The sequence below is a fragment of the Enoplosus armatus genome, chromosome 12, assembly GCF_043641665.1.
Source record: "Enoplosus armatus isolate fEnoArm2 chromosome 12, fEnoArm2.hap1, whole genome shotgun sequence".
In the NCBI taxonomy this organism is placed as follows: Eukaryota; Metazoa; Chordata; class Actinopteri; order Centrarchiformes; family Enoplosidae; genus Enoplosus; species Enoplosus armatus.
Window position 1 is genome coordinate 9,488,877 of NC_092191.1, and position 60,948 is coordinate 9,549,824.

Below are 60,948 nucleotides of genomic sequence, written 5' to 3' on the forward strand. Positions count from 1 at the left end.
AAATGCAGAAAAATAGAACTTGTTGATCTGATCGTGATATTTGAAACTAAAATGCTGCTGTCTTGTTGTTTAATTATAAGCATCATCAGAATAAAGATCTCAAGCTTTTAATCATGTTGCTGTTTTCACGAGGTGACCCAAAATATAACATTTCTAAACACTGGAGTATTCCCTAAATCAAAAGAGCAACTTGACAGTGTTGAGTTATGTGACGAAACACAGAAAGTGAGGAACATCTGCCCCAAACTCTCAGAGAAGCGGAGCATTAGCCTGAATGTTTCTAGCTGCTGGTGGCTCATCTGCAGTTGGTGGTGTGCCGGGATTGGTGCGATGGCTATGGGGAAATCAGCCACTGTTCTCTCTCTCTGGGTCCCAAGCATGGCCATTAACTGACTGCCAGCAGCTCTGGGAAGAGGAACAACAGATGCCAGCAACTGAAAAGCCTCCAGCTCTTCAGCTAAACCAATCCCAACTGAGTCGGGACGGGCCTCTGTAGATTTTTGGACATACAGCGAACAAATGTGGACATGAAAGGGGGAAGAGGAGGGCTGTTCTGGAGGTAAAGATTTGTTAACCCTCTTGAACTTGACAAGAGACGGGACCGAGGCACAGATTAGCCCTCTCAAAGCTGGCTTTTGCAAAAGGTTGCCGTGTGAATATGTGAATGCTGGTGTGAAGTGGTGTGTGGTGAGTGTGCACATATGTTTGTGTGTTTGTACGCGCTTCTGCATTTGTGTTTAAACAAGTTTGCCTGTTTGCACATTCTATATGCAGACACGTACAGTCGTAATGACAGCAGCACATTAAACGGTACGTAATTACAGTGATGAAACCATTTAATTATGTTGTAATTACATTTTACTTCTCTGCCATTACCATATCTGTTCTACAGCAAAAGATTTCTTTTCATCTGACGTCAGTAGATATCATTGTAACCATTTGGCAGAGTGTCGCAAAGCTACACTGCAGATTAACTTTCATTACTTCCCAAAGATGAAGGAAAAGGCATCAACCCTAAAAAAGCCCCCATATGTTTAAATGATTCAAATACTTGTCTTCTGACTCGAAACACATAATGAGCCTAAACTATTAAGGTGCTAATGCTACCTTCGGGTGCAGAGGTCAGGTGCTTGAACATTACATTATACTTAAGCAAAGACACATGAGAGAAGTCAAATGATTTTGACCACATCAAGCTGCGGAGCAACAAGGAAACGGGGGAAATGACGGGACGGTGAAGTAGGAAGTGGAGAGCAGGGTGGGGGAGCAAGAAAGCACAAAGCCTGGGTAAACACAGCTAGGTCTGCATCTGGAACCAACTAAAAAGATGCTTAATAATGCAGAGCCGTGCAGGCGGGCCCTGTGCAGCTGTTGTGTGCGCAGGACCATGAAAGACTCTCCATCTGACAGCTGGCTCCATCTAACTGGCTCCATCACCCTCTCCCTCTCTTTCTCCCACTCTCTCTTGCTTCCCTCTCTCCTCTGTGGTCCAGAGTGGCAAGGAGACAGCAGATTAGGGATTAGCCAATCCCTGCCATCCTCATCTGTCCCATCTGCCTGCCAGCCAGCCAGGCTTCTGATTCCAGGGAGAGATGGGACATTACTGGGGAAAAGGGGGAGAAGGGGACGTGAGACAACAGAGGAGACAAAGCAGGGCTGACTGGGGGAGAAGCGGGGAGACCTGGGACGAGGCAAACTACAGAGGATGAACCAAGAGTGGGAGTTGGGCCGAGGGGAAGAATGGGTGGGTGTCAGAAACATGAAGGCAAATACAGGACAGCAGGACTTGACTGGGGTAGACAGAGACACACTACTGTACAGTTTGGGGAATTAAAGATTAGAGACCTCAACCTTTCGATGAACTTCAGGCTACTTTAACAATTTCAGTCAATGCCATGATACATGCCACGATTCTGTAATCTCATGAAACATTCAAAGAACCTGCCACTCTGAATATTCAACAGCTTTTCAATGTACCACTGTATCTTAATCCGTGACTTTCTCGCTACAGGCAGCGCATGAACGTACATTATTTTCTGTGCAGAAATTTCACCTGAACAAAGCTGGCACCCCTTTATAGTTGCTAAAAATACACCCTTGTATTTTGTCTCGCTATCAAAGAGACCACTTGTCTTTTTAATAATCTGCCAGCTCACATTTGGCAGAGACCAGAAAGCACACTCAGAGAAATAATTGCTGTTATCTGTTAGAGTCAATAAAACCTCTACAATTGCACTATTTGAGATAAGAGTGTGCTCCTTGCCATGTGTTCCCCTAAATGAAGTCCCACTAAATGATTTAGATATACACTCACTAAGTATCTGCTTATACATTATGAGTGTAATAAGCTCCAGGCAATTGCAGGCTATTGGAAGCATCAGTCATTGAACTAAATAACAAGGAAACAAACTCTACACACATGCAAATCTGGTTTTGAGCCAAAATACCTCAGAAATCAAGACTGGTCCCTTTTTCTTTTCTTGCTTTTCCACTTTGCAGTCTTTCACATATCTACCTTTTACGACAGGATCATGCACTGTAAATGTATTCACTGTATATTTTCAAGTGTTATGTGAACAGTATCAGGTAGAAGCAACATTATAGTTTTTGTTTCATATTATAATAACGATTCAAACTTAAGGGACCAAGTTCTGCTCAGCAACAGGGGAATTAAAAAAAAAGTTAGCTCCTTTTTCTCTAGAAAGGCACCCGGTAGCTTAACAGGCCCTCAGCTCCAGTACCTGGTTCCCTCTGTGCACACCTTTAAATCACACCCAGGATAGTTGCCTTGTCAAAGCTCTCTCAGTGAGCCAGGCATCTGAGAAACATTAAAACACTTCCTCATGCAAGCCAGTGCCTCCCACAGGGCAGCGAACGGGAGCAGAGCCTTTCTCTCAGGCCCAGTATCCGGGGAGGATACTGCTCAGTACCGCTTGGAAAGTCCCAGCTCGGACAGCGGTGGTTAATATTTTAATAGCCTACGGCTGAGGCAGTTATCATCCAAGAGTATTCTTGTTGGTGGATTTAAAAAACCCACTCTCTCACTCCCTCTCTCTCTCTCTCTCTTTCTCACAGTTAAAAACCCGATTTGAGTTTTTAATTATTCTTTTTTGAATTCCCCAACCAGCTCTCCTCTGTTCTTTTTCATTTGTGCTGTGCAGTTTTTCCAAGACTCATACCCAGGGAATCCCTGACAGTGTCCTACTTAACTTTTCACTTTCTTTCCTGTGATTTGTTCTTTTTTTTCCGGGTTGAGGGACCATTACTGATCAATCCACGGCTTCTCTCCAAACACCTGCGTTTATATTGATCAGTCATCCGCTTTCCCTCCTTTTGAACTGAAGGGAAAACTTGTCAGCATTACAGGTAGAAGTGATCAAATCCCCTTATGAAGCCACTGCTCTGTGCTGTGAAATTACTTGGTAACAATGTTTGCCCGCAAGTGCTACACTGTTGAGTTAAATGGGCACCTAAACAATTCCAACCATTGAACTTTGCAATGGTGGAAATTTTGCAACAACTTTTGCTGTTTCTACTAATCCACATTTAAAGCTCCTACAGTGTGCCACACTGCACTTCTTTAATTTCAAACAGCTTAGAAACAGAGGAGGGGAATCAAGTAAAATGAGAGTAGATGGGAATAAAATACGCAGACATGTGCAGAGACGTGTTCGTGTGTTAGTGCTTACACTGGCATGTGTACATGTGTGTATTTGCATATGTATGCATGTGAACATTTGTGTCCATGCAAATGCGGGTCTACAGGTCTTTTTCTATGTGTGTGTGTGTGTGTGTGTGTGTGTGTGTGTGAGTGTGTGTATGTGTGTGTGTGTGTGTGTGTGTGTGTGTGCCTGCTCTGAGCCAGCCGTCAGCACAGCCTGCAGGGAAGGGGCCGGGGTTACGGCATCAGCTGCAAGCAGGAATGAGAATGGCTGAGAGTCAGACAGACACTGCCGTGGGTTATTATGTTTGAGTCAGACCAAACACTCCTGGGAGCACCGAAAATATTGCTGTTACAGTTGTAACATTATCACAACAGAATAAATAAGAGCGGACCCGGGACACCCAAGGAAGGATTTAAAAAGAAAATATGCATGGGCCAAAACAGAACTGGAATAATTAATTAAATAAATCTCATCACAGCACTCCTCTGCACACTTAATTGAAGTGCGCTAAACGTGGCGAGTGCTTTCAAAATTGAGAGGATGGGTCAATCCGAACCTCTGCACCTCCATAATGAAAGAGAAAAAGGAAGATAATAGCACACATAACCTCAAGCAATTAAAGGGCTCTAGAATGTGGTGAACAAGCTTTGCCCTCTTGGACACTGTTGACCCACAGTGCCCAACAAGGCCCCCTGGGAAATAAGCACTTATTAAAAATGGAGGAACAGCCACAATCCCACCGAGGCTGTAATATGCTATAGAGTAATTTAATTCTACTTACATGTATCACTTCAGCTTCCGCGCAGAGTATGAAGCAATTCAGCATTTCATTTGACAAAATATGACCTGTCAAGAGACTGAATAATAACACGGCTAGATCAGATGTGTGGACATGCAATACAGTCTTGCGCATGGCTCCAGAAAAAGGTCCTGCCATTCATGACGATAGTATCTCAACATAATTGTCATTTCCTTTGCTATCTTGAAACACGCTGCATCTTACAATAAAAAGCAATACATAAAAAAGCCTCATCTACTTAAGGGATTATTTTGAAAGTCTCTCTTTACCCTCCAACAGACTGATGAAACACACTTCCATGCTTGATTTGATCATCCTTCATAAAGGAGAGGAAAAAAGTATACAGCAGAATCACAAGTCCTGGCATGGGTTTGGGAATATTGGTTGTACCCTTCTCAAGAGTCAGGAAAATCCCTTGGTATGGCTGCTCTTTCTTTGTGCTGTGTAGCTTCATCGCAAATAAACATACTGTCTGTTATTGTTTTCCCACAAGAACCTCAGAGTTAAAAAAGTATATTTTTTTCCTTTGCTCTTCAAAATGAAATACAGGTCAGTGTCCTACATAAGTTTGCTGCAGTTTCGAAAACATTTCCGCAGCATATTTAAGTGTGAGTTTGTGTTTTAGCTAAATTTTTGAAATTCACCATAAAGCGATTCCAGTGTTTTCTATATACAAAAGCGGGATTAAAAAAAACTTCTCCCTGGCTTGATGTAAATAATGATCATTGTTATAGATATACGTTTAAGTATGAAGGTGTGTGTGTGTGGGGGGTGGGGGGGGGCTCAAATGCGACCATGAATAAAACAACCGCTGTAGGGGAACAATTTGGGACGTCTGATTTTCTCTGTGGGTGTTGAGATGAATAAAAAAGGCCCTTCTTGAGCATGCATGTGTGGTTGTCTTTGGGAGAGCGGCCATGCCTTGTGGACAGATAAAGGAGTGATAGGACACCGGGGGATAGGGCAAGGACACGTGGCGGCCCGCCCCTGGTCATTGGTGACAAGAGCAGGGGGACGTTAAACACACACACTGGGCTGACTCCACACTTTGATTTAGCGCTTTTGCCTAATGTTACAAAGGGGGGTTACAGAGGCCCACTGGAGATGGGATCAGCAGATCTCACCGACTGTCGTCATAAAGAAGCCTGCGGAGGGCTCAAACCTCGACTCACATCTGATGCACAAGCCAAGCTAGCATGTGTGTGTGTGAGTGAGAGAAAGAGCGAGAGGGAAAGAGGGGTGGTCCATAGACCATAGAGAACAATACACAAAGGGCATTTAATGATTCCATATTGATGCTCTGTAAATGGCTTAATTTGTCTGAAGACACACAGCAAAGGCAGTGCTGTGGTGAAAACTGTATTGACTCAAAACACATGATTTAATACATATTAATATTAGATGAATAACTCATTAATGGATGCATCAGACAAATCATAATACTGTGTCATAAATAGATTGAGGGCTTTTAAGAATTTATGGAATATTGGATTATTTTCCTGAACAGTACTGTGATACGGATCCAACTTCCCTCCATACAAATCTCATACGATAGATGCAGGTAAATAATCTCTCCTCTTTTTCTTTTTTTTTTTTCCAGCTAGTTACTCTCACTGTGGGCTGGGAGCTGATCTCTGCTCCAGACACTTTCAAGTCTACTTAATGTAGCCTACACGGGCTTCACAGGCTGTTTCATGCTCTTATGGAAAACAGGCCTTTGAAATCCCTCAGCAGCCCAATCTTAATCTCATTTGTGAATATGAGCCGAGCCACGACAGGACCAGGAACATCCTCGTCTTCCTAAAGCACCATTTCATTTGTCAGGAGATTTGGGGCGGTTGACACTAGAGGAGTGATTTAATTGATTTTAATCACACACCTGAGATAGGGAGAGCGAGGGGGCTGCCCTTAACGATTATTCAGAGGGCCCATCCCATGCAGTATCTCTGCTCTCAGCCCTCTGTTTGTTTTGATACATCAGCATTTTGATGGATAGGACTTAGATTATGAACTTACAAAGCAGGCGGGAATTTTAAACGTGACCTTGGCCCTAATATGCAAACAAGACTAATAAAACCATTGTTCGTCAGAGAAAAGTGCATCAGAGTCCTGCTTACGTTGGTGAAAAAAAGCTTTTCTCAAGAAGCTGCATGCAATATGGATTTTCTATTTCCAAATGTTGCTGTCATCTTCCTGACAACGTTGACTTATTATCTGCAGTTGACTGTCTACTCAATGTTTAACGGACACACACTGTGAAAATGTTCCACAGGCAATGTTCAACTTTGTACCGCTAAAAGATGAATTTTTCCCTTTTGCCTCCTCAGGAAGTTGGAGCCTTCTCCCTTCCCTTGGCGTACCACAGTAATTTATTATGAAAATCTAGACCAAAAGCAGGGGGGAAAAGCAGGACCACGTTGTTGCAAGCTATTAGTTTGGGAAACTGTTTGGTGAACATTATAATGCAAACCAACCCAAGGAGAAAAAAAAGAGTGGAAGACAGCCTGGGGAGAGAGATTTAAATATGTAATAAACTAATATTTCATTTATTTCCCTCACATGGGAACCTGACCATTTAGCTGCAGCATACTCAGATCAGAACCCCTCTCCTTTAATGAGTGAAGCCAGCAATTATACACATCCTGGAAAATATTTGAAAATAGATCAGAAGTAGCCATGCAAAATATTTCAGTATACTGTTAGTGTTTTATTTTGTTTATTCTTATTATTTTGTGCATGTCAATTATCCTGACTTCTTTATAGCTTTCTTTTTGTCAGATTCCTAATTGTGGTTTAACTTCAAAATTGCAGTAAAAATAAAAAGTGAAATAAAAGTTATAAAGCTGTATTTTGCTCTGTATTTTGTGATTTCTTCTGCCCTCATTCCTTCATTCACAGCATTTCTCTGAGCCTTCTCTGAGTTTTCCCTGTTACAGATGCACTGTGGATGCCTCTGTTTTATTATCTGATTTTTTTTCCCTGTCTTTTTCAGCTCCGTGTAGAATACAATGGCATTCATTCTTGATGAGGTTGCTGTCACTTTTAATTTCTGTTAGTTCGGGTAAAATGAATGACAGTCGGCCTTGTAATAAATATAACATGCGCCGCATTAATTTTTCAGAGAACAAGAATGGGAGGCTCCTGTTACTATATCCTTTTCAAATGTTTAGATTTATGGCTTTCTCAATGAGTGCAGCTTTTTCAAACTTTGTGGCAGAAATATATTTCCATCTCATTAATGAGCAATTAAGGAAAAGGGGAGTATACAGTCAAAATCTCCATACTAAAGGACACGTCTTTGATGAGTCTTCATGGCTGTGTGTGTGTGTGTGTGTACACATGCACATGTAGGTGCATGTGCATGTATCGACTCATTTTTGTGCATATGTGATATATTTGCTGTTTTTTTTTATGTAAACACATATTTTGCTTCTTGAGCAGACTGTGCATATGAGTAATGTTTGTATACGAGTCCATCATGATATGCAGAGTGTGTGTGTGTGTGTGTGTGTGTGTGTGTGTGTGTGTTCCCACCCCCTCAGATAGATTCTAATTACTGAAGACTCTTATCCCTGAGTTTGCACTGTTCCTGCTGTCTGGATATTATCATTGACAGGTCTGCTCAACTAACCCTCAGACAGTAGGGGAAAGCCTCAGCATCACCTCAGCTTGTAGCCACATCAGCGAAAAATCCAGGACATAATGGTGCTTCTCAGTCAACGTTTTCAACCCAAAGTGAGAGTAATGATGGGTCTCTAATAAGCCCTTTATCAGCCATCTTTGTACTTTGTTAGGCAGGAAATTCACTCTAGCAGCTTTATCACCCTGAATTAGTTTGTGTTGAGTCCCTACTTTATGGCAAAAATAGATTTAAAAAAATGAGAGAGAGATGAAAACGTTTGGATATGCTCAAAAGAAGTCCTCTCTCAAAGGCAGTACATCCTCAAAGAAGTTGGGGGAATCTGATATTCTTTTTAATGTCTGGAAAGCTGTTGAAGACATGAGCTACTGTATGTCCTTGTAGTGGCTCCACAGTGATGATACATTACACGGGTCCAGGTTAGCCACCGAGTATCCCCAAATATCAAATAAAAGTGCCACATTTGACAAAATAAATGCTCATTGTCATTGTTTAAGGCAATAGATAAAATATGGAATTAACAGCTTGCTAGCAACTAAACTGTAGCATCATATGGTTTTGTCACAGATATTTCATATTTTTAACGACAATGTAGCCTTGACTCCTACTGTGCTGTACACTCAGGTCATATAAACTGGCTACACCTACACTATGCATGCAGGCCATATTACACATATACTACTATAAATGCTGATATATGTCTGTTTTGAGAGAGGAGTCTGGTTGCCATTCAGTGACATTAATTTTGGTTATAATAGCTATAAAAAATACATTAAGCATAATTTAGAGACGGGGGAACTAATAAGACAGACTAAATCAGTGGCAATCCCATTTCCATCCAGCCTCTTCTTGGAGCAAATGTCATTCATATTTTAACCCTTATTAGGAATGTCTGCTATCCGAGTCTCTGAATTACATTTTCAGGATTTCCACTCATCTTGAAAGACAAAATCATTTGAATTCTAAAGATGGCAGACATTGACGGAGGAGAGACAGAATGAAAATATATATAAACCCAGAGATACTTTGTCTTCTGGGTTTTTTTTAATGAGCTAAAATCCCCACTTCTTGCCATTTTCCCACCTTAATTGATGATTATGTTGTTACACAGTAGAAGCGCTTCCCTCTCTCCTCCCAGTCATTATGATATGGACAGGCAGCTCTTAAAGCTTCAAAGGCAGGATGGAGTGATTTAGGCTCAATTCAGCCATCCCCTGGCCCACAGGTAAAAACCCTTGTAAACAGTGAATGCTAATTGCTAATTAGCCCTGTGGCTGAATCACACAATTTCTGTTTGAGCTGACCGCTGTTACGGTCCTGCTTAAGGGCATGTTGTATCTCTTTTGACGGCCCAATTAGAAATTCAGCTGCAGAACCATAAGGCAACCTCGTCATGAATATTTAAAAAGACTGCCACAGATGAGCATGAAGGGGGCACTGAACCGCATGTCATGGAGGGAATATTCGGCAAGTAACCACAATCAATAGTCTCTTGATGTTCTCCGTATTAACGTGATGATTGCTGTTTTTCTTGGGCCTGTAACAGAGGAAGACTACAGGTCATGTGATGAGTGGGCCAAAGTAATAAGGGTCGGGCTCACACCACTGAATGTCCAAATTAAATCTCCGGTGGACATGATCCTATCTGACTCAAAACATAGCAGGCGCTCAAGAATCAAACTCCAGCCTCTGTGGTTCAGCTCAATCTAAAGGGACTGGCAGGTCTGTGCCACTGCCAGGGAATAATTAGGCTACTGTCCTTCACAATATGTCAGGCTAACTGACTGAGGAAATGCTGCGTGCTCTCGCTGCACTTTCACTCCGTCGCTGTATGGCGAGGTCTGAATATAGAGGCAGCTAGTGTGCTGACTCAGTATTGTATCAGGATATTGTAGAACATATACCGTGTCAAATGCAGACACGTCGCAAAGGGCAATAAAGCTATACCATTATCATTGCTGCACAGGTTGAGAGCGCTGCACTCCATATTGGCAGGCGTGATGCCAATCTGCTGCTTTTGTGAGTTTTGTCAAATCCCGTTCTTTTCACTGAATTTTTAGTGATAATTTGTATTTGCATACATCAGACATTTCCTTCTCAAGACAGAAGAAGTGTATTAGGGAATAATGGGCTCCTTCTACCTTTTTCCACAATCATTATGATGCAAGTGTCAGGTAGAGGTTGGGTGTTATGTGTTTAATTGGTATTTTAATGCACTATGTGCGACACCTAAAATTGATTCTTCATTTTCAATAACACTGTAAAACAGCGTGCTACCTTGCATAATTATTTCTGTGAATATGAAAAGTGCCTGTTCAAAACCTTACTCACCTCACCTCTTCTCCTGCACACAGAGCTGTGAAATAGCTTCCAGAACAAAACAGAGGAATTCTGGCAATGCATCAACAGGATTGTGTTGCCTGTCACTGAATTACAGAGGGTTCAAACACCTTTCTCAAGTAACCAAGGTAAACATGTTTTTTGAGCCTAGGGGCAATTGAATGAATTACCATTCCTCATCATTTCATTATACGGGTATACTGTATGGTAAACAGCTGTGCATGTTGAAAAGTTATGTAGAATATAGGTTCCTTTCTCTCACAGATCTCTCGCTCTGGAGGCTGATAGTTCCAGGTTACCTCAGTAAATGTATCCGTTCCACATTGTCACAGATACAAGTTTGGTCTGCTTTGATTTTAACACGAGGGCATCATTTGGATGAGTAAAAAACAACAAGTGTAAACCTCTCGCCCTCCACTCACTTACCCTGTATCACTCCAGGCAAATTGTTTTTACTCTGGACCCCACGACAGCAACTAAAGACCCACCTGCTCATCCAATAACAGCAAATCAAATCACATAGGCTTCCTTTTCTTGGTTTCAAAGGGACATTCTCTAAGTTGATTCTTTTCATTTAATTCCTGCAAAGGGATAGAGCCCCCCCTCACCCCCACACTCGCCCTTTATCTGCTCGTGAGAGTGGGGGAAGAAACAGAGGATTATCGATTTGCACTCAAACAGTGGGCCAACCTAAAAAGCCCCAATGAATTGTCACTCATTATTGAAATTATCAGGCACTAATTAAACTGGCAACCCTAAGCCCCCTGGGCTGTGCTCATCTCCAACTGAATTTCAGCTCCTCAGACAGTAATAGGGAGGCAGCATTAGCCGCTACTGGATGCTAATGAGACCTGGAAGCTGTCTCTCCCTCTTAGGGTTTCACAGAAGCAACTGCTGAATGTGAACCACAACTACAGTGCAGCACTGTTTGTGAGCACTTGATTGGCAGAATGAGAAAGAGAGAGAGAGAGAGAGAGAGAGAGAGAGAGATTTAAGCTGGCGACTGTATGAAACTGGATGGTCCTCCGAGTACAGCCTCAACAGTTGCATTCAGCAATAATTTTAGTACATGGATTTGAAAGATTTGAGGCTTTTTGCACATAATACCTCCCCCTCAGTCGTTGCTCTGCATATTTCCACCTCGCTCTGTATCTCTCATAGCTGTACTGAAGTTGTTGACTTACTCCTCATGCGCTCTTCTCTTCTCCTCTATGCGAATCAACAGACATGGTACCAGTGAGAGTCTGACTGACTTTATCACATGGTACACAGCTTGTTAATAACTTCCTCTGACAATTCCTCCTCATCTTTGCTGATGACCAGAGGGACAGCCGTGATTGTCATGTTTGTAGGGGAAGAAAGACTCTAAACAATGATGTCACGTCAGCCTCTCTATTAAAAGACTTCATATTTTGAGCGGCATAATTAATACTCTTGGGCACGTCGCTTCCAAGTTGGCACTCCAGGCAAAGGGCTGCCACTCACCTGATAATTATTTTTGGAAATGGAGCCCAAATTACAGTGATTGACAAATGCAACAAAGCAGAGACAGCCTCAAGCATTCATGAAGAAAGAAATGAGAAAATAGCTAAGTGGTTAATGCACTTTCACAGTGGATTTAAAGTTTAAATCGCTTGTCCTTTCATGTCTCAAATGTAACTTTGGCTTGGGTCAAACTGTTTAGCCCCTGCATCCTCTTGAAGGAACACACTAAAAAGCCTCTGCAGGAGTAATTAACACTTTTATCATTTCTGTGGTTAAAATATAAAAGGTTTTATTTCTGTTTTAAGAGTAGCCGTATGCTCGGATATATTCAGGGCAAACATACTGCAGTTAGCCAACTGTTATGGTGTCAGAGAGCCCTTCACAAATCACAGTCAGCAATTCATATGAATCCAAGTGTGTCCTCACTTCACAGTTGTCTGAAAAAAAGGCAAACAGTTGTTAGCCCGTCGGGTTGCGTCCATTAGATGGTGGATAGAGAAAAGCGGCATGCCTCCATGCTTTTTACACCTCTCGCCATGCGTAAATCAGCCACTCTGTCATTCTACTCGGAAGAGAGGGGGAGGAATTATGTCAAGTTATTTGTTTTGTACCAAAATGAAATATTTATCGGGAGTGAACACCTACCAGGAACAGACGATAGGCCAGGGTGCTTCATCTTCTCAGACTCATATTTGGCTTCCACCTCCGCAAAGGCCAAACCATGTCCTGAGGGTTTTCAGTGATTCAGGGAAGTCCGCTAGCTTTGAATCCACATTTCAAAGCCTGTGTTGAACTGGAGGACTGTGCTGGAACTGGAGGGAGACATGTGTACACACACTCTAACCAATTATATGGTGATCTCCTCGATTTCTCTCTGTGTTTGATGGGCACAAGATACATAACTTCATGCTTCCTTATTTTTCCATGTTTCCATATAGGCTCTGAAATATGATTTAACATCTCTATAATGAAACATACAGGAGAGTGTGGCTGATTTATGCCTTGGCGGTTGGGAAGTTTTCCACTTAAACATTCGGCCATGAGGGAGATGTTTAGTTACAGCACGGTCATCAGGGGTTATTTTGTTTTCCTTCACAACACCCCGAACACACATCATTTGCCATAATTTAAACTTGAAATACTAGTTTTAGGGAGGAAAACAGAAAGATTGATGGAAAGCAGTGAAGAAAAAGTCATGAAGGTGGAAACCTTAAATCCTCTATGTAAAATCAAATTTTAAGTCTATTTAACAGAAACAAACTCTGACAGGAAAACCATGACACAGTAGTGCGGTTTTCAGAGCGAGCACTCAAAACAAATTCCTTCACATCGAACCTCATTGGAGAAAATACTTTTCACAGTGAGCGGCAGCAGGGTGGTAGAAAGGGAAGTATTATTTGCCTATACTCCAAGTGGACCACTTAAACAGTTGTATTATTGATAGTGGCAATAATGTGGACCTCTGCTCTACGTCCTTCGGTACGTCATTAAACGTGTTTCAACAACAGATTCCACTCTCCCTCTTCGCTGGGAAATCCATTACAGACGCAGAATGCTAAATGCATTAACAGAAAAAGGTCGGAAAGCAAAAAGAGAGAATCATTGTACCTTTGTCCAAACCCATTACAACACTGACCCCTCTGACTTCAAAGTAACAATGATTGAGTTGGTGTCATCACAGGCCCAGACTTCCCTGCCAGTAGGCCTACCTGGAAAACTCCTTTTCTGAGAGGGCTCTCGTTTGATCATGCATGCGGGCGACGCATGTCAAGCCGGGTTATTCCCACAGTTAATATTCTTTCATAACCTGCCATGCGAGCTGAACTTGATTATTTTGGCACCTGGGCAAACAGCTACAGCTTTCAGGTGGTGCATACAGTATCAGAGACCCCGGTCACAAGGGTGATCTATTCGCTGAAAAGGCAGGGTTCTGGCAAAAGACTCAGCACCTTGGAGTAATGAAGCCAGCCCTACTCTGTGAGCATGGGCAGAACAGGTTACATTAGAAATGCATGAAGGCCAATAGGTGGTTACCTTAGGTCTGCTCCAACCCATTTATATTCCATCAACTGATATCAAAGCAGGAAAATGTTTTTGGAGAGGAGGAAAAGCGGCGAGCGGAGAGGTATATTGAAATGTCTGTGGATCAACAAAACATGCAAAGATGGCTGTCAAATAGCACTGGGCATGTGAAAACGTGCACTGGTGTCCAAGTTGATGGTTACCACAGAAGGCAAGAGGCGTTTCTTTGGAAGCCTCAACTATGGCTTGGATAAAGCCTGCCTTGGATAATGAATCTTTCCTTTAACAACACTTAAAAAAAAGCACCATGATTTTTACTTTGCTGTCTCATTACCAGTGTCCACTTGGCAGAAGCAGGAGACTGTGCTGCCCAGAATTAAGGCCTGAACCTGGGCAACTTTCCTGCTGTCCACCCACCCTCTCTGCTTTTGCTTTCTCTCTCAGAGACTTGGTGCTTACTTAATCATGATTAATCGCTGCCTGGATAATCAGATACAACATCAAAAGGTTGGAGATGACAGTCCAAGGACGCTTGGGAGGAAACAAGGTATACCAGGCATTCATTAGCTTTGGCATGGCAGTCATACATTAGCCCATAACCCTTTATTGTCCTAATTAGGCTGGAGAGGGGCTGCAAGCATTAACACCACCAATATTATACATATATATACATAGCAATCTAGTTTACCTCTAACTTTGGGCCACACAGTGTAAGGCTCACATGAAAGACCCTTTATGTCCTGCACTTTATTATTATTTTATTTTCTATCCCTTTTCTGCCCGGGTAGCAGTTTGTCCATACAGTGTATTATGTTAGCTCACATCCAGCCCCTAAGCTGGGCAGTGTTTTTGATTTACAATCACTTGCTCGGGACAAACATAAGACAGGCTTCCCCTTCCTCCATTATTTTACTCATCTCACTTCACACTGTGAGGTGCAACCCATACTGTATATTTCATTTCTTTTCTTCCCCTCCCTCTCCTGTTTTAAGTCTCCCTGGATGGAGCCTGGCTTGCGGTGCACCATTTTCCCAGCTACAGTAGCAGTGGTGCTGGGCCCTGTTCAACCCCATTATTTCTGGGAGCCAAATTCCCATGGTCCCAGGAACAGGCGTGCCAGCTCTGCCTTCTTGGCTCTCTTCCCTGGTATTGTTTCCTTTGTTACATCCAGAGCTGCATTTCAGCCCGTTAATGTTTGCGCTGGGAGGTCCAAATTCCCAGTGTTCAGCTTTAGAAAAGGTAACTTGAAGTTCAGAATGCAACCACTTTTTTTTTCTTCTGCAAATTATGTTTTTTTCTCTTTTATTTCTTCCATTTTTGTTCTTTGTTGTGATATAGTATATACAGTGATAACAACACTATAAACTTGTTCAAGATAAAAATTCTTGGATGCAGAGCAATCATAAAATCTCTCCCCTGCAAATGGTTTAGCCGGTTGTCTAATCAGTGTTTTGTTATTGCTTTATATCAATTAAAATGTTGTTATTCTTTTTAACCACGTATGGAATCTACCTCTCTAGAGTAAAGGTAATTTTACAGTTTATACATTACTGTACAATTAAACGTTTCATCTAACGAACTGTGAAATATCCCCACCCCTAATTCCAACAACCTGACACTATCTCCAGATTATACAAGGGTGATCACCAAATAGCGAATCACTATCATTAACATTTTGAGTCTGACTTACTATTCAAGCATGATGGCAATTCGCTATCTGTAATCCACTTTATCACCCATCATTCCAGCCTTAGCACCCTAACTCCTTTTCTCTGATGTCAACTCATGTAGCCATCATGGCTGCTCACACATGGGATTAAATGCAGGGTTTGTTGGCTCAGCGCAGCATGGAGGGAGCATTTCCGACTGATGTTGGCTGTTCCACTCCGAGCCACAGCACTTGTCTCCCAGAGCGCAGACACGACGGTGTCAGGTAATTCTCTGAGGAAGAGCCACACGCCCCTGCAGAGAGCAGTGGGGGAGCCTGTATCACATCTCAGGAGTTGTAATAGCAGCTTTGAAGACTCCAGTCCACTAATCCCACATCATGTGATCATGTGTCTAATAGACCGGTTCCTAATTCACAGCATTGTGGGGGATTTTTTAGCTGTCACTTGCACCGGCAGAGGTTTACAGTTGGAGAGTGTTATGTTTTGTGAAAAATAAATATAAGAGACTCCTGCGCATGGCTACACACGGACACACACACACACGCTCACTCACACACACACAGACACGTATAAAAAGGAATCATGAAAGTGAAGGCAGACATTTTGTTAAATTTTGAACAGTAAAGAGCAAAAGTAAGAACAGAAATTATTTTATGTTTCTAAAGTCATCAGAAGTGTAGTCCACAGTGAAATAAAACGATCAACAATGAATACTCTTTGTGCAGGACTAAAGCTCTTCCTTAATAAACAGTTAACAGAATTTATATTAGGGCGGCCTATGATCAATAATAGTATCTCTGGTGACTCTGCAGACAGTCTGATTATACATCACAGAAGATATTCCTTGTAAGAAATTTGAATCAAATACCTTGAAGACTAGTTTCATACAGTAGAAATTGTCTACTCCATAGTCATAAGCTGTCAAATCTTAGAAAAGAGAAAAATGCAACAAGACCCTCTGAGTATAGTGTGTGATCATTGCAGAAGCCCAGGTCTGTTGAGGTTTGTGTGACATTTTTAAGTCCTTTTTGAGTGATTATCTCTAAGGTACTATGCACATTAAATGGCTGAGTTAACCTTAACACATGTAAAACCATTACGCCTATTGACGACAGCAGTGTGTAATCCTGCTTTGCAGTTTGATATTGACACTCATGATCAAATGCTAAGCTCCGCTAGCAGATAGGTTGTCCCTCTCTGGGGGACTGAGAGACAGGCAAATGAAGCAGCACCAGATTGATGAGAAATGAGTGCTCTGTAAATTGTGTGTGTGTACGTGTGTGTGTGTGTATGTGTGGGTGGGTGGGTGGAGTGGATGTGTGTGTGTGTGTGTGTGTGTGTGTGTGTGTGTGTGTGTGTGTACTCTTCTCCTGTAAGGGATACTGCAAAGCCAATCAATTAATACTTAAAGTGGAACCAATTCTTGTTTCACTTGGGAACTTACTGAGGGCTTTGCCCCTTCATTTTAATACCGAGGTCTGCATTCCTAATTATGAACAGTGCAAATGGATGTTAAGCCATGCCAAATTAAATCTTAGTTCATTAGATATAAGCTCTTTAAAGATTGAAAGAAAATATTTGAATTTTTAAAAAGTTTCAATGTGCAGTGTCCCATTTTTAATGAGGACGTTGCAATGTGAGGGAGGAAAAAAGGGAAATGTCTTTGTGTGGATGAATAATCTAACCAATATGAAATATTAAGTCACTGTTTTACCCAGTGTTTCTCCTCAGGCTGCAGTGTTAGGCTGGATAATAGAAGATTTTCCTTTGGTGAGGTTCTGCTTTGAATAAAATACAGAGGTGCATGAAGTGGAAGCTCAAATGTCTAGAGGCAACTGGAGTTCTGAATTACATTGTAAATATATTCATTATTCCTCAAAAAAAAGGCATTGTTGACAGACGTCAGTTTCATCATTAGAAGTATTCCAAGTCAGACAGTAAATAAGTAAACTCCTTTTATTTTCTGCAGGCAAATGTACGAAACTTCAGAATTTAAAATAATGTTTGCTGCCTGGATGAACCTAGTTATGGTAACGCTGCCTTAATCTATATTGAATGTGCAAGCTTACAACAGTACTGGCTTTGCAGAGGAGCTGTGCATTAGCGCTTACCTGTAGCTTTTAATGTGCTCTCTAGCTCGGCTTGTAATGGAGAAAGCAGATGTTCGGTGTGGCAGCACCTACTTGCTGCCGTCCTAACTCCACTTTCTCACACCACATGAGGAGACTGTAATGAAAACCTATAGAAAGTTTCACACTTGTGCTATTAAGGGAACATTTCTTCACAGTCGCTGCCTCCTGAACACAGCATCAAAAGAACACAATGTAACACACTGTTTGTATTATAGATAACCACCAATTAGTCTTGTTCTTTTCTTTGCCCTAATATCTTTCTGTTATTTGTCTGTCATTGACTGTCTTACAGAGACGGATCTAGTTCTAAAATGGGAAGCTCCGAGGCCCCGGTGTCGTAAGAGGTTTACACAGTGTCCATTGTGTAACAGCTGTAAAACACAGACCAAATTATTATTAACTCCGCATGCTGCTCTGCCTCTGCCTCTGATAAAGTGGAATCCCAGAACAACCTTTGGATTTTGGCCAATAACCTTGGAGGGAGATGGTGATTGAAAACAGTAGTATGAATCCAGGTCAGTCATTATGTCTTCGCTGCTGAGACAAAGATACAGGACCGAGCTGAGGGTGTGGTGATGCTGTTTTATGTATTAAAGGAAAGAGAGGGAAAGTTAAAAATGAAATGCCCCTTTGTTAAACAGTTAAGACCCTATAAAAAGAAACCAAAATCTAGTCATCCATAAAATTTCAAAGAAAGAGAATTGCCACTTTTTAGCCTGACAGATTTTTATAAAAGGAAAACTCCCGCTTAGAAATTTCCAACCTCCTCTAATTTCACAATCACTTGCTTTTTTGATTCTCACTTTACCTGTTGGGACAGACGGAAATGTCGAATTTGCTCTAGCATCTTTCAGGATGATATGACACCCAAAACCCAGGAGTGACGGTGTCTCTTTCCCCGCAGGAGAAACAAGGAAGATGATTTGTTGAGGGGCCCTGGGGAACGACTGCGCCTTGAAAACAGGTGGCGCAACATCGCACTGCAGCGTGCCTTCAGGGAATATTTGTAGATATTCAGGAAATGCACAAAAACAAAACATTTCCCTCCGACAGAAGCAAACGCCACCTACAGTACAACACAGACTGAGGAGGTGATTAACTCTGCTCCTGACATGTTTCCCCTAATGTCATTTCCTCAGACTTGAAAGATTTTTTTTTTTTTTTGAACTAAGTTAGAGTTTTTCATGATGATGAATGCTTTGTTATGACTTTGGCTCTCATATATTCAACATGAGCCACTGTAAGCATGAGCAATATGTCGCTCGTCTCGTCAAGTCTCACCAACTGAGTCACTCACAGCTGAGCGAGATAGGTCAGCAAGAACAATTTCTTCATTTTGACAAATCACTCTAAAATGTATTAGCAGAGAGGCCAACTGTCAATCCGGCTGCCCAAAGGTCCTTACAGGGCCTTTTGGTGGGTCTGAAAAATGATGTAATCAGCCCGTCCTTCCTTCTTACCAGAGCTCCATCCATCCTCTCTAAAGGCCCGGTCCCCTTGGCCTCGCTCTGGATCAAGTCCCCATAAGGCCCCCTGACCCCGTTAGAGGCGCATGATGGGCGGCCCTGTCACTTCAAATGGCTGCCCAGGTCCGGTCTGAGAGTAACCCCTCACTGTGAGTAAACCTCCGCGTTATTTCTGTTTTATAGGCTACGGGCGGATAACTGCGTGGAATGGATGTGGACAACTTAGTTATTGTCACTCAGGGCGAGGGAGTGAATGTCGTTACCGGGTTGCGAATGGGAGTCGATTGAAAGGTATGAAAAGTTATGTGGTGTTGTTTCACAGTGTGAGGAAAAGTAAGCCACATTTCTTACACCGTGTTCAAGATGACGGGGGAGTCGGGCAACCGGCTGAATTGTCTCAGACGAATGTTATACATTGCAGTGAATGCGGAATTACATATTTGGCCACAACTTACCAAAGACAATGTTCAAAGGAGTTATTTAAATTTCAAGGAAGACGAATGACTCATATATGATGTGTATTTTCACTTCTGGAGAGCTGTGCCTTTGATGGCGAAAGGGAAAGACGTGGGTTTGTTATTGAAGTAAAGAATAATAAGGCCACTGCATGTTGGCCGACTCTCCCTGTACAAAGACCTTGATATGAATCCAATGCACTATGTATGCCCCTTAGAACAAGCAGGGATACAGGAAAGCATGTGGCTTTTGATCCTGCTTTCCTTCTGTTGTCTTTCATCTGACCCATCCTCTAAAATTGTCACTAGAACTCATGCAGAAGACAGAGCAGAAATCTGCTAATCTAACCCTCAGGGGCTACACTGTTTTTCTTGCCCACTTCTACTTTTTGAATGCTCCTGGACATTTTTAGTCATTAACTTGCAGAGGACAGTGCCTTAAGTCTTAAAAACCTTCCACTCTGTACATTGTGCACCAAGTGGGCATGAAGTGAAGCACAAAACACGATTCAGTTTTGATTCTAACATTTTTTGTTACCTTTACAAAAAAAATCCTCTTCCGTGAGTAAACTGTGTTGAATCTTTGAAGAGGTGCCAGGTTAGCTACACTATCAGCTCAGTATCCTTCCCCTCAGAGGTAGAGAGAGAGAGAGCATGTTCTCCTAAGTCTCTGCATGGTGAACATGTCAGCGAATTACACACTGTGAACAACTGATTGAGGCTATGAGGAGGAGGGCATACCAAAAGATAATATGTTTGGTTTGGAGGCGATCCGCTGAACATACATTTTTCTCCCACATAAATTTCCCTGGTCCGCCCTCCACAGCAGAGAACCCCCCCTCCCAACACAGTAGCAGCCAACTTTAATTCTCTGGATTCAGCATTTCGACTTTATAAATTTCATCCCTTTCACCTAAGGGTAGCATTTATAATCAGAAATGTGAGTTTATATGTACGGTAAATGATGCATTTGAACATTTTAGTGTTTCCATACCACAAGCCAACGGTGGCTCTGCTAGTTAGGGAGTATCCACCTCCGGATAGTTATGGTCGGAGAAATGGGCTTAAATTCCAGGGGGTTGCACGGACGAGCCTGTGAAACAAACCGTGACGTTTGGAAAATTGAACAACAATAAAAATTAAATTGTTACAGTAAAACTGAATGCAGAAGTCCTTAAAAGTTTGCCCCTGAAATTGAAACTTTTTAGTTGTTGGATCAAATTCTTCCCGGATGTTTGCTTTGTCCATCATGGCAACAGCTGAGGTCTGAATTCCCAGTGATTTATCTTATACGTATGAAAAGGGGGCTTTTACTCTCAAATGCAACAACCTAGAAAGGCTATTATGTCACTCTTCCACATCGATTTTAAGGCAACCTCGTCACTTCCTAGGTAACAACAAGGTATTCATATGATAATAATCATAATATGTCAAGTATCTCCAGCCATCAGAGATGCTAGTCTCAGTTTAATGACTCTGGGAAATTGAGGATTACCCAGGATATGAGAGCAAGCCTACAGTTTTCATATGGTGTGGGAGGTTGCAGGGCTCTGTATTAGTAATCACAGGGGAGAGCCGAGAGGTGGGAGAGAAAATCTGCTTCTTCTCTTCTCTCATTCATCATAGCAGTCCTCTGGTGAGGAAACATGGCAAATGGCCAAATGAATGCACTTCATAAAGCGCAAATGTCTCCTCTGATGTGCCTCTCACTGAGGAGCTGGAGAGAGGGGGAAAGATTTCCACAGATATATTATTGTCAAACTCTGCTGCCCCCGCTTCCAAGTGTTATTATGATATTGTAGGAGATCTTACAATAAGATTTGGTGACTTCGCTCAAGCAGTTACCATAACAATGTTATAGTGATGGCAGCAGTTTTCAATAGCCGCCTAAACTGAATGAAGCATATTGTCAGACGGGATGATAAGTGTTCTGAAAGAAGCACTCTTTTTTAATGTTTTATGATGCTGTAATTTAACAGGGTAATCTTAAAATGGAAAGAAAATTCTCACTGGGTAGATAAAAGTGACTATAAGTAGAAGAGATATAAGATAAGATATCGAGAGTGGAGCCAATTCACACCACACACAATAAGATGGTCAGCACCACAGGGAGGTGCTATGGATCTGTATCCCCTATTACATGCAGCCCATGCACTATAATACATGAATAACACTTCCAACATCTGCAAGATTAGTTTTTACCTAACATAATATATATAAAATAGCAATATAAAGCATGAAATTATATAGAGGCAGGAAAAAAGGAAAAAGCTTCCAACCTTTATGGTAACATTTCAGGAAAGGAAATTTGGAGTGAGGTAAAAAATAAAAGGAATGGGTTTCATCTTAAAGCCACAAAACGTATTTAAGTATAGTAAATAATAGCTGGATATGATATTAATTAAAGCATTACCACAATTCTCTTTTTATTAGATGGTACTTTATGTGTATTTTTCATATAAATGTATGGTATTTTAAGGAAAGGTCATGGGCTAGGGGAGAAAAGTTAATTTCTAAAAAATGACCATAAAGTGACCAAAAACAACATAACAGAAAGCTTACCATAATTATAATTTTTCCCACAAAACTGTCAGTATATGCTTTATTTTCATTTGACCTCAGATACAATACATACACTATTGGCTGAGGGAGAAAATAAATGTTTATAAGGAAAGGTGGAGACACACTTTCATGAATTGTGTGAAATGTGAAAGTTCAGCACTGAGTTTGACAAGAATGGTGAAAGGTTAGTTTGAAAGGGCTGTGGAGCAGAGAAAATAATAACTCCTACAAGGTTTCAAAAGATAGCATCCAAATTTAAACAGAATATTAATAACAAAATACAAGAAGGTGATGATACATATAAAAAATCTCTAAATGGCAAAATGTTTACATAGAAATACTGAACCTCAAAAAAGCCTCTAGATATTCTAAGTTACCTGGAAGACTCCTCGTCTCTTCTGCACGTGTTTCCAATCTCTGTGTGATTAGAGCAATTATGCCTTTTATGTATAGTCCCTCACTGGATCACTGTATTAATTACAGTATTGATTCAATTTAACACCTAATGCCCAAAAAACATAAATCATATTTTCCACTTAATTGTGTGTTTGAACTAATTAAGAGCAGAGCTGAAGCTGCTGTCTTTGAAAAATAAATGTGTAGGATTGTTATTTATTATTTATTCCCTGTGCTGTCACAGTGGAATTCTAATGTGATTAAACTGTTTGTACATGCTTAAGGATACATTTATATTTTTTTCTTCAATTATGAAGATTTCAGTTGTAGTAATATATTGTTTAGATTGCTTTGTGCATCTTTTCTATAAAGTGGACAAAGCCTTTCAGTCGGATGATAAATCTGAATATTATTTTAATAGATGCCTCTTCAGATCAGATCTTCATTTTACAATTACACATTCCTAACAATACTGTACAGTTGCCAATCATGGCATACGTACAGTGTTGTACCGCAGCTTTGCTTCATTTATCATGCCAACTTAGAGTTACATTTGGACATCTAAAGTGAGACTGTAAGGAGACGAGTGGCAAGAGAGGGCAAAGGAGGCGGGAGAAAGAGATCCAAGAAGGCTTGGCTTGTATAATTACGCTCTCAAGATGGCATATTTACCGTCTCTGCCAGCGAGGTCATGCCTTCTGTCGTAGTAAACGTAGTGAAGTATGAAAGAGCCAATTACAGCACACTGGGTGACCTTTTAACAACTATTACCACATCCCATCAACACATTATCATGATGGAGATTGTGATTCCACGAGAATTACAACATTATCCTGTCACATCGAGCCCAAGACGGGCTTGTTGTGTGATGGCAGTGACAGCACAGCTTTGAAGAATCAGCACAATAAAGGAAGACAAGTGAAATGAAAAAAAGAGGGTGAGACAGAGAGAGATATGGAGGAAGGATGAGAGGGGGGTTAGAACAATAGCCCCGTACAGTACATTAGCTGTGGATGTCAAGCACCCGAGTCGTTCCCAATGAAAAGCACAACAAATAAGACGTTGGCCTGTTTGTATTCATTATCAGTCAGCACATGCCCCGGCTCCTGCATTAAACATTAGACTGCCTCTGATGTCTGCTTAACAGTTTAATTCCCTCCCCGCCGCTCAGCCTGTCATAATAAACCCAGCGAAGCACACACAAAGTCAAATAAGAGTGTGAGGGGGCCGCCTTTGTGTGTATGTGTGTGTGTGTTTGTATGGCTGTCCTCATGTTTGTTACTGTGTGTGTGTTTATGCATGCGTGTGTAGTTGAGCAACATACAGATCATTCATAATAGCCCATGCCCTCTATTGCCAGGCTTGCCTTTATTGTAGTTTATCTGATCACAGATTAAGTAGATTGTAGAGTGGCAGCCCCGTCTGCCCATGAGTCCATGTGTGTGTGTGTGTGTTTGAAAGAGCATTTATATCTGTGTATACATCAATGTTACAAGTGCATTTTTGAGTATATGTGTATATTGTTGTTTCGTTATGTGTGTGTTTACTGTGTTCGCATTTCTGCCCCTGCCTCTGAGTGTGTTTTTCTTTCTCTCTTTTTTTTCCCCCCCTATCTCCCCGCCACAGCCAGAGGTTGGCACGAACACCACATGGTCATAACAGTCTCCTTGAGAAGGGGACCAGCCTCTTAGGCTGGCAGCCTGGCAGCCTGGCACAAAGACGCCAATCTCAGTCAAAAAGGAGGAGACCAATGGGCACAGAAATCCCCATTCAAAAGAGATGATTGGATTAATTAGATAAATCCACTGTATCCAATGCAATTGTGTGTTGTCCAGAAATATGTTCATGTTATTGGTAAAGGTATGGCCTCTGACATGAGCGTTCACACAGTAACACTGGCATAAGGGTGACCATCTGCTCCCTAATCTGACAGCGCAGGAAATATGAAGTCCTTCACTTCTAATGAACATTTGTATTATTAGATTTATTCCACTTTGATAATTTAATCCACTTATGAATTTATTCAGTGTAGCTGGTTGTGCTAATCACTGGCTATGAAAACATTGCAACAAAAGCTGTCTTCTAATATTAATAAATCACAAGCAGTGGTGCTCTGTAAATATGTTTCAGCAACATTATCAAAGAAGGGGAGGGTTTCTCTTATTTCTCTCTCTCAGGGAAAATATTGTAATTACCCCTTGGCGTTGTAAGAGAGCAAAACTGTTTCGGGTTTTACTTTTTCATGACATTTGAACAAAGATATAAAAATTGAAAAAAAAAAAAATCATCGGTTGTCTATTATTCATATGCTAATGTGTACTCCCTGAAAAGGGTGTGACATTAGTAATTCAACACATTATTATTGTATTTGGGGTCCCTTTTTTTTCCTGGTGGAAAGCCTTTATTTGTCTAGTAAACGAGAGAAGAGTAATACAATGCATGTATGTCTTTTAAAAGGCATGTTTAGCCAGCAGAATGTTAACTAAGGTAAGCAGTGTTGTTTTAGCCCCTCAGTAACCACGCCAATTATCTGTAAACTTATTTTTTTCGACTTCCATGCATACTTAATGCATCCCCTGTTTCCCTCTCGCCATCTGCCCCCCCTTCCACCTCCCCCCCACACCTCCCCCTACCTCCCTCCCTCACCCTACCCCCCCCTTCCCCCTTCCCCCTCCCCTCCCTCCCCCCTCTCCAACACTCTGGAATTTTTATGAGATAGGACAAAAATGGGCACTTCCCTTATTAACATCTCACAGTGGAAATCAAATATGCAAGGAAAGTAGTGTATCTACTAATTAGTGCTGAATTCATAATTACTGTGCTCATTGATGGAGATACATTTGAATACGTTCATTTCCTTAGGGAGAGAGGCAGGCTGTCCGGGATAGACTGGGAGAAAAAAAATCCCCTTCAGCCCCCCCCCCTCCCTTTTCTTTTGGAAATTAGGGATCCGTGGCACATGGCGATACTACCAGACTAAGATCCGAAGTGCCCGCAATTTTCTTCAGATATAATTAATCAAGTGAAGCATGTAACCTAATGAATGTGTTTGATATCCGCTCCTATTCAAATATGGGCTTTATCGCGATGTGTGCCGGAATTGCTTAGAGCTATGCATAGACAGTGACATTGCTTGGAAATGTTCTTCAACAGTTTCTCTTTGCGTGTAAACAATATCCATGCTTGTCAAGGCATGAAAAAAAAACAGACAGAGAGACACATTTTAATTGCAGTAAATTAATAACAATTAAGCCGCAGGATGCTGGGTATCTTGACAGTGCTTTGTTGTTGCCCTGGAGATAATTTTACTGAGTGCCTTGCAAGTCTGACAAGCAGGTGAAAAGGTAGAAAAGAGAAAAAATGTGACATTTTCACAGACACGAGTATAACAAGGATACAAGACTGCCCGGGCTCTTTTTTCACAGTAGATTAAAGAAATACAGACTTAATTAACCAAAACATTGACTTTGGAAGTTGCTGACTTATTTTAAGCCTTTGACCATGAAAGTTGACGGATGAGTTCAACGCTCAATCGAAGAACTGTCCAACAAACACACCAAAAAATGAAAAATGTGAAAGCGAACACACTCACAGTGCAGTGCAAGTAGACAGATAGACAAACGGACGTTGCAGGGGGAAGATCCATAAGTCCTTACTGTGACCTCAGAGTGTCAGACCAGCGGAGTCACGTGACGGACAAAGGCTCTCTAATTAACAGAGAGGACTCTGGAAAGCCGCTCTGTAATGAGGCACCATGCTGGACGGGCCTCCAGTGAGGCACTCGGCCCATATGCAAGGCCAGCATTGCAGGAATTTACATACTGCAGGTCAATTGAACATATGCACATTCAAAACTGACTAATGACTTCCACTAGCGCTCTGATTCTATTTCACAGCCTGCTCTCAGGATGAGCGTAGTATAGAACACTAATGAGGATAACATTGGGAGGCGTACCACTGCAAACATTAATATATGTATCGAGACAAGGGTTCAATATTAAACCTGGTTGCTGGGGAAATGGGTACAACCACAACATTTCCACAGGTACAACTTCAAGCTGCACGACTCAACCTCCCGTACAAAGGAAGAGCAGCGTCATATAGTGTGGCTGATCAGCAGGGAGCAAAAGCCAATGTCCAGTAAAGTGCCCATCCTTGTCTTTTTGCCGCACATTTACTCCCAGACAGCTGATGCCCGGTACCTGTAAGGCCACCCATTCACTATTAAACTCTTCCCCCAGCACCCCACAGTTTGGACAGTTTGGGGGCTCGGCAGGGGTGTGCGTCCATCTGTGTGTGGCTGCATGCTTGTGTGCTTGACTGCTCGCGTGTGCGTGCAAGCGCGCAGCCTGCATGCATGTGTATGTATGTGCATGAGAGAGGGGGTTTATGTTGAGGGGGTGGTGGCGAGGAGTTGGAGGGTGTTAAAAGAAGGAGTGCTGGTGGTGGTGGGGGGTGGCTCTTATTTGGCTGGGTGTAAAAAAATGCCCCCAGGTCTCCTGATGGAAGAGACAGGTATTAGCTCTGAGACCTCCATAGTCCCAGCTTGCCATTAGTTTCCTCTCCAGCTGCACCAGGATCCGGACTATGAATCTGCCATGGCTGGTCATTCATCAGTTTCACAGTCCGCACCAGCACACACACACATTCCAATAACAACACTGTGAAATAGTGAGTGAGTGAGAAAGAGACACAGAGAGAGAGATGGAGTGAGAGAGAGTAAAAGTGTGAGAAAAATATCTTGTCATACAGAGACTTTTACTTCAGCAAGTGTGTATGGCCACTACATACTGTACCTTTGACTCAAATGGGGGGTACATTACCAGTCCAGAGAGAGTGTGTGTGTGTGTGTGTGTGTGTGTTTGCACACAAGCATGCATGACCAAAACGCCCCACACTCAAATGTTTGTCTCTGCCTGATTGTGTACATGTGTGGGTGCAGTCTTCCACAAAAAGGTGATGAGACATGATATAAATTAACTCCGGGCTCTGCGCGCTGCCGTTTCGCACAGTTGAGCGCTAGCCCTGGTCCCACAGAGTGATGTGGAACTTCCTGTCAAACAGGAAGCATTTAAATGTTGGCAGGAGAGTTATGGAATTGCCTGTGGAAACATATTTGGGGAGGTCAAATGCAGAGGTCAGCACTCCAAGACTTTCCATGTCAAGGTCCTCTCTCGTCAGATCCTTCAAGTTTTTCTAGTTCTGCTGGTTTGTTTTAATTGCAATGTTCACTGATAGGAAATCAAGCCGTGCAGAAATATCAGTTACATTATTGCTGACTGCACCTCTCTCACCTGGAATTTGAATAAGTTCTTGTTGACATGGTAAAGTATTTTCTTTTTCTATCAAAACAGTGAAAAACAAAACAAATCAATGAAAGTATTCTGTTTCATCCAGACGACCTACTGTACCAAAAGAACCTTTTTTTTTCTTTTTTGCTGCCCTGAGTGAGTGAAGGCCACAAGCTCTGTCATGTAGTGTATATGCTAACTCAAAAGGAAGGACAGGTCCTAGCGATTCGGTCGCTTGGGTTGATGTGACCAGGACATGGCCATGGCAGCAGTGAAAGCCCGGTTGAGCCATAGTGACACGTCGTCTCCATCCATCTTCAGTCTGAAACATTTTACGCTAACTGACAGAGCGTGGCGCTTGCTTACCCACCTCCCAGAGGAAATAGTCCAGACTGGTGTCTTCTTGACATGCACTAAAGAGTGAGCAGTCCAGAGGTCCAGAGGGGCATTGTGTATTCAGTCCAAGACGAAAGGTTAGATCCTCTGAAAAGAAAGAGTAGTTCAGTATACATTGTTGAAAGTGACAATGACTTTTTTTGGTGTGTTATTCAAGCAAATAAACAATTCAGTCAGTCCTTTCAGATTTTTTTTTTCTTGCTGTTGTTATGGTGCAGAGGCGCTGTGCACAGGTATAATGTAGGTGTGTATGTTTGTGTGAGTGGTTATCTCTTGTTTTGATCGTGGCTTCATATGGAACTCAAACTCTAAATCCTAAAAAATAAATGTGTGAAAACATAAATAAATTAACATAAGCTTGAAAAAGGGAAAATTCAAAGTTGTTCCTTTTTTCTACTTAATTTTCATTTATGTTTAGGTAATTCAAACAAATTATTTAAATATGAAATAACTAAAATATCCCAACACAGATGTAACCTGCTCGCTGACATACTGAATTTTGTCTACACTTCTGTTCATACCCTGTATCTCGGTCAGGTACCAAAAGAAGGGGGGAGGTAGAAAAGGAGAATTGAGCAGTGGCTGTAGTAATAAATCACAGGATCGCTGGTGACATTCATACAATACGGATACAGTGTTAACTCAATGAGTCGGACAGCCCTAGCCTGTTCCTCCATCCTGACCTTGCCTCCCTGTCGTAATCAATCATGTTGGCACGGCACACACGCTCCTTATTTATTATTACTCTGGACCCGCATGTACAGTAAACAATGAGTAGAATACATTGGAAAGGCTGAGAGAGTGGGGTGCTATTATAAGAGAGGAGGTAAAGGTCCGGTGGAATAACCGGGGGGCATATGTGTCCGGCTGGCTGGTTAAAAGACTACTGAGCAGGACGGTGAGCAACCAGCATGGCCAATAGTCGGCTATAACGCACGAAAATGACCAATACTAAATGCTCATTGCACCAAAAGGGTCACAATATTGTCAGTAGTTAAAATTTATGAGTGCTGCTGTTGAGAAACATCATAGTGTCATAATCATGGACTGCCCTTTGTATAGAGACTGGCTACACACTTGGATGTGGATTCTGTTCAAAGGAAAGTGGTGTTAAAGCTGTTTTCATGTCTCTACTTACTTCAAGACCACATTAAGAAACCGTCAGACAGATGTCATTTAATTCTACGCCTTTTGGCTGTTTTCCTTTTAGAAATATTGTAATTTTAGTTCTGTTATTCTCAGGTAGCAGGTGTATATCCTGAGTGACAAACTGCTTTCTTTGTGAAACTAATAGCTTACAAAGTCAGTGTAAATTAACAATGACCCAATGTGAAGCCTTCATAACACCACCATAACAATCCATGAAAGCCGGCCAAGCCAGACGTCATATAGTCCCATATGCAGCCTATGCAGGGGGCCTGTCTTGGCAACAAAACAGGGCCCCCATGTACAGCAGAGGGCCCCTGAACTCTTCATGAAGGATGGCTGGCTACGAGGAGGGCCGAGGGGGAGTCAGTTTAAAACACATACCATATGCAGTTAGGAAGAGCCTCATTTATCAGCCCCTGAAATTCCTGGGTTTTTACACCTCAGACCCCCCAGCACTTTCTCTCCTACCCTAGGGGTTAGCCACCTCCTAACTGTACACCACAGATGACAGGTCGCTGAGACCTGGCTTTAACTGCAGACCACAACTCTGATTTGTCTCTCCATTGAAATAACAAGGGATTGATTATGTAAGTTATCTAGTGACAGGCTGTACAGCGGTAAGTATGTGGTAAATATGCCATGAAATTAATTGCACTCATGTTACTGAGATTTCTCTTCTTTTTTTGTGATTTTAGTCTCTGTATTTTTGGGGGGGGTTCTTGTAAAGTCCATCAACCTCTCCTGTCTCTTTTGCCCTTCTCCTACCCTTCCTGTCCAAGCTCTTCTTCGCAGTTGGACATCATCTGGCCCGTGAATGGCACATTGTTATGCTAGTTCCTCAGTGGCCGTCTGAGCAGATGCCACGAGCAGCCGCAACACCGGTCCCTGCACAAGGTTGGTAGCTTGCATTCAACACGAGGCCATAAATTACATCCCGCGAACACACAAACACTCTGCGCTCAACTGAGTTTCAGCAGTTTAGAGCACCATTGAAGGAGCATAGCATATCCTGATTTTGTTTGAGTGAAGACCAGTTTCAGGCAGCGGGGGAAGTGGCCCCGTGGTGCGCGACCGTGGCCTAGACGAAGAGATCACGCACGGACAGCTGGGCTTTGAACTTCTTACCCCTGCGTTCCTGAGGTCAACAGCTTGGTGGCCGCAAGGGTCAACCAGCAGTAAGAGGCCGTCTTCTTGTGAACTGCTGGACTTGTTTTGACTGGGTCCCTGTGGCACGATTACCCCATGGCGACTGGAGGTGATACTCTTCAGAGGGATCAGGTGAAGCAAAGTTTAGAAAAAACATTTGGATTGTATGCATGCACATCGCAGAGTGTATGGGAATGGGAAATGCTACAAATACCCTCTTGAAGTGAGAAATGTCTGTTCAATTTAAGACTTAAACAATTAAAAAAGACTTGCCAACAGTACGAGCCTTCATCTGAACAAAACTTCAAACAAAATCATGGAGTTATGCTTGCTGGAAGTACAGTAAATAACACTATAGATCTAAGACGAGACACAATAAAGTATGATTTGTTATGATCTTGGGAAATACATGGCTCAAAATCCAATCAAACATATCACCAAAGTGTGTTTGAGGAAGAATCATCCTTGTTGCGACTCGCTACAGACAATATTTACACACTCAAATCCCACATCTAGTCAACGGATGCATAGTGGCTTGCTAAGATATATGGGTTACTTTATTCATAGCACTTCAATTACAAAATCATGTATTGGGGGAAGAATAAATTAATAATAAAAAAACCCTATCTGAACTTCTAATATTTTGCTTGGCGAAGGGAAACGAATTACCCTTTTCAGAACTGATGATGTATTACTAGCGTTTGATCCTTGGAGGTTTCACCATGCTCACATTCATTACTTTCAAGTGCTGAGGTGTATCTGCAATTAGAAGCACCTTGCAGTGGATTTCTGACACTCCCGCAGACTTGAAACACCAGATCATAGAATCATCACAGCATTATACTGCAGGAGAGGGGACGGTGTCTCCTTCGAATGGAGGCAAAGATAGGGGGTGGGGTGGTGGTGGGGGTGCTTAATTTAACCATGTGCCCGTAAGTGAGGAGAGCCGGTAAGCAAATGAGGACCTTTCATTAAATCAAAGGTGATTTTTGTTCTGCTAATGGGTGCCCCAAAAATCTAGTACAGCAGCGAAACATGTGATCATTCTCTGTGGAGCCTGCTATACTGCTACAGACCGGTCAGGGCTATTCTTATTACAGTATGCATAATGTAATGAGCATGCTTGTTTAATTTAATCTCTCTGAGTGGACTGGTTAGTATTTCTTTGAAACGACAAAGCCATACACGCATGTGGTTTGATAAAAAAGGGAATAAATAATACAATCATTCACCCGGCTTGTACAGTTAATGCACTTGCTATTTCACAAATGGCAGCCATTTACATGGTATAGTAAGTTCATAGTATAGATTAGTCATGTGGCCCTCTGCAGTGTTTTTTCACACCATAGAGCTCAATTTTACATTTGAATGCCCAACTCTCAAATGTCTTTAGAATGATTGTCCTCAAGAATCGCTATCATCCTCAAGTCCTCCACTGATTGGTCATGACAGGGCCAAAATGGCCACTGTGGTGAAACACCTCAGAGAAGCAAAGGAAGTTTAGCCAAAAAACACGCTGAGCCATTATGTTAAAGTAAACGACAGCACTTCCTAATGTCATTTGGCAGTGCTAGCACTCAGCAATTAGGGCCTCTCTTAATGCGACGCTGGGAGCATTTCTCCTCAAGGTTAGCGCCTCATTTCCCCACGATGGGTCTGCGGGGCCGCACCAGATGCATTGTGGGAGCTGGGGGGCGCGAGTTAGGACAGGTGTCCGCCACCTTGGATATCTCCCCTCGCAGCTGGCACCAGCTGGCACCCCCAGTGCCCCATCCGGACGGTCTGCTCTCCCTTCTCCGTGGAGGAGAAGGAGGAGGAGGAGTACGGGGGGGGGCATGTCAAGGGCAGACCTGGTACAAGCTCACTCACAGGGCACCCATGCCATGACATGACCTGGCCCCTAGGGGACCTGCCAGCAGTGAGGGGTAGGAGTAATGTGGTGCAGCCGTGCCCGTTTGGAGACCTGCTCCGGCATCCCTAATGGACCGGCAATGATGAGGCCCAGCAGTGCCAGAGGGTCAGAGGCAGCTTCTGTGGAGGACGCTGCTCTTCCCACCAGAGAGCAGAGGATGTCATGTCTGAAGGTGGTCTCTCTGGATGCACAGCAGCCATTTTGCCAAGAGGTAAATGGGAGAAGCATCTTTGAATTACTGACGTGTGCACTGTATATTTGCACATGCACATATATAAACATCCATATTAAAAACTAAATCTGCAAGAATCATATATTGCAAAATGTGCAATTTACAAACATGCAGTGTTTACATATTTTTATTTGCATGACTACATCCAATTTAGTACTGATGTCACACAATATAAAATTTACACAATTTGCTTTATGCTAGTTTAGTACCACATGTATGTTTTGTACTGTAAATGACAATCATGCCATGTACAAAACATATTATGGGAGACTGCATTACTATGTGCAAAAAGTTCAGTATCATATGAAATCGGAAATGAAAATTTGAGACAAAACAAAAACATTGTATGTTCATATGCAATTTACATGTTTCACAAATCATTTAAATCATACAGTATATTTTATATCATTTATATTTTATATGTGTAATGTGTTTCCATTTTGCCGAGCAAAACATAAAACGTTAAGATACTGTATAGAACATATCTTTTATAAATGTCATAATGTATATGATTCTTATAGATTTATTTAGATACAAAAAAGAAAATATGAGTCTGCAGTGAAGGGCTGAATGGCGCAGGGTTAAAGCAAATTATTATGAATGTAAAGTGGCTGACTTGTCTCCAGTCAGGAGAAATCACTTCACATTATAAGCACATTACGTTCCAGGCAATACCACACAGTTGTTTCCTACTCATGATGTGAGTTAATTCACTTAATATGTCTTTAATGGGGAGAGGCTTTTCTTTGTATAAAATGGTTTCCGCACTGACCATTATCTGAAATCAAGCCTAATGATGGCTCCGGTTTATGATAATGACCATTATCACACAGACCACCATCATGTCTGCCAAATGATCAAATGATCTTGCATTTCTTACTTGCAGTCGGAATTCGTTAGTCATGTAAATTTAAGCCCTTGATGAAGCTTACCCCCCGTTTCTCCTCACACCCTCCTGTATAATATTAGACATCTGATGCTTTTGCTGCTGCTGTTCAGACCTTATATTGAACTGAGGCTGCTTTTGAAGTTGTTAACAGCATATAGGATGCCATCTTTGCCCTCATCAGCCCTTAATGGGCCAAAGAATAATAATAATATGCAGGAAACTCATAGTCTCCTTAGTTAACATAGTCATCAGCTTTGGTATATAAAGGTAACTGTGAGGCAATAATAACAATTTGTAATAACACACACAGGCTCTTGGAGTCTGAAGCCACATGAATCCTTTGAAGTGCAGACTGTTGATTACTGTAAATGAGAGCTGTTTCAGGGTGGATTGTGGGTAATTATATGCAGTGCACCCCAGGGAGCAGTGCTAGGACCCAGGGGACAGCGGTTCCACAGGAGAGTGGAGCACAGACAGAGCAACACATGCTGGGCCACCGATTCCCAGCATGAAACAAGTCAACAGGCCTGTCTTTTATTTCTAATGTCTGTGATTTACATGAAAGAACCACTATCACCCAACCGCAACAGTGTGTTGTATACCGCAGTTTGATTGACAGGATTTCATATTTCACGTGTCCCTGCACCCCCCCACTCCCTCCCTGTACTACTCGATGATGATTGCAGCATTATAACGTAGAACATATTGCCTGTTTAGCTACTGTGAAATGTAACTCCTCTGTTTTTATCCGTTACAGTATGTCAAATTTAAAATATAAATAACTAAGTGTAAATTAATAATATAAAACATTTAAGAAAAGAGGACGTCCTGTGGTTCATATAAGATAAAATAATCCTTTATTAATCCTTCAGTGGGGAAATTTGCAATAAACGTTTAATAAATGGTTTATAACACACTATAATGTAGTTGTAAGCAGATATAAGGACATTTTAAGTGTTTATAAATACACAGTATTTGTCAACAATTAGAACATCCCCTGTGAAGACAAATTTAGTATTATTACAAATGTGTTACAATGTTGAGGATGTTTAATAAATGGTTTATAACACTTTAAAATGCAGTTGTAAGCAGATATAAGTGTTTATTAATGTATTTGTGGGCACCCATAGGTGAATGCTGTTGTACAAACAGATAATGAATGACGACAATGTAAAACACATTTGTAATAATATAAAATATGTCTTCATAGAGGAAGTTATAATAGTTGACAAATACCGTACATTAATAAACATTTAAAAAATATCCTTATATGTGTATTCAACTAATTTATAGTGCGTTACAGACCATTTATTACATGTTTATATACACTTATAATGCTAAATTGGGGGGGGGGGGGTTATGTCACCAATTTTTCTAAGTACATATTTTCTAATTGTCCTTATCTTTCACATATACATTGAAAATTGAATTCAAATTAGGATGCAATGTGAGGCAAAGTTTCCAATCATGCTGGGAGCCCCGCAATCTCTTTCTCTTCACTTGAGCTCATTTCTCCACTAATGACTTTGCCCTCTGATGCAAGCCAAGGGATCATCAAAGGTCCTTGAAACAAAAAGGGAAATATAGCAATTACTGGGACTTTCATCGGCAAGAAAGAGATTAAAAACCCTGTGGTTGTATAAGCACCCGAGAAGCAAACCGGGATCTGTTTCACCATTAAATGTATATTCAAGCACTTCACTGCAGACGTTGTTCATCAGCGACGTGTTCTTCCTTTCACCACCTTCATTCATTTTTTCCCCATGCATGATAATAGAATCAAATGTATTATGTATTACTAATCACATGATAAAAGCCTGTGGTGGTAGTAACGCATGTAGATTCCAAAATGCTGTGCATGTACAAGAAAAGTCATTGCCTTTTTAACAGTGGCCTGAGGGAATGGAATTGTCCCTTAGCCTCCATAACCATTGACACAAAAGGTCCCCAAACAATTTCAAATTACTGCTTTATTTCTCTCTCTTATATAATCCACCCACATTATTAAATCTACCACCTTCTGGGACTTTACTGATACAATAATATTACAGTGCTAAGATGTTTACATTCGAGACCGCCAGCTTTCCTTGTTATAAACATGTATGCCCTTAGGACTTGTACAATACGTATGCATACTACTTGGCCTAAATGAGGCACAGGTCATTTTGTTTTTAAGAGGGGTCAATATTACCTCAAGCAAGGGGCCAAGGCCAACACTGGAGTCTGACTGAGCAGAAAATGGCTCCTGATACTCACAGATGAGATCTATTATACATTAAACATGCTTGTAAATATTCACCAGTCAGACCATTCAAATGGAAAATATGGTTTAGGTCAAAGGTCTATGAAAATGTTGTCTCCAGAGGAAGTCCCCCTAGAATAGAGGCAATGATGATAACAGGGAGAAACACCCATAGGGGACTAGGGAGAACATTAAGAGTTGTTTTACATGTTTGACTGTGGGACAGCGATGATACCAGGGAGATAAATGATGGGCACTTATCAGACTGGACTGACCTAGAGTTATGTACCATGGCTAATGGAATGTAACATTCCCATCAATTATACACAGCCAGGCTGAATTACAATGAATTAATGTCCAATAAAGTTTTCTAAATAATTCTGTTCAAGCATTTTATTAGCATAAAATATCAAAATAATTAGACCACACAAATGTTGGGAACAATGCCAGGGCAGGTAGGCTTTTTGAATACAACAATAATCATTGAAATCTATGAATGGCAAAGCACCAAAGGCACAAAATAATTTGTAGACGTCAGTTTTATTAGCGGTGTGTCTCACTGACAGGATCACATGGCTCGAAAATTATTTCATCATGTTCAAGTCCAACTGTGGGACTACGGTGTTATCTTCTATTTTTGTCTCTCTCGGCCGTATATTTCAGAGGCCAGGAACAATGTAGTCTGACAGACATATTCTTTATGAGGGGCTCGTGGCCTCTCTAATTTGACACAGTTGTCAGAGATAAAGCTCCTTAGAGAGTGTGGCCATGCTCTGGGTAAGAATGGGGATTAAATTAACACCCCCACCTTCACATCCTCTGACCCCAATACTGGAGAATAAAACATACATGGTGACTCACTTCAACACCCCACATCTCCCTTCCAACTTCATCTTCGAATATATTTGATTTTATTGCTAAATAAAACAATAATGCACTGCTCAGCTTCTTATTACTAAAATCATTATTTTAAGACTGTTCCGTAAATTGACCAAGAATGTGGTTTGAATGCAATTACATAAAAACACAAAATATATTTTGACAATTTCAATAAAATATAATTATTATATGAAGAAACAATGCTGTTTATCCACAACCATCTTTTACTGTAAATGTGGCCAGTGAGAGTGAAATGACACCCCAAACAGCTTACACAGTGTAACAATGCACTCCCTCTCCTTGGTAGTTTCCTATCAAATGACCCGAGCACGTAAAATCAAATCAACACTGGAATGGATCATATCAAATTCTAATGAAAACATAATGTGCTCTTAAAATGTGTGTTGGCCCAGCAGCCAGTCATCCAGAGAGTCTCCCCCAGATGACGTGATGAATAGGGAACACTGATGGAATATGCATCAAAGTCGAGCTCATGATTTATGTAATAGCAGTCACTTGGACACTGATTAGCTGCTCTGTCAAGCGTGTAATACGAGAGGCACAACCCCTGGTTTATCAGTCATTTATCTGAAGTGCGTCCTGATATTATCACTGGATCCTAATGTCATCATTATGCCGCACAGCATGTGCGGGCCAGTGTGTCATGGTGCCGGCGACACTGCCTGTCAGGAGTTCAAGCCTCTTCATTTGCAAAGTGCTCAGACATTCATAGCACTATGTCAACACTAAAATAGAGAAGCCACATCATATCAGAGATGGAGGGACAGAGGCACACAGGCACACTAAATGAGTGGGCACTAGAGGGTACAGATAAATTTTGTCACGTCTTTGTGGTTGCGGCATTGCTTATATGATGATCAGGCTAATTCTTTTGAGAGGAGTGGAATAACAAAGTGTCAGAGTAAAAAGAACAAAATAACAGGTTGCCTTTTTCGTGCCTGCTTCATGGGCTGATTTAGAGGAACAGACATAACATCTACTGTACACTGGGTATACACAATGAGAACACCCAGACCTCCTCGATGTGCAATGTGAGGCCCACAGAGCCATTTCTCCTGATTAAAATGCACGCTCACACACACCACTGTGTGAGAGGATGGTGGTTGTTCAGTCTGTCAGGACTTTCCTGCTCTCCTAGAGAATATCTGATATCATAAATGACTTCAACTCCTCCCACGCTAACATGAGAGTGAGATTGCGAACACAGGAAAAGAGAATGAGACACAGACAGGCAGTATATGACTGAGCTATGACAATCATACATTACCGGATGGACAAAACTGCTAATAAACAATTTCTGTCATTACGACAAAAAGGTTAGGGTTGTTATTCTCACAAACATCTGGTGCTGTACACTAAAAGGAAGCTGGACAACGTATAAGTCTATCAACACCTCACACAAACAAAAATAGTGAGGGAAACTGAACAGGAAAAAGAGCTCTTTGAGTCTCAAACAAAAGATATCAGCCCGGCTGCCAACACAGACAGGGCACCACACCTTGGCAATGATGCCGCTCACAATCAAAGGAACAGTCGTCATCAGTGCAGCCGTGTTTTTAAAGGATATCTTAAAAAGATTGAAAATATGTGTCACTATGGAAAACAATTGAGTCTGGAGCCTTTAGTATACCAGGTTGTTATGTCACTCACACGCACTTCAGGCTGTTTATTTCAACACACCATGGTCAAAGTATTTCCTGTTTTTAAAATAAATTATTTGCACTCATCAGAATGAATATATATGACTGTACAAACAAAATATAAAATGTGCAAAACAGCTTTGATGTGCCAGCAGTAATTAAAATTAATATACAATAAATATAGGATGACAAAAAGCAAAAGTTGTCTTTAAAAAAAAATTTAATTGCACATTTGAGACCTTTTTTTTAATCTAAATGTAATAAAGCAAATGCAAAAACATCCACTGCCACTGCCACATATGATAATTGTCTGGCCACTGAATGCAGCATTAAAATGATTTCAAACAGTATGGCTCAGAAGATCCAGCAGAGGGGGCTGCTTACTGCAATCATATGCTGATTAATTGAGCTTGATTCTCCCCATGCTGCGAACATAAGTTGTCCCACACTGTAGGCTACATGTTGGTATGTGGGTAAAGGTTACAAGGCTTTATCGAAGTCACCTTTTACCACAGGTAGCCCTTCACATCATTTTTGATGAATATTAAGAAAACAGTGATTTTCTGATTATCCCTCATCAAGCCTATATCAAACTAGGTTATGTTCATTTTTATTAATTGTGCATGTTCCTCTCTAATTAGCTAATGAGAGACAAAAAGCAGGTTTAGAGCAGAAAAATGCAAATGACTCTTAGAAAATAGCACAAAAAAGTAAATGGCAAGGCTGAGAATCATCCTTCATTGAAATGTCAGAGATAAATGGCTCAAATGTCACATCAATTAAAACGGGGGACAGTTAGTAGTTCATTAAAGAGAGAGCCATATTGCACCGTCGGGTACCGTTGCCAACCCTTACTATCTGGGGCAGACTGGCAGCGGGTCCAGATGGCACGGAAATCCTCACAGATTTCAAAATGGTCTCTGCAGGGGTGGCGTTTTCTCCCCCGCTCCCACCCTCACCGCTGAGATGGGGTGTGGGCCACAGGCCCACGCCGGCCTACACATTCCAAACGGAGGCATGCAGAGAGCTGAAGGCACCACAGAAATAAAAATAAAGCTGCAGAGGACAACAGACACTTTTAAACAATACATGACTGATGCCACACACTTGGCCATAATGACTGAAATATATGCTTCAGTTAAATCTATGACTGCTCCAGGCAACATAAGGCAACACCCCCTCCTTTAAACTGCATAAAACTCTAGTAAAATGATTGTGCACTGCCTCTGTGCTGTTTATAATAACATGCTGATTTTATTAGTTGGTAATACATATACCATGTCATTGGTTGTTGGAGTCACATAGGTGTGTTTTATCCGCAAACATAAAACCTGGGACCCTGAAGACCTCACTGAGAAGCTGTCACTCGAGATACAGAATTGGATAAATGTATCCGCTATAAGTGGAAAGATAACAGTGTTTGAAATTAATGCTCAAAATATGCATCACCATATTTTTTCCTGCTGTGAAAATATCAAGCAAATCAAATATCTAAATCACTACCATTACTAGTCTTCGGTGTACTGGGGACCCCCTGAAGGACCCCAAATCCCAACTTGAGACCCATTAGACAAGCCTTCTGTGTCTGTCCCTGGCAGGGGGAGGAGCGGGGACTTTGTACCGGCCAATTACAGAGCGAGAGCGGACTTTTGCCTCTTGTGATTGGCCGGCTCGACTACGCAGTCTGGAGAAACAGGAAGAGACGGTCTGTCATGTTTGTTTTTGCAGAGGGAGGTGAAGCGGACATCGCACAGACACAGTACGGCTGCTATAGGCTTCATTGTAAACTTCAGTGCCTTAAACTGCCTCTAACAAAGCCTGACATAATCTGCAGTTCAGTAATTATCCGTATACACTTGTGCTAACGAGGGCTAGCTTTTGAGCAAGTTGGCGTCGGCCTTCAGTTACGAACCCCTGCTTATGTTTTCGACACTTTTAAGTGCGCACTTAATATTAAAAGTGTCTTTTAACTAGTTTTAAAACACTTACACTCTCAAAGAATTGCGGCAGTCTTCGTCTACGCTTCGGCATGAATTTCTGTAATCTAAAATTGCACAATAAGGACACATGTTGCATTTGCACACCTGCGCAGTCACAGCGCGCTTTCTACTCAATTAATCACGCAGGTTTGACCGGGAACTAGTCTAATGAGAAACGAGTCAAATGATTGACGAGCATGAGGATGCTGCCAGTGATTTTTAACAACACAAGCTGCTTATTGTTTGTTGTTTCTCACCGTGAAGAGCTGGGTAAACATCCAAACATTCAAGTAGTCACTTAGACTAGTCTACTGCACCGAAAACGGCACGAAACAAACATGATAGCATTATTTTTAATCAGCGTAGACTATTAGCCAAGGCCATTATTGCCAAAGTCCATTATTCTATCTATGAGTCTATTACCAGCTTGCTAAATGGCAGGCAGTATGTTCAGCGCTTATCCAAAGTGCACTGTACCATTGTTTGGCTCAGAAATTTCTCGCCTTTATTGTCAGTTCAGGCAAACCCCCGAAGAATACAGTGAGAGCTGCAAGAGTAGAAACAAGAAAGTTGAAGCAGACGCATTTGTGATCGCGTACCATGACAGATGTGCTGGTGTTGGTGGTGTGTGTGTGTGTGTGTGTGTGTGTGTGTGAGTGAGGGGGGGGGGCAACTGAAAGTCTAAATGAAATACTGTAAATGCATGACTACTTTTTATCACATAGCCTTTGTTTAATCTAAAAATAAATGTATCCCTTCTTAAATTAAAAGTACTGGCTACATGGAGCAGTGGAGCATTTTTATTTGTTTGTGTTAGGGCTGCAATTAACAATTATTTTAATTATCGATTGTTATGTACATTGTCAGAAAATAATCCAAAAAAATGTCCATTACAATGTCCTTAAGCTCAAGGTGACATCTTCAAACAGCTTTTTTTGTTGTCTGACCAACGGTCCAAAAGACCCTAAAATTCAGTTTACTATCATGCAAGACAAAGAAAAGAAGCAAATCCTCACATTTGAGAAGCTGGAACTAGGAAATGTTGACTATTTGTACTAGAAAATATAAATAAAAAGATTAATTGACATCAGAATTGTTGCCGGTTACAATTAATCGATTGTTTCAGCTCTAGTTTGTTTTTTGTTGCTTGATTAAGGAACTCTTTCCTCTTTCTGAAGTGTTTGCTTCTTGATAACAAAGGGCTTACTGATTTAAACAAATCTTTTTAGTTTCTTAAAGTGCCAAGTCTATCTCTGTTTTATATCTTTGTAAACTAAATATCTTTTGGTTTTGGACTTTTGATCGGACATAACGCTTTTAAAACGTCACCTTGCACTATTTTCTGACATTTTATAGACTTAACAATTAGTTTGTTCAAGAAAATAATCATTATTTGCAGCTTCATATACGTCACAATTATTATACAAACGTATGAGTTAAAATTTATGAATGTGAATTACATGTACCAATAAAACTGAAAAAGATAGAGAGATATTATATTTGTACCCTTTAGACACTTTTCAGATCAAGGTTCCAGGAAGGAAAGGTTTCCTTAGTTGAAACTCTTACAATCAATGTGACCTTTATTTATTATCACCCCCATCTCTCAAAAACTCACATATAACGTAGTCAATCATCTCTCCTTCCCTCAAAGTAAAAATAAAAAAGGAACTGCTGTCTGGTTATTGCCAGTATCCATCTCAGTCGTCAGAAAAGCTGCACGTTTTTGCTGTTGTTAAGGGCTGGAAACCAGAATCCCATCGGAGTTGCACCCTAAGGAACAAATTTAATGCTAGAAAAACATCCCGACCATCAACCAAAAATGACGGATTGAAAATAATGTCGAGCTATCTTGGGAATCCCCCACCAGACAAGGGAACAGACTGCATTGTTTTTCTCATTTATGTGATATATAGAACAGAAAGAGGGGAAAAAATGGGCGATTTATTGGTTAGATAGGCGTATTCTTTTCCATGCACAAAAGAAATATTGGATAGTAATGTGGGGATCAAGTCACATCATGACATTGTTTGGAGGCTAGGTGTTCAAATATGTAAGTCATCATCCGTTGGTGGCCCGCTAGGTTTTCAATAGATCATTCAATGCAAATGTGTGTGGGAAATTGTGAAAGTTGCCACATGAATATGTCAATGAACGGAGTGTAATTTGTGCTTCCTTAGCAGGGCAGCGAGATGAAGAAGCAGAGGGAGAGCCAGTGCACTCAGAAGACCATCTCATTGCTGAGCCCCCTGGGGACGATCCAAGTCAGTGGATGTGAGAATGGTGTGCACACCATCCAGATCCTAATGGATGTCGCACCTGCTGAAAGGTACTGTACAACAGCCGGGATGGTGACGTGATAAACAAAGGTGTGAAATTTACAGGCGGACAGAATCCACTCCTGTGATGGAGTGCCACCATTCCTCATTGGAAGCAGGGCATTTTTGTAGATCCCACAAGAAATATCCTGGAGAAAGTTGGGCAAATATGAGCAGGCACTAGAAATATGAGGGGCACTAGAATACAGTTGGGCTTGAAATTAGATTTCTGATGGCATGTGGTTGTGATTCTTCCTGCAGTATATTTGAAATTTCAGAAAAATAACTTGTTTATTACCCACAAGGGAGTTTATTAGAGCTGATGTCTGTAGGGTCAGCAAAGGCCATGGGGAGCATCGACTGTTCGCTCCTGTTTATTTATGTTTCCTCCAAGTTGTATGCAGTACTTCTGAGTGTCAACCGACACTCAGAAATGTAATATCTGATTGCATTTCATGCCCTACCCATCCCTCAAAATTGTTAGAATGTTGACAGTCTTACTGAAGCGATTGAAACTGATTAAAGTCAGCGTTAATAAGTACTTATTCCTTATTTTTTACAGGTCCACATCCTACATCTCAGATTAGTTTTGATTAGATTGAAATTAAATATCCATGTATCGCAGATTCACATTTGATAAACTTGAATGGTTTGGGAAATTAAACCATTTTCAAATGCACCCGGATAGGAAGCTATCCTTTTGAAAATGTATGTTCAAATTCTAATTTATGGAAACCCATTAATGACCTTGTATATTATACCTCAACATGTGTTTCCTTCTCGACTGTCTGCTATTTCCTAAAATTCATCAAGCAGTAAAAACATTCCACTTGTTGTTAATGAGTTGAAGTGAGAAAATTAATAATATGGAATTTTGATTATGGAAGATGTCCTGTAACCATGCGCAAGCACCTTTCTCCGTCTCCTTGTGAACAGGGTTTAATTTGTGTGTTCAGGTTCAGTAGGAATATGCAAATGAATTTAATGATTCGCATCACTAGATCATTTCTCAGTTTAATATCATTTGCTATGTCGGTCATAAGTGAAGCCTCGATCACATCGCTGTCTGTATGTTCTCAAAGGTGTGAGCAAGAAATCATTAAACAAAATGTTTAGATTTTATCACGACCAGTTGAATACGCTGTTATTGTCACAGGACAGGGGAACTAGAGCCACCTCAGATATATGGAGTAACGCAATGTAAACAGGCATTAAGGGAGGCGAGATAAAGTGACAAAATATAGGCTTATCTTTGCAACCGGCTTTACATGTAGATCTCACAAAAGCCTGCCTGTAGCAGTAATAGTTCAAATCAGCCATTTCTATTGATTTATTTATGACATACTAAACAAGGCTCTCTCCAGCTTTGGATGTGTTGTGGTACAGGCTTAGGAAGTCAGTGTGATAAATGATCTCTAAGAGCGTATTTTGGATAAGGGAAATAGATGACTTCTATGCATAACGTAAAGGGAGACCTACAGTAGATATTTGCGAGCGAGTCACAGCTTTGAAGGCTTATATGACTGCGTTTGCTTTCTATGTTTTTTTTCAGAATTCACTATTGGTTGGTGTTGAACAGCCGGAGCTGCAACAAAAGCATTCATGGCATTGATAGATAGTTATTGATAAATGCCATTATAGCTACATAAACGCCCTTGAAGTATTGCTTACACACCATGACCGTCAGCTCTTTCTAATAGAAACGTCTCAAGCCCCTTTTGCTTCCTAACTGATCTTAGGAACATTTCCTAAAATCAACCTCCTCTGCCAGTCTAACGACAGCCCTGAAGGCACCATCAGATGAACAAATTCATTACATCTCAACAACCCCTGTTGGGGCCCTACGCACCAGCCTCCCTGTTAACCAGCTTTTCCCCCCTTTAGTTTTTAGCATGGCCTCAGCGTTCACAGAAAAATGATACGCATTTTGTTTACAGGAGATTACTATTATCTGAAATATGATGCTTCTTGCCTCTTTCACACAGAGCACAGACACATAATACAGAGGAAATCGTAGAGTACTTTTTTATTAGGGTGAAAAATGAAAAAAGGGCTGGACTCCTGCCCCGAGACATTTTGTGAGCATATTATTTTACAATGCTTTGATCAATTTGTCTGTCAAGCTGGCTGAGATGTGGGGGAGCAGGAAAAAAGCAATTTAGCTTGTGAGGTCCTCAATAGAAATGTACTACAGGAGCCTGTGTATGACATGTTGCATTAGAACCTGAGTAGCCTTTATTGCCTGATAATGTCGCAAGGCAATGCTGATATCAATCACCCTTTAACAGCCAGTATGATGTGTTTTTATGAAAAGAAAAAAAAATAATAATGCATGAAGCATTTCTTGGAAAATAATTGATTTAATTCTGAGCTGAGGGATTTCTACTTTTAACAACACAAAAATATTGTGTTGGGAAAAAAAAAACAGGCACAAAATGTGCTAGAAGCTAAAAATTGTTAAGAACAAGCTCTTTGCATATGCTCCTATAGAAAATTGTAATTAATTTTACACGGATAAACATTCTGTCTCATTTGCATATAGATATAAACAATATATTTGTGCATCTGAATTCCCAGCACACTTGGGTCACGTGGTCTGCCTAAAATCCTAAGTGGCTAAAACCCCAAATTATCATTATATTTCCCAGGCCATAAATCCGCCTTTTTTCTCTGACACAAAGCCTTATAAATCTGTGTCTGATTTTTCACATTGCACATTGTTTTTAGTTAATGATTTTCATCTGTTTGTTGTTGCTGTGATAGTGGGGAAATGTACCATATGCTCCGGCAAAAGACAAATGATTAGCAAATGAAATTCTGGACAGCTGTCTGACTGAAAGCGTTTGGTTGATAGCATTCTGCTACCATAATTAGCTTAAGCTTTGGGTTAATTAACTTTCTACCTGGATATGCATAATAATAGCATTCTGCAGAAAGCCAAGGAGCTTCCAGTATATCAGCAGCAAAGGCTGGCTTTTTATTTTGTATTTCGGCAGCATATTTCAATTTCAAGAGGCGATTTAGCTCGGGAGCATCGTCAAATATTGTAGATTTTACTCCCCAAGCCAGATAATTCTGAAACAATAGGGGTGTATTATGTGGCAGAAATGCCATTTCTGAATGTAATTAAAGCGGATGAAAGCAATCACCAATTTTTAAACGCTTTTGTCTAGCATGAGGCCTACTTGTAAAAAAAATACCCATCAAGAGGAGAAAAGAGGCAAGAGAACCCCCAAGTCCTTATATAAGAGGCCTTTGAGACTGAAGTGAAGTACAACAGTAATTAGTCTTTTGTATGAATTTGCCGGCCATGGTCATGATTAGTTAAGCATATGAGAGGACTGCAGGACTGCATTGGTCTTAAGGAGGAGGGTGTTAAAGTCTATTTATCACCAGTTATCCTCACAGCTTTCCATTATCACTGACAACACTGGATAGGGCCTGAGAACAGCCTAATTGTTCTGAGGTGGAGTGTTTTTGTGTCAAACCCGTCACCCCAGTCACATTGGCATTCATAAGCAGCCAGACATTTTCCATCTATCTAGCCCTAATACCCAAGCTGTCACAACAGCTTTTACACACTACCAACGCTAGTGTGAAATATCTGAGGTGATGCATTTATCGTTTTTCTCACACTCATGTAGTGTTGTGAATCAATGTCCTGGTTCACACTGAATAGCAGTATGGTAAATGTGTTCCCTGTTTGGGGCCTGTTTACATGATGTGCTCACACACCGGGAACCATATCAACATCTTATTTTTTTTCCACTGTGATTTCTCTCTCTTCCTCTCCGTCTGTGTTTCTTCTTCTGTCTCTCTCCGGGTCTCTTATATTTAGTCTAACACGTAATTACAATCGATTTAAATGATTATCTTGCTTGATATATAGGCACAACTGTGTGCTAAATAAACTGCTTACATTTGTAACTAAACTGCTTTGTCATACAAACAGTGATCTGCTGAGATATTGAATGACATCATCAATAAAGCAGGGGGGAGACTTTTTTTGACGTAGTCCCTTTAGAAATGGTATGAATAATTCATTGTGTAATGATATTCAGATGATTTTTGTTCTATTTTTTACTGCGGCCTTAGAATATTGTTTTGCATGTTGTGAAGTGTAGTACTCAGCTGCGTATTCATTAAGGTGCTGCTCCCACTGGCCCTTGGACCCATCTGTGCTCTATGTTTATGCCTCCATCTCTCGGGACTGTCCCAATCAGGCTGCATGTGCCATTTCCTGTGTAAACCAACACCTGTGTAACACACTACCTGTAAACCGCCCCACACAGACGAGACACTGACATTCACTCAGATGAAAATCTGCAAATGTTGTGGTTTCTAAAGCAGAACCTCCAGGGTGAGGACGGGAGCCGAGCGAGAGTTACCGTTCGCTGTAGAGATGCAGCTAAAAGCAGCTCCTGCATTTTTTTTTTGTTTTTTTAGTCCCTGCTGTCGACTGGGAAGTTTTTCCCGGCGCGAGGGTTGTGCTAGTTTGTTTTAGAACTTGATTGGATTCTATATCTGCAACATGCAGAAGTGTACAGTGTGTGACATACTAAGGCAATATGCAGAGAGATGATTCCGCTCTGACATCTTGGAGAGGAGTACGAGTCAATTATGCCCAAGTGTTGTTCTTGCTTATCTTCCTGCGGCACCAAACAAGGATTTAGTCAAGGATTTAGGGGTGAGGGGGCGGTGGTGGGGATCATGGTAAGCGGTTCACAACAAAACACTCAAAACTCCTGGGAGCGGGCACTGATTTAAAAATAAATTACAGAAGACGAAGCGCTAACACTCAAGGGCCCTCAGCAGTGCTGGCGTACACAGGTGAAGATTAGCCTCCTCGCTAATCAGAGGAACAAGGCAGTAATTTGCTCTGAACACAGACAGTAATTAGGACTTGGTGACACTGGATTCCCATAATGCCTTTGAGCTTGACGTGGTCAAATTTTGACAGAGGCTATCCATGCAGGGTCACTGTCCCCCCAGTCTCTCGGCCCTCTTCAGTTGAGGCTCTAAAAGGTCCCTGCAGTTACAGGGGATCCCTAATGTACTTTATGCCTCCCTCACTGGCTCCTTACCATTCGGGTAATTGGAATCTCTTACTGTGGCACTTGAGAATAGAGGCTAAAAACACTATTTGAAACTGCTCAGTAGTCTGTTGTAGATAAACATTGCTGCGTCGGGGTGTGGATACACTACATAATGGAGTAAGAGTTAAGGCTCTGGTAATACATGCCTTCACTGACTCCTGTGGCTAGCCAGTTGGGAGAAGACCTAATTGTTGTGTGCTTTGTTGCCTACTCTGCAGTATTTTACCACCACCTTTATGTATTGGATTGAGTGTTGCAGCCTCTTTGGTGGACATTCGCTAATAAGAGTTGTTGGATATCTAGAGAGCAGTTTATCCGGCCGAGTTGTTTTTATTTTGAAACAGCCGAGCACAAAACGTGTGCCCCAGAACAGAATAGGAAGGATTCCTTACAGCTTACCACTCCGAAAGCTCTCGACTTTAGTGCTGGAGTAGCTAGATAGGCATCTGAATGATCTTCAAATGGTTGAACGGGCTGCATTGAGCAAGTGGCTTACAATTGTATCACAGCCTTTGGCTCAGAGACCATCAGGATCTTGACATTCATAGAGACATGCTGTATTTTTTTCCCTTTTTAGACAGTCATTTTAGGCTTTTTTCATGCTCTCTTGAGTCTTTGACGTCTCTGAGTTAAGTATCTGCAGCTATAAGGCAGAGGAAAATATTGGACTGCTCTTGGCCTTTTCTATTTCATCCTCTGACCCGCCATGTTACCCATGATCGGTGAAGGAGAACTCTGGCAGGCTGTGTCAAAAGTGACAGCCGATCGAGTCAGGATGAGCGCCATCACGCTTCACAGGATGGAGGCATGAGTTCTGAGTTTTTCCCCTTTTTGTGCAATATACCATTACACCCTTCGCCAGATTCCTTTCAATTAGATCCTGTGGTTAACCTGTTTCATTCTTACGTCTGCAGCTGATAGAAAAAGTCTTACTGAAGTCTTGTGCAACTAGAGATACAGAATATGCCAAAGGAAATTGACAAATGTAATGTCAGCTGTTATTTTTTTTTTCTCTCCTTTGTCTGCTTTGATTGTTTCTTCCAGGATGAATGAAATAACCTCCAACGTTATATAAATGCTCAATTCATTCTTTATATTAGAGTTGGAAAATAGGTAGAACTCCAAATGACTCCCACTTTACGCAGCAATGATTTATGGTAATTGGAAATTGATTGTGACAGGAGCACAATATTAGAAATTTTCTCAAATCACAATCTGCTATCAAGGGAAATATTCTTTTTAGTGCAGCAGATCCTGGCTAGTTTGGAATTAGTTTCTTATTTCCTTACCTGTGATGAAATAGTAAACGCCTGAAGGACATTGAAAAAATAAAGGATTTTAACTAGTCAAAAGATAATACATGACAATTTTGCTTTAACCTAATTTGAATTGTTTATTCAAACTTAAACACAGTTATTGAAATACTGTTTATAATCACTACTAATTATAATGCTTGGTTTTCATACAGGGGATGGCAGTAACTTTAAGACAATATAAAGCTTGCTCCTCCTTTGAGAGTTTCTTTGTAATTAGCCCGACATTTATTACACATCTCTAATCTCTCATTTGAAGGGCAGAGTTTCTAATGTGCCAGTCTGGACTCAAAGACAAAGATCATGTGATGCTGCTTGATTTGTGATTCATTGAAGCGGCTGGAAATGTTGCCAGAGCAGCAGCTACATCTCCACTGCCCACATGCTCTTTAAAAACAATCCCCCATTGCACCTAGAGGTGACAGACTTCAGCTCGACTGATGTTGTTCCACTTTTATTTATTTATTTTGGTGTTGTTTACCGGCCATAACATGTACTGCATTGCATTAACTTTTACTACTGTCAATGTTGTATCACTCAAAGCACCTTTAAAGCCGGCACATCCATAACGGAGGGCTGAGGGGAGAGGAAAATTAGCCACGGTGACAAGTCTGAAGTGTGGGCTGGAGGTCAAAGGTGCCAAGCCTTAAGCAAAGGTGCTCTAGCCTTTGTCCGGTAGATTGTAAGGGCCTGCGGGTCCAACAGGAACATTTCCACACACAATATCCCCGAGCTGTCAGTGTGCAGCGGCTGGAACATCCTCTCAGAGAGAAAGAGGGGCTGTGGAGGGGTAGAGGAGGAGGAGGAGGAGGTGGTGGTGGTGGTGGTGGTGGGAGGAGGCGTGTTGGGGGTGGAGGGGAAGGGGGGGCTGTAGAGAGGGAACAGTGGCCTGAAGATCCTTGCAGAGAGAAAGAGAGGTGGGGGGATGGTGGTGGTGTGTCTGGAGGTGTAGGTGGTGGGGAGCCAAAAGAGCTGGAGTGGGAGGATAGAGAAATAGAGAGGGGGAAATGAGGAGGGAGAGCTGGCGGGAGGAAGGGGAGGGATAGAAAGGAGAGACAATGACAAGTAGGGGCTGGCTGGGCACTCACCCATGCCGACAGAGATTGCCATGAGCCATGGCCATTGTTTGAGCGGGTCTCAGCACAGGACCCGCCGGTGGGTTTCCGAGTTTTCACCACTCAACTATAAACTGCTGTGTGGTTTATTTAGAAATGAGAGTATTTACACATTTTACTGTATTTACACCCACTGTTAAACGGCACCCAGGAGATTTTCATCACACAGCCACAAACTAGCAGGCAGAGCGGTTCCCTGAAAACTGACCTGCTCAGTCATAACACTCCAGTAAACCTCAGCTTCACGTGTCCAATATAAAACGTTGCTCAAACTGTGACCTGCAGAAGTGTAAAAACACTTTAGGGCCGTGTTGTTACGGCGGGCAGGAGAGAGACGGTCTGTGTGTTTAACAAAGTAAATGTCCATTATTAATACCATACAGGATAAGCCAATCTTGAAAAAGGGGCACTTAAATGGTGATATTATTTATTTATAAGTCCTGTACACCAGTTAATGGAATTGGCGGCCTGCTTTAGATCCACAACACAGCTTGAGGTCCACTTTGCAGTAATGCACATGCTAAGAGAGGACCTTCCCAGTAGGGTCTTTAAGTGTCAAATATGGGTCAGTCTGCTTGCATTGACCTGGGGGGTGGTCAGCAGCGGGGAGAAATTCAGCTGTTAAGTGATGCCAACTCAACCATCGGCAAATTCCTCCAAGCATCTACTCATGCTAAGATGCACGTCCAAGTGCAGTGCTTTGCTGGCCAGCACCGCTCTGGCCAAAAAATCCATTTATTCTTGTCATGAACTATAAACTAGACCCAAGCAGAGTTGAAACTGTTGTTAACGCTGTGCTCTAAACTTTTTTTCCCGTAACAGCTGCAAGACTTTTGAGAACTCTCTTTTTTTGTGTGTGTGTTCAGAAACTGGTTCTGCTTCCTTAAAGCTGTTTGAAATAAACTGTTAGCGCCGTTCCTTATGACCCGACAATGTTTTCTTTCGTACTCTATCATGCTGCACTTCATATAAATATATATCTACTGTAACAAATGTCTGGATTACTGTCTTTATATGTTCTTGAGCTTCTCTCTGTCTTTCACAGCTCTGATATTTTTCACAGCCCAGTGACGAGCGACAGCAAAATGCATAACTTTAGATTTTAAACACGTCTTTATTAACAACTTTAGTTTCCCTCAGCAAATTATGCCATCTTGCATCTGTGTCACCCGTGGCATGTTATTACACTCTTGTGACATATTTTAGCACTATTCAACCAAGAATTGGGTATTATGATTGCTCCTCTGATCCCCACCTCAACTCCCCATCCTGCCTTATATCCCTCACAGGAGCAGCAAGGCCCCCCTGAGCTGTGTGGTCAACGATAGCCCAGCAGAAACGAGCCCCGAGTTGCAGCGCTGCGTTGAATGGCTCCAGGCGTACTTCAGTGAGCCGCAGACCACTGGGAGTCTCCCGCTCCCTGCCTTTCACCACCCCGCCCTGCAAGGAGGTCTGTCATGGATAAATATTTGCAGAGCCATGACTGGGATCAGGCTTTCACTCTTAATTGTCAGTTACATCACTTACACTCACTGGCTCACTGTGTTATAATGAAGTATTTTATGGCTGAGAGAGAGAGAGAGCGAGAGCAGAGGAAAAGCGAGTGAGTGGGTGAGCAGAGGAAAGAGAACAGAACACAGAGCTGTAACTTGGTTCAGTAATCTGTGGCAGCTCTTACCACGCGTGTTAGTCTTGGCAAGCTTTTCCATGATTCTTGGCACATTCTTTGAAACTGATCGAATTCCACTCTTGACATTTTCAGACAGGAAGCTTTTTTTTTTTCAATGACAACATGTGAATGGTGCTAAAGTTTGAATGAGCTTATTGTTGGCTTGACCAGTCACCTAGGGCAAGTAAAATGAAAGCACCCCAAAAATGGACAATTAGCGTCCTTTCAACTGGTAGTTGTGACTGCAGAGAATATGATTGAGGGCGCTGAGGAAAAAAATGAGGAATTAATTATCCCTGGCGGGTTTTTTTGTTTCGAGGAAACAAACAACACTCTGACAACTCATTTTTGGAGTCGTAAACTTATCGCGCTTGTGGCGTTTTCAAAACAATTACAGGCTATTTCTTTGTCACACAGAGACGCTCATTGCATTTTAACTTAAAGATTTTCAGAAGCGCTCATTTAGACCCAGAGGCACACCTACACAGGAAAAAAAAACCTCTAATATATGCATTTAACAATTGTGCCTCTCTTCCCCTGCAATCAGGCCTTAGTTGCTCTCTAATTTCATGCAGATCTGCAGTGCTTGAGTGATGGCATTTTCAATGAGCAGGTACTCCATCGAGACCCTGTATACAGCTATGAGTCCCACGCTCCCGCAAAGGCAATGCAGAAATACATCAGGACCAATTACGATATCAACTTTCAGTGTGATTCCCTTCGCCACCAAGTGCTTGTGTACCAGCCCCAGGCTCTTTCAAATCGCATCTCATCTGAAGTCTTTGGGGTTTTAATTAAATTTCAGGATAGATGGAATTCTTCATTAGTACCTGATCTGAATAGGTGATTGTGCTGTGTTCCACCTCTCTCCCTCGCCTGTTGTTTTGGGGCTCAGTAAATACAGGGTTTAGGCTTGGATTGCTCTCAGTAGTCAGAACCATAGGCCATGCCAGTATAAAAATGTTAAATGTGAGCATCAAGAGTATTTGTCTTTTGAGGGAAGAAAATAGACGGTTTCCTTTTTTTTTGCTTGTTGATTCAGAAAATACTAAGGATTCGTTTTTTCCTTACTGCTGTACAAATTCCTACTCGATCTAGTCATGCAGCGGCTGCTTACCTGGGAAAAAAATACAAGTTTAATCAGGTCATTACAATCTGTGACAACCAACTTTTGTTTGCTCAGTTATCTTGTGGGAGAACCTGAACGCGACAGCGCTCTCGCTGCACTTGTCATGTAATATTGAGTTGTGACCTTCACTTGAAGTGTTGCCATGTTTATTTACACATTTCTGACAAAACAAGCCACTTTTCATATTAGCTGTCACGATATACCTGAGCAACAGAGGTGACATGAAAGGAGATGCGAGGTGCAGTTTTCTATACTGTCTGACTGATTGTCACGCGCAACATCACACGCGAGTTTGGTCGTCAGAGGTAGAGGAATGGCGAGTGCGTGCGCGTGTCCTGCTCAGGGGGCTTGTGTATGTTTGTGTGTGCGTGCACTCGCATTCGCCCCCCTCAGAAAAACACAGACACCATCATGAGTTCTTAAAACGATGCATATTCTTATCTCATTAATTATACATCCATATGTAACAGACGAGAGGATCTTAGTCTCGGTAAGCGGCACAGGGAATATGCGGGGAGGGGGCCAGGCAAAGGGGGGGAAGGGCGCTCTTCAAAGCCCAAATGACTGTGTTCCTGCAGGAGCCTGAACCTCCCCCTGTGCACAGCGCAGGGCGAGATGAGACACTCACCAGGACTCGCCCCTGTGATGTGGAGAGGAATTAGGGAAATGAACGTTTTCAGAATATCGAATAATCAGAGAATCATCAGCACCCCGTCAGTCTTCAAAAGTATGGATCCCTCAAGACTCAAGAGACACTTTGACTGGGAGTCAAAGTCTTCCCTCCCATTAGACACAAAGGATAATGAGGTAGCTGCATTTCCACTATTGTCTTTTTATTGTCACAGCCATGTATGAGGTGACTGTCAGCTGGAAGTCATCTCTCCAAATCTATCATTAGCTGGCCTGATGGAATTCACTTTATAGTTTTTTTTTATTGTTCAAATTGCTCTCATATACAAAATTATGAGCAAATCAATCATATATGTCAATATGTTCATAATCACTAGATCTGTTCGATTTTACTCAATCTGTCCGTGCCTCTGCCTCTGCAGTGGCCTTATCACCTGGCGTCATGGTGTAGGTAATGACCTGTGACACAATTATGGGATGTCTGTAAACATGTAAGTGGTTCCTCTCAACTTTTATTTAAACAATTGACACCGCTGCACCCCGATCTAAAGAGGGTCCTGACCCCAGACACACCGTATTAGGCTCTTTATGAAGTATGGGGCTAGGGGACTGCTCTCCAAATCATTGCTGGTCACCCCGAGTGACCCGCATGAAGTCTCTGTCACTAACACTGATGAGGGCAAAGTTCTTTAACCTCTGTAGCGGCAGATAAAAACGCAAGACACTTGTTTTGGTCCAAAAACTGTAGGAGATGTGAAACTTTCCAGGAGAAACGGCTGCTCTGGATTTACAAAAGGTGTAAACAGCCCTGTAGCTTGTTGCTCGGTCTGCTCGTAGGCAAAAGTGCTCAGCAGCAGTCTGCTGGCGTGACGCTGACTTTGGTTGTTTGTCAATAACGTTTGCATCAACAGGGATTTGTCGTAGCCATAGTCTGGGCAAGTTGTCATCTACCCACCGGTGACAAAGCGATATCAATATGTACCACGCACATCATGTGGCCAAATCCAAGCTTTATGAGGGAGAATAATGCATAAAAGAAATTTCAGGGTTGTATCTTATCTCCTCATAACATTAAGTCTGTCTGCGTAAGAGCCCGTCATCTCGTTGACAGCGTGATTATTACCTGAAAAATTATTAAACAGTACCTACGGGCCTTGTTCAAGACAAAGAACTCACATGGGTGCGCATCAATCAAATATATCCCCTTTAGGTTTTACACTTATTCCCCCCAGTTTAGGCAAATTGCCTTGTTCGCGTGGCTTTGTGTAGCGGAGAGTGACTATAAGGTAGCGAGGGAGCCTGGGGAGCAAAGGATGTTCACTCTGTAGAAGAGAGACAGGGGTGTGACATGTTTTCACACAATGCCAATTTAGAGGGATTTCTCATAGATCACTTGTCATGTGCTCTCTTAGACCATATAAATGAGAGAGAATGGGAGATCACTAATTGAATTTTCATGACTGAGTACATGTATATACTAGAAGAATGTCACCCCCTCTTGATAACGAGACCATTGTTCCTCATCTTGTTCTCTGCACAAAAAAAAAAGTGTTGTTCGCTTACTACACAAGCTCGGTGCATCGATGTCTTAAGGTTTTTGAGATGCTTCACATACTTTTCCCCCTTTTCTTTAGCAATCGGAGCTAGACAAACATGCCTCTCAGTCACTGCCTGGTAATCCAGAAAAAAAAGATAATGCTACTGCTAAAGTGCTAATGAAATCAAAGCCGTTAATGTGGTCGGTTAAGCTACGGATGATTTGAAGAATTCCGCCATTTAAGTGAAGATGATATAATGAATCTACTCTGAATAGAAAGCAATTAAAAGGACAAATTGGTCTGATTAACCTCAAAGTCATCCCACTGCCACAAATGGTGTGCAACATTCAAATTATTATTATTAAAAATCTGGAGCAGATTTGCAGTCTTTTTGGCCTCTCTTAATCCTTTTAAATGAAGGAGCGAACTTTTTTAATTTTAGCTGTGACCTTTCAAAGCATAACCTAGATTTTTCTGCCATAGAAATAATTTTCTCACATCTGCTTCTGTAGCATGTTGATACTAGTTCTAAGGTCAAATTGAGGGATTTCTATGTATTTAGTTGTTTAATGAGTATTGCCAAGAAAAAAGAGGGAGTCATACAGAGCCCCCTTTTGAAGAAGTGGTTGGACTTTATGAAAAACTATTAAGTGGATCAAAATGTAGTGATGTGTTAAAACTTTTGATTCAAATTCAAAACACTGGTTTATTTTAAGGATTAACATCTACGTTATACTAAACTGTTGTGTTGTTGTCATCAGCCTCTCAGTCTGCTGTGTTTGATTGATTAAATGAGGAGCTCTCTCTTCCTCTGTTCTCCCTCTTCTGTCTCTCACTCTCCCTCTCTGTCCTCGGCTTTGTGGCAAAGACGCGTTCACCAGCCGCGTGCTGCAGGTACTTCTGAGGGATGTGAAGTTTGGAGACACGGTCTCGTACAAACGCCTCGCTGAGATGGCGGGAAACCCCAGAGCGGTGCGGGCTGTGGGAGGGGCCATGAGGAGGAACCCGGTGAGTGTAGCTGACATTGATTGACAGGCTTCTCTCTTACTTACTTTATTTAGTCAGATAGGGAAAGTAATTGTTTTTATGTCTGTTATTAGATTTTCATTAACTGCACCTGAATCTGCATGTTGTAGACCAAGTAAGTAGACAAACAGTGAAGCTGCCTATAGTCAAAAGTAGAATTTTATAATGATAGCAGATATGGAATTTGATGAATAGTACTGGAGACACCATGATATCACTTGCAGTATTACATATAGAGCTGCAACAATTAGTCGGTTAATCAATTAGTTGATTAGAGAGAAAATTATTCTGCAAATATTTTAATAATGAAAAACTCCAGTCATTCTCTGGTTGTAGCTTCTAAAATGTGAGGATTGGCTGCTTTTCTCTGCTTTATATCACTGCAAACAGAATATGTGTTGGTTTTGGACTGTTGGTTGTAAAAAACAAAGACATTTGAATCGTCACCTTGGAAACTGTGATGGATATTTTTCACTATTTTCTGGTGTGTTATTGACTTAACAATTAGTCTACAACATAATCTGCATATTAATTGATAATGAAAATAATAATCAGTTGCGGATGTAATTCAGTATTCTTAAATGTGGTTTGGATTATGTGAGTTGTGGTTTAAGACAAATGTAAAGTATTTACATCAGTATTTCATGCTGTAATTGTCCATAAAAGTTTTGAAAAAGGTTAAATGAATGACTGAAATGGTGAGTGGTAGAGTTAATAAGTGAATAAACTATTTAATAAATAGATATGATATGTAATCTATTCTGTGGATACATTTAAACATATATGATGACATTGAAAATGCATAAAAAGTGGTAATATATAGAATGATTTTCAGCCCATCTGTTTTGTTTCAATTTGTTGAAGAGGCGCTACCTACAGAAAATCACTCCATGAGAGTTTTCCAATAAAATAATTTTTCAGAAATGATGCAGGATGTGTAATCTAAACCATAGGTGTGTAGGAATATGTGCAATGGGGGAATAAACGCCTCCCTCTGAGAACGGCTGAGAAGTAAAAGTCTACCTACAGCACAATTTTAAGCCCACACCTTTTGTTCCCGTTCTCTCAAGTCTTTACTGTAGATGTTCGCTGCAAATCTCCGATTCTTGTAGGAAACCTGGCCCGCATCGTTTTGCCCATGAATCCACTGTGTACAAAATGGAGGGCTAGAGGGCAAGTGGTGTGTCTTCTTTTGATCAAACCCTTTGATCAAAGCCCGTTTAGCTCTGCCCATGTAGTGCTGTGGGCACCACCGGTGTGCTCTGTGAGGCAGAGAACACTCCTTGTACAGAAATGCAGCCAGTGAGATGTTCTTCCTCATATGTGCAGTGAAATAGCTTGTGTTCATCCTCATCTCAGTACTGCGTTTTCTCTCTTACGTGGTTTTTGTTATTAAAGTAGGATGAAAAGTAATTTATAATAAAAAAGTAATCTCAAACAGAGTAAATGCCAAAAAAAATCATGAAAAATAGCCTTTGTGTGTTTTTAATAGGAAGCACTAGTTTCTTTATATACTTTATATGTTACATTAGCCAATGGCATTGCTTCTGGATGGCTGTATAATACCTCTCAGTCTCATGTTTTACAGACATTTCTTTCCTTTCGTCAGGGAGGCTGGGAGCCTGAGCCCTCAGCTCCTGATACAGATCCAGAGTCAGATTGTCAGTGTCAATTACTTGTCAGTAGCGCTGCTCCACTCAGGCTTCAGCTGTGAAAAGCTCAGTGTGCTCAATCGATCCTCGCCTCTCTGTGGCACTTCTTCTTCACCAGGATTTGAGTATTGATAAGCCTGGTGTAGTGCTCTTTTCCCCCCAAGTGAAGAGGCAGATCCGAAGGCCTTGAGGGTACCCTGCTCTCCCTCCAAACCCGGGGAACAGTATTGATCGGAATACTCGAGCAGTATTTCTCTGTCTGCAAGGTTAATCTGGGGCTCGGAAAGTTTTATTGCTGTTGATATGGGAGCGGGTTTAATGATGGATTTGAACTGAAACACACTGCATGTCCAACTTTTATATAAAAGGCTGGAGGAGCAGCCATCATGCCAGGATAACTTGCTTAAATTGGAGAAATTCAGTCACAATGCAGCAGCGGTTGTGATGTTTTTCTATTTAGTGTAACGAGAACAAAATGAGGGCAACATTAAGAATATTTTAAAAGAAATAATTGCTGTGATTCACTCCAACCATTGCCACTCTTCTTGTTCTGAATTCACAATGATCGAAGTGTTTTAGGCTTGCTTGTTTAATCTTTCTCCAGCCATTTAGTTTACAAAGAACTCGGGACCCCCCTGGCAGTCGTCTGCAACAAGAGTAAACGCTCCACCGACTTCCTCTTTTTAATGATCACAGGGTTATCAGATCTTAATGTTGACACCCTCTCGATTGAATATTCATCCTGCTGGTGTTTTTGCCCATTAATTTTTGATTGCTTCTTTGCTTTACACTATTAAAGAGTAAAAAACATTTATACCCAAAGACTGAGCCATCACCCTGAATGTGGATTTGTGCAGGATCAAACCAGACACTTCTGGTGTGACACTTTGTTTTCATGCAGTGCAAGAACATAAAGAAGCAAAAAAGGAAAAGAAAGTGCAGATTCATATTTTCTGCACGTTGGTTACTTTTAAGTCACACCGTTTATGTGGTAAATCAGAGATTCTTTAATACATAATACATGTCTACTATCAAGAGCTCCAACTGTTGTGTTGCTGCAACAATAAATGTCGACCTGAGAATAAGAAAGCAGTTGATTTTTAAAGCGCCAATCTGTATTTCTGCTGGGGTTTTTCCCAAACATTAGTATTTTACAAACACATCATAGGTTTGTGGTAACAGTACTGATCCTTCATGGAATTTGTATTTTTAAGGTTTAAAACTGTGTGGTTATTGCAGCCACCTTACTGAATTTATAAAGTGACGGTTCATTTAAAGAAAAATCAATGTCTCCTGTTTGCATTTAAAAATGTTCTTGCGTAATGCTTGCAAAACTTGCACGTGTTTATTTCCTCGGAGTTTAATTTTCTCTCTCTGTCCGTCTGTGCCAGGTTCCTCTCCTCATCCCCTGCCACCGAGTCATTTCTAGCAGTGGACAGAGTGGGCCGTACATGAGCGGCAAGGGCGACCATCTCAAACAATGGCTGCTCACCCATGAGAGGCAGAGAGGGGAAGGCTAAAGCATGACAGGGGCCAACTGTCCTTCATTCAGTACACACACACACACACACACACACACACACACACACACACACACACACACAAGGCCAGGATTATTTTTTAAGAACACAAAACAGGGCCATAAAGTTTAGCGTGCTTGGCAAACACTGTGGAACAACTGGAGTTACTTGTAGATATTCAGTTTATCCTCCTTTTTTTTTTTTAAATCTAAGAATAGAGATGCTGCATAGTTAATGTGATACTGAGTTGTTGCAGAATTAGAATGTACAAAAATAACTTAAACAGAGAACAGTAGGAATTACAAACATATGCTCCCGTGGGTCTCCGTTGCGTTTGCCAGATAGTGCTGGAATGGTTTTTCTAAAGAATTATTATTCCCTTAAAAATATGTCTCTTGCATTGTTGTTGTTGTTGTTTTTTTTTTTCCTAAGCAGAATTAGTCTTTGTACCTCTCGTTGGTTTTTTAATTTCCTGCCAAGTGAATGCTTTGTTCAACATCCAGTGATAAAGGCTCTGAATTTTACTGCTACAAAGCTTTGTAGTGAAGCATTTGTTTTGTCTTCATTTAGATCTCATTGTTTGCTCTCGCCTTATAATCCACCTAGAGTGGAGATGTCTTATGCATTATATACTGTACTTTTGTTATGTTGGACATGTTTAAATAAATACATCTCAAAATGACAAATCCTGCCTTTTCATCATTTTAATTGTATTTAATTTAAAAATTGATTTCACGTAGCGTTCCCTCCGTTCAGCTCATAATTAATTATGCTGTATGTCTTTCCTCTTCGCTGCAGCTCTCTGTATGTCAGAGCTCCTTGTTTTATTTCTGAGTAGTGTTTTCCATTAGAGGGCAGTACAGAACGGGAAACAGAAATCAACATTTCAACCTTGAATTCATCTTGCACATTTAATCTGTAACTTAAATGTTTATATGTTATTTTATTTTCATCACAACCCAGTTTAATCCCTTTGGGATGAATTATTCTTTCTTTAAAAAGACCATATGGAGAGGGCAGCAGTGTGTTTAGAAAATGCGTTGCTTTAATTGAAGAAGTCCTGTATTTTTATTTTCCACATTTCCTCACGGTGATCTGTTGTAACATTGACAGTTTAGTCTTTTCTCCCCTAAATTCTTGATTCTCCTAACTGTCTAGTGCAGCCCCAGAGTGACCCTTCCTTGCCCATAGTTATTCCTCTTCTGCTCAGCACAGGTAGCCTAATAATCCACCCTCCAAAAATAACCTCGGCTCTAACCTTTCCAGAACCAATTCAAGTGGCCCGCTCGCTGAATACATTTGAACTTTGCTGCATTTTTGAATTTCTTATCCGATCAGCTCCGTGCGGCTGTCTCGCCGTGCTGCTGGACTCACTTACTCTGCCGTTGAAGCACCATGGCAGCGTAGATGTTGAGGCAGCAGACAGGCAGATGAAGAATGAGACTCAGTCTGTGGTTTCACAGAGGGCTAATGATGCCTGTGGTGACTACAGGCTACAGTCAGCCCCCTAACGAAGGGAGCTGTGACACAGCCA

At 41.4% G+C, this 60,948-nt stretch overlaps 1 protein-coding gene across 2 annotated transcripts; it reads left to right on the forward strand.

The window, feature by feature from the left end:
* Positions 1–40,119: 40,119 nt before the first annotated feature.
* mgmt (O-6-methylguanine-DNA methyltransferase) lies at positions 40,120–60,083 on the forward strand. Of its 2 annotated transcripts, none has more exons than XM_070916254.1 (5): positions 40,120–40,188; positions 42,589–42,737; positions 51,540–51,700; positions 56,085–56,224; positions 59,286–60,083. In XM_070916254.1, the coding sequence occupies exons 2-5, from the start codon at positions 42,601–42,603 to the stop codon at positions 59,412–59,414; spliced, it is 567 nt and encodes a 188-aa protein (XP_070772355.1). In that variant the 5' UTR covers positions 40,120–40,188; positions 42,589–42,600; the 3' UTR covers positions 59,415–60,083. The 2 variants fall into 2 exon arrangements, with proteins under 2 accessions (XP_070772355.1, XP_070772356.1); XM_070916255.1 differs by having other exon boundaries at positions 40,123–40,188; positions 42,592–42,737.
* Positions 60,084–60,948: the final 865 nt, after the last annotated feature.

Coding starts and splice junctions, on each gene's coding strand:
- mgmt (XM_070916254.1), top strand. CDS start 42,601: ATGAAGAAGCAGAGGGAGAGCCAGTGCACTCAGAAGACCATCTCATTG. Junction 42,738..51,539: donor GATGTCGCACCTGCTGAAAG/GTACTGTACAAC, acceptor TATCCCTCACAG/GAGCAGCAAGGCCCCCCTGA. Junction 56,225..59,285: donor GGGCCATGAGGAGGAACCCG/GTGAGTGTAGCT, acceptor CGTCTGTGCCAG/GTTCCTCTCCTCATCCCCTG.